The sequence below is a fragment of the Pinus tabuliformis genome, chromosome 5_1 (genome assembly GCF_031772625.1).
Source record: "Pinus tabuliformis cultivar Carrire ecotype Pingquan chromosome 5_1, CPIR1, whole genome shotgun sequence".
NCBI lineage: Eukaryota > Viridiplantae > Streptophyta > Pinopsida > Pinales > Pinaceae > Pinus > Pinus tabuliformis.
Genome location: NC_142305.1, coordinates 527,624,864 through 527,696,952, shown reverse-complemented (window position 1 = coordinate 527,696,952; position 72,089 = coordinate 527,624,864). Strand labels below are relative to the sequence as shown.

The 72,089-nt window shown below is 38.3% G+C and overlaps 1 protein-coding gene across 1 annotated transcript; it reads right to left on the bottom strand.

Annotated features, from left to right (window-relative positions):
• Nucleotides 1–32,222: 32,222 nt before the first annotated feature.
• On the bottom strand, nt 32,223–33,386 carry LOC149165854 (uncharacterized). The gene has a single exon (XM_089429954.1). The coding sequence runs from the start codon at nt 33,384–33,386 to the stop codon at nt 32,223–32,225; it is 1,164 nt and encodes a 387-aa protein (XP_089286080.1).
• Between the last annotated feature and the right edge of the window lie 38,703 nt (nt 33,387–72,089).

Below are 72,089 nucleotides of genomic sequence, written 5' to 3'. Positions count from 1 at the left end.
TAAAGACATGATATGGAGCAGGAATGGAAACTCAAGTTGTCAAAATTACAAACTGGGTTTAATCAATTGAAAGTTAAAAACGAAGTCGATATTCAGAGCTGAAATGCACAGATTGACCAGCTTCAACTTAGAATAACTTAGATACAAAAGGACATTGATATTGAAGGATTCAGAAAAGAAGTTGGAGAGATCAATGCTCTCCTTACACAACAACAAGTAAACTTCTGTAAGAAGTTAAATATCATCAATGACCTCTACAAAAACAGTGACTCATTGACTGATCAAATGTCTGAATTAAGAACATACTATGAAGATATCAACAACAAGATTTTTGATTTCATCACTTGGTAGGACAATTCAGATGGAATAAAAGCAAATCTTCCCAAAATACAAGAATCATACAAAGATCTTCTTTTTAGAGATTGGGATATTAGAATAAAGCAGGCTAAAGAAGCAATTTACAGAGCAAGAGACCTAGCAAGCCAAATTACCAAAATTGTTAGAGAAAGTCTAACAGATGCTAATCTTATTACTGAGTGCCCAGGAGAATGCTTGCCAGATACTCAAACACTCATAGAGTATTGGCATAACAAATCAAAGGAAAAAGAAGATAACATCAAGTTATATCTTGAATATCATCAACAGTTTTTCGTAAAGCCCTATGGAAAATGGTTAGTTATTCACAGCCTTGTTAATACAATTGAATACATGCTCCCACCTCTTTCATATGCCTTGTTTGTAGGACAGATGCGGATCAGGCCAGCTCATCCCCCATAATTGAAGCCGATGGAAGCTATTTACAGGTTACAAGAGCAAATGGGAGAGTAGTCAACTTCCCATCTTTAGTTTCTTGTTAAACGAAAGCTATTTTTATCTTTTTGTTCCCTATTTCGAGGAGTGTTTATTTCAACCTCCTCAACAAATATGCTTTATTTACTTTGATAGTATGACTTTTATTTATAAATACCCTCTCATGTTTTTAGAGAAAGGGTTCATAATTTTTGTAAGAAGACTCAAGGAACTTGCACTTTTGTATTTCTTTGATAATTTTAATAGAAAGGCTAGGCCAGAGACTGTCTTCTTCCATAAGCAGAGCATTGATATATGTGGTACTATTATCTTTTATTAATGCTATGTTTTATGTTTAAAAGTCAGTTAAGTTTTATCACTGTTTTATTATATGCAATATCACAACTCAATTAAGCATTGTTTCACTATTGAAAAGTGTATTAATTGTTATCTTTAGTTGTATGTATGAAATGGTATAATTTTTATGCGATATGTGCTTAATAATTAAATTGATTAACTATTTAATCAATTTAATTATCTTTAATTTGTTTTAACTCTTTTAAATGTTTGATGATCTATATTGTCTTTCATTTATAAAGAAATATTTATGAAACCGTATATGCAAAGTTAGTTATATCCCGGGAATTAGATAGATAAATATAGATTTATTTATTTGCATTCATATTTACTCTATCAAATAGTTTTCACCCCATATATATCAAACCCCTAACTCTGTTATATATTTGAGCGGGAAATTGGTCTCTATATCCACAATCGGAACAACTACCCCAAACGGAAAAGGAACGATATTCAAGTTCCCGACCGGGTGGTTTCCTCAATGTTGAGGCAAGGAAATTCTGAGCCTTCAATAGACCCAAAAGGATTTAAGAATTCCTCGGCTCACATGTAAGATAACATGGAACAAAAAAAATAACTACAACCAAATCTAGTCCTTCGACATCAATTCAGCCCCCCACAACACCAACTCATACCATAGACTTTGTGATCCCTAGTCCTCCTTTTCCATCTCCCCAGTTTCATCTAGATCCATCGAATGGAGAAGAGAGAGATACAACCATGATCCTAGCTTCGTCCACATGCAGACATAAACATCTTCATGAATCATATCACTCAAATAGTGATAAGGAAGTAATCAATATTGAATATCCTCAAAAAATGGAAATGCCTCAACGGAATGTAGCCATTGTCTCAATGTCATCTTCTCTCGACAACTTCTCGAGATGGATTGAAGTTCACTAGAAGAAAAAGGAAGAAAAGACCTTCGAACAACTCAATGATCAATTTTTCTCTGTTTTTGGTGGTCTCCCCCTAAGTGGGTTTGAAAATGGTTTTGATCTCTTTTTTTATGGACTCTCCTCTAATTTTGCAAGTACTTGATTCTCTACTTTAATGTCTGTGGTCTAGTTCCAAAATGACAAGCCAAATATAGTAATTTTGCTAAACTGATGTAAATCTTTTCTATAGCAATACAAAGATAGCTTACAAAATAAAAATAAAAATATTTAAATATGAAACTTATATAATACAAATAACAACTATGAATTAAGATCCATTTAGTCATATAAATTAAAATAATGATTCATATTCATAACCATTATATTTTAGAACTTCATATTTAAATTTAATTACTAAGCATATAAAAATTAAATATTTACAATAAACCTTTTTCTTGTTTATCTATCTATAATCAATGCTATACATATCACATTAAAAAATTAAATTGAAAGATTTATAAAGCATGTCAAAGAAAAATGCCTCATATATGTAACTACATATATTATCAATTTTTTATCAAATTTAAAGTAAGGATATTTCTATATATAAAGATGTGAAATTTATATAAAAATAAATAATATTATTAATAGCTAGCGTAATCCATTTTAAGTCTGGTTCTACTAACAACCGAGAGAAATCAAATTTCTCAAGGTGCAAACCTTTCATCAAATTTTGCACTCAAAAAGATGTTTGCATCTTGAGAGATTTGATCCATTTCAGTGCTTGGTAGATATGTACATAAGATGGATTTATGTTCGAGAGAAATCAAATTTCTCAAGGTGCAAACCTTTCATCAAGTTTTGCACTCAAAAATATGTTTGCATCTTGAGAGATTTGATCCATCTCGGTGCTTGGTAGATATGTACGTAAGATGGATCTATGTTGGTATATTCAATATGAACTCATCATGTTACTTACAAGAATTGAAGTTAGGTGGAGAGATTAACAATCATTCCTCCTAACCACTTGAAATAAAAAGAAATAGATAAATTGACACGCCGTGAAATAATTTATTTTTTATTGCCAACATTGAAATATTTTTTTGTTTTAATTATTGATATATTTTTAAATGTAACATGAAAATTATGTATCATGGAAATAATTACACTCCCTCATACTGAGATGAAATTTTTTTTAGCACGGTCCATTATAAATTACTATAAGTAAAATCATATAAATTTTGATAATACATCATTCATTGTGTGGAGACAAATTTACTTTGATTGGGAAAATTAACCCTTCCATTGTCATCCACACTAGACATGAACATCCAAAACATCACTCTAAGGTCCATATTCCTGTCATAAGCTTACAAAAGCAATTAGTCCAAACTATATTCGCTACGATGTTACAAGATTGCACTCTATCATGCAACTAGATAATCCACACAATTAAAGGCACCATGTGGATATTTAGGCATGTGGCACTAATTTTATTTCTTCCCAATGACTTAGTTAACTTGAGTGTACTTGAACTTGGACTATGCCTACTCCAATTTTCCTTAACCAATTTGTTTAATTACATGTTACTTAACCAATTTCAATTTTTTTACATCATCAATTATCTCTACATGTACAATTGTATATATATCACACAATTTACATAGAATATTGCTTCCCGACTCAAAACATCCAAGCAACTTGTGCCACAACCTCTCCTGGTCAAAACACCAAATTTGATATGAACCCAAAATTTACAATAAAACACTAAATTTCTTCTAAACACCATATTATGATCATACCTGAACCTCAAAACACTTCCTGTAGGATGCCCCAAAATTCATCTTGCTCAAACTCCAAATTTCATCTCAACAGAACCTCAAATTTTGGATGCCAAATTTCTGAACACCAAAATTCAGGTCTACAAATGCCAAAAATTTGATTCTACTTAAACCTCAAATTTCCTTCCACATCCAACGCCAAAATTTAGCCTAAACATCAAATTTCAGTATCCCTAATCAAACTCCAAAATTGGGTTTGTAGCATCGTGTTGTCCTAGAGAACTTCAAATTTCAGGTGCTCTTCTAAAACACCAAAATTTTGTATACTCTGTTAAGCCCCATATTAACACCAAAAACCCCTTTTTAAGACCTAGATAATGAGTGTTACATTTCTATTGTTATATGTTTATGTAGGCTAGAACCCCTTATGGTCACATTTATTATAATTGTATCCTTTTTCTATATATATATATATATATATATATATATATATATATATATATATATATATATATATATAGAGAGAGAGAGAGAGAGAGAGAGAGAGAGAGAGAGAGAGAGAGACACACACACACACTAAGGAGGCCTAGTCTTAGGATCATCAAATATTGTCTTGTTCATTGTATTTATTGTATAATGAGGTTTCCCCCTCGAAGTGGACTATAATTATTTATTTCTTATCATTTTTAAGATGCAAGGATCATAACATCTGGTATGAAATCTCTTGATCCTAGGGTTTTGTTGCTTAAAATAGGTCTTCCTAGAATTTTCACTATAATTTTTTTCTAGGCAGTTTCAAATGGTGAAACCTCAAGGATGTTGAGAATACATTCTAAGAAATCTTTGGTTCAACTTTCAGACCTTGGTTTTCTATATTTTCAAAGATATGGTCCAAGGAAGTTAGGGTTTATGAATGCTCCTCATTTCTGCCTCAAACATGACATTTTAGAATTTTCACTATAACTTTATTTTCATGAGTATTATTTTAAAATTTTCACTATAACTTTATTTTCATGAGTATTATTTTAGAATTTTCACTATAACTTTATATTCATGAGTATTCAAATTGTGAAACTTCGACCATGTTGAATAGATATTGTGGTGAACATCTGATCCAAGTCTTAAATTTTTTGTTGCTATATTTTCAAAGATATACTACAGGGAATTCAGGGTATTTGTATGCTCCACAATTTAGTCTCAAACAATTCAGTTTGGCATTTTTTCTATAATTTTTCTTAATAATGTTTCATAAAGTGAAACTTGGACCATATTAAGGAAAAATCTTGGGGAATATCTAGTTCCTTTTCCACAATTTATTTCACTATATTTTGAGATTTGTATCCTATGGAAGATAGATTTTTTGAACGGACATGAAATAAAGTTTAAACAGGTTATCTTGGTATTTTGGTTATACCTTCTCGTATGGAAACTTTCATATTGTGAAATCTTTAGAAATTTCAAGAGACATATAGAAGTACCTCAGGTATAGGTTCCCAAAATATATTTCAATAATTAGACACATAGAACGCTATAGAAGTTTTATCCTGGGAAGAGGCCAAAAAATCAACAAGTTTTAGGAAAGTCACTGTAACTTTCAGTTGGCACAATAGATTTAGTTCACACCCATGGAATTTCATAAACTACATATCATAGTATCACTAAAAAATATTTCAAATCTCAAATGCCTCATATCTTGAATATATATCTATAAATATTTGTCTATTTTGATATTCTCTGAATTAAGGTATGTAATTTACTATTGACCTAACTATTCATTAGAAGGTCTCCTATTTTTTTGGTTATAATAAAGAGAGGGTTATTATTATTTTCCAACATGCCTCCAAAGAAAGCTACTACACCAATTAAATCTATTCAAGACTCATTAAGCAAGTGAAGACTTAGAATTTAGGTTATCTCAATTAGAGAAGAAAGTTAATGAAATGGACGATAGTATGTTGAAAAAGTTGCATTTCTCAGGTTCTGAAGAAAATATTAACAGAGAAATGGAAAAGAATATGAATGAAATAAGGAATGAATACAAAATAAGATGAATGAAGATAAGGAATAATACAAAAATCCATGATTGTGTAGGTTTTAACCCTGTAGAGAAATTACTTGCATACGAATTCTAAAACACAGAAAATAAACAATGCGAGAGCATAACACATAAAACACATATACACAGAGATTTTCCCTTTGATCCCAAAACCGGGACTACCAGTTTGATTTTTCATTATGTTCCTTTCAATGTTACAACACATATATATACATGTCGAAGCATCCAATACCATGGACCGAAAACCATCGCGCCCAAAACCATGTGCGAAAACCATGCACGAAACCATAGGTAGGTCCGCCCACCTAATATAGGGTCCAAAAAAAATTTCCCCTGGGGCGCTGCCCCGAACCCCGTAGAGGGGGGCTAACCCCTCGATTAACTAAGGGAGCTAGTCGTGGAAAGAATATAACACAACACAACATTCTCCCACTTGTTTTATTCTTTCCACATGAGAGCTTAGTCATTGATCCAACCCTGCAATGCCCATTTTTTCTCTACACCAAGAGAACTTCTCAGAGCTCATAGATTGTTTTCAATGCATCTGTAGTATTCTTCAAAGTGTCCACCTTTACCAACAACACCTTTTTGTCTTCTATCATATACCTCACAAAGTGATATTGAACATCAATGTGCTTTGTCTTTGAATGGTAAGTAGGGTTATTTTCCAAGAAAATTTATCTTTGGATAGCATAGTCTAGTCTTATAGCTCCCTGTACTAACCCCATACTTGAACACAATCTCTGCAACCAAACTGCTTCCTTGCTTGCATGAGTGGCTGCCATGTATTCTACCTCTGTAGTTGATAGTGCCACTACAGATTGTTTCTTACTCATCCAACTGATTGCACCTCCAAATAGGTTAAACACATACCCACTTGTAGATCTTCTCTGATCCAGATCTCCAGCCCAGTCGGCATCAACAAAGCCATGAATATCCAAAACTCTGTCCAATCCTGGTCTTCCTTAGTAACACAAACCATAATCATTAGTGCCACCCAAATACCTGAAAACCCGCTTCACGGTTGTCCAATGCTCCTTCCCTGGTTTTGACATAAGCCTGCTCAATACTCCCACTGCATGTGCAATGTCTGGTCTAGTACATACCATCACATACATCAGGCTATCGACTGCACTTGCATATGGAACAAGGGACATGTCCTCTTCCTGTTCTTGTGTCTTGGGACACTATTCAACAGATAACTTTACACCTACAGGAATAACAACCTTCACTGGTTTATTGTCCTGCATATTAAACCTTTGCAGTATTGTCTTGACATACTTCCTCTGGTTTAACCAGAGCTTCCTCTTTTCCCGATCTCTTTTAATTTCCATGCCCAAAATATAGTTTGCAGCACCAAGATCTTTCATGTCGAATTTGGAGGACAACTGGGTCTTCAAATCCTGGATAATTTCTTTGTCATTTCCAACCAGCAACATATCATCCACAGACAAGACCAGATAAATAATGCGGTCACCAATTAATTTAAAATACACACAGTGGTATGATTTGCTTCTGGTGAAGCCAAGTCCCCGTATAAATGTATCAAATTTCTGATACCACATCCTTGGTGACTGTTTTAACCCATACAAAGACTTTTTTAACTTGCATACCAATTCTTTCTTACCCTTCACCACAAAGCCTTCAGGTTGCTTCATGTAGATCTCTTCTTCCAGATCCCCGTGAAGAAATGTTGTCTTCACATCCATCTGTTCTACCTAAAAATCAAAAGCAGCAGCAACAGGTAAAAATAATCTAATAAAAGCTATCTTGGCAACAGGAGAAAAAATATCACCAAAATCAATTCTGAATACCTGGGAATAACCTTTTGCTACCAATCGAGCTTTTTATTTCTCCACCTTTCTTTCTACATTTGTCTTCTTCTTGAACACCCATTTGCTACCAATGGGTTTCCTTATAGTCGACAACTCCACTAGATCCCAAGCCTCATTTTTGTGCAAAGATGCCATTTCATCAACCATGGCCTCTTTCTAGAGTTTGCTATCCTCTGAATCTACTGCTTCCTTCATAGTTTTGGGATCATCATTAGTAATAGATAAATCAAAATTTGAACAGAAAGCAGATGGACTATACCTTTCTGGTTTCCTTCTTTCTCGAACTAATCTTCTCACAACCAGAGTTTGTGGATGTTCATCTTCTAATTCCTCTTCTATTGTAGAGTCTAATTCTTCCTCCTTTAGCTCAAACTCTATCTTCTCAGGTTCCTTTAGTTGCACTTCATGTTTAATAACATCTTTCACCTCTCTGAACACCACATCTCGACTATACACAACCTTCCTTGTTATTGGGTTCCAAAGTTTATAACCCTTTAAACCATCCTTATACCCAATAAATATGCACTTTTCATACTTACTATCCAACTTTGTTCTTTTCTCCTTTGGAACACGTACATATGCATCACATCCAAATACCCTCAGATGTGAAAGAGAGGGTTTCTTACCAATCCATACCTCTTGTGGAGTCTTATCCTCCAACACTAATGAAGGTGATCTGTTGACCAGGTAACATGTAGTCTCCATCGCCTCTGCCCAGAATTCTTGTCCTAACCCGACACCATTGAGCATGCTTCTTGCCCTTTCCATCAATGTCTTGTTCATTCTTTCTGCAACTCCATTTTGCTCAGGTGTGTATCGAGTAGTCTTATGTCGTGCTATACGACACTTCTTACAGAATTCTTCAAATTCGAAAACTCTCCACCATTATCTGTCCTCAGCACCTTTATCTTCTTCTCTATTTGGTTTTCCACCAGAGCCTTAAATTCTTTAAACCTGTCAAAGACTTCAGATTTCTTCTTAAGGAAATATATCCATGTATTCCTTGATAAGTCATCTATAAATGATACATAGTACACAAAATTACTTAGTGATGGAACTTTCATAGGTCAAAACACATCATTGTGCACAAGCTCTAATATATGTTTTGCCCTCTTACCACCAAAGGGGAAACTCACCCGATTCTTCTTCCCATATACACAATTTTCACAAAAATCAAAATCCAAAGGGCTATTAGTCATACCTTCTACCATACCTTTCTCATGAAGTATTCGAAGGCCCTTCTCTCCAATATGTCCAAGCCTTTGATGCCATAGCATGGTCTTTTCTCCAAAGACCACTAGATTTTCTGCTCCATTTTCAGGGACCACATAACTATTGCACCCATCAACAATAATGCTACCTTGCAGCTTGTACAGAGTTCCAATCAGAACTCCCCACATCAATACCAGTGCTCCCTGAACCATCTTGCAAGTATCCTTCTCGAACACTGTTTTTACACCTGCATCATCTAGCTTGCTTACAGAAATCAAATTTCTGGTCAATGTAGGAATATGCAGAACACCCTTAAGTGTTCTAATCCTTCCACCTTGGAAATTCAAATTAATTTTTCCGAGACTGACGATTTTAGCCTTTTTGTCATCCCCCAAGAAGACATCAACACCATCATATTTCTCATACTCGCAAAACCACTCTCTATGGGGAGTGAAGTAAAAAGATGCACTTGAGTCAATCAACCATGCCTCATAATCTACATGTGTACATGAAGAAGGAAAGTACACATCCCCACCTTCATCTGAGGTGGTTTTCACCTTTGCAGAAGGAGCATCATTAGATCCCTTTCCTTTTTCATGAGCTTTAAATTTACAGTCCCTTTTGTAGTGCCCTCTCTTTCTGCATTTCCACCACACCTTTATAGGTTTTCCTGGAGATTTAGATCTCCCTCTAGATTTAGATCTCTCACTCGATGACTTATTTTTGTTTCTGTTCTGGGACCTTCCTTGTACAGACAAGGCATCACCATTCCGGCTCTCCATATTTTTCTGTCTCATCTCCTCTGTCAGCAAGGATGAGACTATTTCGTCAAATTGCAAGGCATATGCATTGCTACCTATTGCAATAACCAGACCATCCCACGAATCTAGTAGAGAACACAACAAACTAATGCACTTATCTTCATCTGAAATTTTAATGTCAGCAGACAATAAATGGCTTACCACAGTATTAAATGCATTCAGATGCTCTGTCACCGAGTCTCCATCTTTCATCCTCAGGTTATACAACTTTTTATGTAGGAACAATTTATTCACTAGAGACTTAGATTGGTACAAAGTCCCTAACTTGTGCCACAAAGCCTTTGTCATAGCTTCCCCTGGTACATTCAGCAATACTGAATCTAAGACACACAATCGTATTGTTCTCTTTTCCTTCCGATCCAACTTCTTCCATTCTTCATCGGACACTCCCATTGGTTTAGTACCCGGATCTACCGTGATCCATTTATCTTTATCCACCAACAAATCCTCCATCTTGAGTTTGCACAACTCAAAACTCTGACCATTAAATTTCTCAATCTCTATCTTTCCACTACTCGCCATCTTCTTTCACCACTAGAATCGATCCCGTAGATCTCCCACTGAATAGGGTCTACCACAGGCCCGAGCGAAACCCCTCAGCAACAAAGGCGTCTCCTTGAAGCCAAAACAACTCTGATACCAAATGTAGGTTTTAACCCCATTCGTACAAACTTAAGAGGTATCGGCATTATATGTGTAACATACAATGTGTATTTCCTTCGTTTTTATGATGTAATGGAGTGAATGTAATGAAATCAAATCCTAAACAAATTGCAGAAATGGAAATGCTTGAAATAAAAACCTTAACCTATTGCAAGAAAGAAAATACAAAGAAAACAAGCCTATTTTATAAAGTAAAGATCATGAACTAAATATCAATCATTAAAATTTTAAGAGTTTTAGATCCATTGGTAGAGCTCATTAGATGTGGCAATCAAGAAAATCATTATTGTATTATCCAATTCATAAATTTGTCCATTAACCCAAATCGCTAAGATGTTTTGCATGGGTAAAAAGGAAAGTCCTAAGTGGTGTTTATTCCTCCTCAACCATTTATTTAGAGCCTAGGGGTCATGATTCAACCCTAAGGGATGAAAACCAATATTTTTGAGCAAATATGGGTAAGTATATACACGTTGGAAGAGTGCTACAGGAAACTACGGTATGCTACAAAATGTTATAATTCACTGAAATAACCAAGAAAATCAAATCCAAATTGGATGGGACAATTTTTTTTAGTAGCTAGGATCTCTTAGATCTCCATTCCAAGTGGAATCACTCAAAAATACCCCTGTTAACCCATGCTAAAAAATAGCAGAAAAATTACTAGTCTAAAATCTAGAAATTCGAGAACTAGTGAGCTAGTTAATCTATCAAATGCCTAACCTAATCAAGTGCGAATGAAACGGAGTAAATTTTGTTATTAAATTGATTTTTTTTTTTTTTTTTTATCTAATGCAAGTGGAATCAACTCGATTGAAGCTCGTTAGAATGTTCTAAAAAATAACATAAATTTACTACTATTTGCCACAAGGGACTTCTAGAAATTTAGATTTGGGAATAAGCAAACTAATCCAAGTAGCTCAATGATTACTATGACCTTCCAAAGTTGTTCAAAGGATGAAATCATGCTTTTTATCCTGCAAAAGAACTTACTTCAACCATTTAACCCAATCCTACAAGAAAAAATCATCAATACTAAATGCAGAAATAGAAAAAGACAAGAACAAGAGATGCATGTGAATAAGAAGTGAAAGGAATAAAAGTAAATGATACAAAAGGGCTCTGAGGCTCCTGGGATGTCCAAGCCCAAGGAAACTCAGAGTCTTATGAAGGAGACCAAGATTTAGAAGCTGAACATGGCACCAATCTTCATTATTTCCATCAATACAATTACATCCCTACAAGAAATGAAAGTGGAGCTGCAAAAATACGAGTTCTCTCCACAAGAATACTAAGAAAAATCCACCCCTTGAGGTAAATTCGACTTAGTACTTATAAAAAATGATTAGGAACCATTCCCCTTGAAAGGAAGAAACTTCCCCCTCCAAAATCCCTCAAATAGTGGATTTGGTTCCAGACACTAGGAATCTGCATTAAATGACGGGGAACACATTCCTAGATTTTCTCAATCATCGAAGCTCCAAAATCGGTGCACTAATTTTAGAATATCTTTTTGATTTATTATCCAATATTAATCCTCTTGTATTAGGGGTCAGGTCCCTAAATTATCTCCTCCTCCAAATCTCCGTAATCGGCCCAATATTCTCACAATATTCTACAAAAATAAATAATATTAGGCACAAATATGCAATTATCCATAAACCTTCATAATGAACATATTAAAGTTAAAAATATGTTACCTAATGCAAAAAGAGAGGTTTAGTGTGTTGAAGGATGGTTAGATGGGCCTTAATTTATGTCTAATTTGGCGGCCCATCATACCCCCATGCTGAAAGTGTTGCTCATCCTCTGAGAAACTTAGTGACCTCATTGTGCCCGATTCATGGCCCTGGTGCCCTCCCTGCTTTGCTTTATCGTTGTTCAACACTTTCCTGTAGAAAATTTTTGCCTTCCTGTAGCAAGGCATATTCTTCTTTTAGTTGTTTAGTCATGGCTCCCTTGGTGCTTGGCTTCTTCTGAGAGGCTTGGGGCTCCTTTCTTTTGGATTGGAGGGAGGTTATCTCTTTAGTTTGCTTCTTATTCTCCTTTTATCCTTTGTTTGATTTTTTTAGGCACTTTATCTTATGTTTCAACATTTTATTTTTCTTTGCCACCCTCTTCTTCTTCTGCAGATCCATCCCTGACTGTCTCTTTAAGTCCAAAAAAGCTTCTTTATCCATGTCAACAACATTTTTCCATGTCTTCTCAAGGTTTGTGCAAGGGAACCCTGCTGCCAATTGTCAATTTCATAGCACTCATCATTTCAGCTTATGGAAAGAGGAGTGATTCATGTTGATTAATGAATTGAAGAATGGTATGTCAATCTCAAAGCAAGTTTATTCTCCCATCATAATGCTCATCCTTAGAAGAAAACTCCACAATTCAATTTTTTTATGGTTCTACTACAAGATGTTTAGTGGAGTAGTTTTGCAAAAATTCACAGAATTTTTGTTTGCAAGAGGTGATAGATCAAGTACTTATCCCTTATTTGAAGACTCCTTAAAAGTTATAGGGTTTTTTGGCCAATAATCCTCAAGATAGGGCCCTTTTTTTTCCTCTTGGGACAATCCTGTAGCAAACAGACTGTCTCCTGTAGCAGCCCTGTTTTTCATGTAGCATCTCCATTTCCTCCTATAGCAAAGCAGTTTGTGCCTTGATATTCTTATTTATGGTTGCTCTATTGGTTGTCCTCCTCAAAGGGGTCAAAAAATTCTCCCCTTCCATTAAATCTTGCACCCATTTCTCCTAGTGCTCCTTCTCATGATTTTATGTTTTTCATGTTTTTGTGTATATCTTCTTTGTCCTTCATGGTATTTGATTGTTGTTGTTTCTATGTGTGCAAGTCCTTTATTGTTGCCCAAGGTGTTACTACTACAGGTGGAGAGTCCTACTTAGAGTGGTATAGTGCCTCATGAGTTGGTATCACCGCCTCTACTTGATGGGAAAGCGAAAAATGATAGGATTATGACTTGCTATAATGGTTGCATAGGTTGCTATAGGAGCAGGTTTTCTTCCTGTAACAATCATTCCTTCTCTTTTATGGTCTTCTAACTATATGGGAGTGATGAAAAATGATGTAGAGGATTTGGAGGATGATGCTAGGGCTCATAGGGAGTAGTATAGGTTTGTGAAAATGGAGAGGATGTGCTATGTGTGTGTTTTTTAAGAAATTTTCAGGGTGAGTGTTAGGAAACCAACTCACAAAAAGATAGAAAATATAGATCAACACCTTAGAATTCAGCCTCTTGGAGGGGGAAACCTCCTTTACATTACACAAATGAACAATTCTTGGATGAGACTAAACCTCCCTTCTATATATAGGAGTCTAAGGGGTCACAATATAATCAAGCTGACATAACAGTAATAACATAAGGGCACAAAAATAACAATAGTGGGTTTCTATGGGGCATACTAATAAAAATATGGGGACAATAGGGGCACAATAATAACAATAAGGGACACAATGACAATAGTAACGAGGAAATCACTAGTATTATAGGGGCCTAACATGCCCCTCTCCTTTCGAAAAGAGTTGTCCTCAACACTTGAGTAGTTCTGGATGCTTCTGTATAAAATTCTCATCGTCCCATGTGGAATATTCAGTGGATAAGTTCTTCCACTTGATGAGATACTCCAAAATTGATCAATTTCGTTGCTGTCGAGTTCTTGTTTCTATGACTGCTTCCAGTTCCAATATGATTTTTCCTTCCTCGTCAAGTTCTGGAAATATTGTTTGAACTAGGAGCTTGTCACCTATAACCTTCTTTAAACATGAAACATGGAAAACTCAGTGCACTCGGGAAGCTACAGGAAGCTCCAATTTGTATGCCATAGTACCAATCTTTTGCAACACCTTGTACGAACCATAATACGTTGGTGATAATTTACTATCCTTCTTAGCTTTCTTGAGGGACATTTGTTTATATGGTTGTAGTTGTAGGAATACCCAGTCACCTACATCAAAAATTCTTTCGTTGCGATGTTGATATGCCTGTTGTTTCATTCTATTCTGCGCCAACGTGAGGTTATCCTTTAAGAGTTGGAGAACTTGTTGTTGATGCTCGGTGTGATGTTCCACTGCTTGAACCTTATAATTTTCTCTTAAATATGATGTGATGGATGGTGGATGATATCCATAAAGTGCCATAAATGGGGTCATTTTTGTTGCAGTATGGAAGGAAGTGTTATACCACCATTCGGCTAGAGGCAACCATTTGACCCATTGTGTCTGTTTATCAGATACAAAGCAACGAAGATATCCTTCCAAACATTTGTTTGCTATCTCAGTTTTCCCATTAGATTGAGGATGATAAGATGAGCTATGAGCTAACTAAGTACCGAGACAAGAAAATAATTTTGTCCAAAAATTTCCAGTGAAAATGGGATCTCTGTCACTTACAATAATCTTTGGGTTGCCATGTAGTTTTTGAATTGTTTCCATAAATGCAGTAGAAACTGTACTAGCTTTAAATGGATGTGATAATGCACAAAAGTGTGCATACTTGGTAAATCTGTCAACTACCGCCATGATGACACTCTTTCCTTCGGACTTGGGTAAACCTGTGATAAAATCCATTGAAAGCTCCTCCCAACATTGGCTTGGAATGGATAAAGGTTGTAATAGAATCGGGGTCTTAATTGTTTCAAATTTATTTTGTTGGCAAACCAAACATTCCGCCACAAGCTTTTGAATATCTGATTTAAGGCCATCCCAAAAAAAATACTTCTTAACCCTGTGGTAAGTTTTTAAAAATCCTGAGTGCCCTCCTAAGGGATAAGTGCGCAATTCCATAAGAATATTTTGTTTGAGTTGGGAATTCTTACATAAGTATAAACGATCTTTGTACCATAACGAATCATTTTTCCAGCTAAACGCATCAAATGTATTGGGATCTTTTTGTAACTTTCGAATGAGTTCCCACACTTCTTCGTCATTCTTCTATTCCTCCCTTGCTTCATTTATCCAATCTGGTTGGATAATAGAAATGGAGCACAACAATGCTTCCACGTCCTCATCCTTTCTTGAGAGTGCATCTACCACAACATTTTTCTTCCCTTTTTTGTAGATGATTTCAAAGTCATAACCCAACATCTTTGTGACCCATTTTTGTTGTTCTTCAAAGGATAATCTTTGTTCTAAAAGGTATTTAATACTATCATGATCCATTTTTACCTTGAACCATCTTCCCATTAGGTAGGGTCGCCATTTCTTAAGTGCATGTAGTATTGCCAACATTTCCTTCTCATAAATAGTTTTGTGTAAATATTTTCCCTTGATTGGACAACTTTTGAAAGCAATGGGTCTTTCATCTTGCATTAAAACAACACCAATTCCATTTCCTGAAGCATCACATTCCACAATAAAGGTTTTTGTGAAGTCCGGCGTAGCTAAGATTGGTGCTTGGCACATTGCCTCTTTAAGATGTTCGAAGGCCTTTGTTGCTTATGGAGTCCATGAAAATGCATCTTTCTTCAATAATGTTGTTAGAGGTGCTGCTATTCTCCCATAATTCTTAACAAACTTGCAATAATACCCTGTCAACCGAAGAAATCCTCGTAGATGCTTTATGGATGTGGAGATTTTCCATTCCTTAATGGCTTTAATTTTGCTAGGGTCTACCTTGACACCTTCATGAGATACAATATGACCCAGATATTCCACCTCTTGTACTCCAAAGAAACATTTGGAGATTTTTGCATATAATTGTTTCTCCTCCAATAGTTTGAGCACCCTGTCAACATGTTCAACATGATCTTTCCAAGACTTGTTGTAGATTAGTATATCATCAAAAAATACTAACACAAATTTTCCAAGGAAGGGTTTGAAAATGGAATTCATCAAACCTTGAAATGTAGAAGGTGCATTGGTAAGGCCAAAAGGCATGACCAAAAACTCATAATGACCCTCATGAGTTCTAAATGTTGTTTTCGGAATTTCTTCAGTCTTCAGTCTGATTTGATGATATCTTGAATGAAGATCCAACTTGGTGAAGTAAATTGATCCATGCAATTAATCCAATAATTCATCAATGAGAGGAATGGGAAATTTATCTTTAATAGTGAGCTTGTTGAGCTCCCTATAATCCGGACACATGCACCATGATCCATCCTTCTTATGCACCAATACTACTGTAGAAAAGAAAGAACTTTGACTAGGTTGAATTATACCATCCTCAAGCATTTCTGCAACCATACAGCCAATTTCACTCTTTTGGGCATAGGGATATCTGTACAACCTGATGTTTGGAGGAACACTTCCTGGAATCAAATGAATAGCATGATCATGATCATGAATAGGTGGGAGACCTTTGGTAGTCTCAAATACCTTGGAATGATTGTCCAAGACTTTTTGGAGATCTACAGAAATAGATGATTTCGATGTGGGAACCTCTAGTGAACATAATTGTGCAATTACACCTCATTTTTCATTCTTTAGAAGCTTTGTCATACTGTTAGAGTTGATTATATTTCCCGGTTTCCCTGCAATACCCCTTAATTCAACTTCCTTTCCTCCCCCACAAAATTTCGTGAAAAGTTCTTGAAAATTAAAAGCTATTGTACCCAAGGATTGTAGCCATTGGACTCCTAGTACAACATCAACACCACCCATTGGAATGGAAAGCATTGGGCTATTCAATACATATTCTCCCATGGATAGCTTGATATTATGGCACTTTCTCGAGAAATTTATGGTTCCTCCACTTGCAACCATCACTTGATACTCTAGTGCTGGATATATGAATCAATTCAATTCCTTTGTTATCTTACAATGAATAAAATTATGGGTACTTCCCGAATCAATCAACATTATTACCTTTTTCTTATTGGTATGTCCTTCTATCTTGATAGTTTGAGGAGTGGTAATTCCAGCCAATGCATTACAAGATATGGTTGGATTCATTTCTTCTTTATCTAGGGTTTGTTCCTGGAGTATATCCTCTTCTTTTGACATTTCTTATTCCTTTTCTTCTTCCTCTTCACAATCTATGTAGAATAATTTCTTCTCAACGCACTTATGACATTTAATGTATTTGCTATCACAACTGTAACAAAGCCCTTTTTCTCTTTTCTCTTCCAATTGTTGTGGTGTCAACGTTGTAGGTTGTGGAAGGCTAGGGGAAACAACACTTCCATCTTTATAGTTTTGAGTGGTAGGCTTCCTGGTTGCCATAATTTTGCTTTCCATTTTTCTTGCTAACCTGAATGCCTTCTCCAATGAATCAGGTTCCCAAAGGTGAACCTCATGTTGGATATTATCCTTTAAATTCCGTATGAACACATCAATCCTATGCTACGTTGGAATATCTTTTACCCTTTTGTTCAATTTTTGGAAGTTCTTAATGTGCTCCACCTTTGAACCCTTTTGTTTGAGATTTATCAATTGGCTAAAAAAGGTGTTGCTTTTTGTATCCTCATAATGTGCTATCATTTCTTCTGTAAAAATTGCCCTTCTTCCGTAAAAATTTCCCAAGCGAGACTTTGTTTACGAGAGCAAAGCCATCGATACCATACAAACTGATTTGGTTCCAAATATAAAGTTGCAATAAGTACTTTTTGTGTGTTTTGCACATTATGGAGATAGAAAAATTGCTCCATCTGTAGTATCCATGTTCCGAAATCCTTTCCATCAAACTTCCTCATATCGATTTTTGGAACATGGTGGCTCTTCAATCTAACATTAGAGTCTATGAAATCATGATTAACATTTATTTTGTTCTCATCATGAGTTTCCTTTACTACCCTTTCACCATTAGTGACCATTTCTTGTAGCAACTTATTCAAAATTATCTTCAATCCTTCCATCTTATTGTCCATGCCATTCATCTTAGCTTCCACGCCATCCATCTTAACTTGCATGTCATTCATATTAACTTCCACGCCATTCATATTGGCTTCATTTACCTTTAGTGAGAGTGAAATTTGTTGTACTTGGTCTTATAATTTTGATATATCATGTTCCATTTCTTCCTCTTCTTCACGAGTCATGCTAGAGATTTCAGGTTGCTTACTAGGTGTTTCCATTTTCTTTCTTTGGGGCATTAATTAATGCTAATAATTCTTCACTATTCCCTTTGAATTCCTTCAAACTAATTTTTCAAACCAATATTATGCAAAATTTAAAAAAAACTACACACCTTTTTTTCACTTTGTAAGAGCTCGATATTGAATCTGTTGTATCTATGTAACTGCGGATCTCGAATATCTAAAATCTTGTCCTACAGTAGCCCTTTGAGTCCTCTTTCTAACCACACAAGTCTAATCAAGATTGGATTCTCCAAGGAATATTTATGCCAAATCTCCCACGGTGACTTGATTATATACTAGTTCAGTAGAGCGAACTTGTACGACGTGCCACGTGTCATTTTTTCGACCTTAGTACCTGAAACTGATACATAAAAAACGATAGATCGCCCTCTTTCTGAAACTTCTTACGAAATTTCAATCTAATTCTCAAAACAAAAGTTATGACGATTTGCCCCAGGTCACATGTTTGGAATGTAATTCAGGAGTCTGCAAAAACCCTAACTTCCTCAGATGATATCTCTGAAAATAAAGTGATACAAGCTTTGAAATTCGGACCTGAAGTTCAGAATGATTTCTACTAAAATGGATTTTTTTGTAGCTTCTGAAACGTCGCAAAAAAAAAAGTTATAGCAAAAATTCCACGATGACCTGTTTGGAGTAGCGAAACCTTAGAATCCAATGCTCTGATACCAAATGTTAGGAAACCAACTCACAAAAAGATAGAAAAGATAGATCAACGCCTTAGATTTCAGCCTCTTCGAGGGGGAAACCTCTTTTACGTTACAAAAATGAACAATTCTTGGATGATGTAAGGTTCTTGAAACACTTCATGGTAGACTTCAAAATTTCTCTAATGTGATCATTTCTACCTTGCATCATGCATGAAGCACTTCTAGTTGACAATAAGGACCTCCTTCGCCCATCTAATAAATTTAAATAATTTAGATACATGAGGACCAAATACAAACTCAGGAGCATGATCATTTATATTGAGAGAATCTTGTGCATTAATGTTTATATGATCAATCTCTGAACCCTTCACCATTATAATGATTCATTTCCTATACTGCTCATTCTTCAATAGTTTAGAAAAGGAATATAAATTTTTATTTTACCAATTTTATTCTCTAAATTGAATGATACTCGAGCCTTTTCCATCTCCTTCATATCCTTCTTGGTATCATCCACCTTTTTCAGAGCATCCTTTTTTGGGCCATCTACCTTTTTCTGAGAATCCTTTTTTGGGTCATCGACCTTCTTAAGTATGTCTCTTTCTGGTTCAGCTTGTTGTTATCGTGTTGCAGGTTTTGATGGTGGAGATTTAATTGGAAAAAAATTCCCCTGAGGTTTTACTTTCTCTGAAAATCAACCATTGTGTTATTGTAACCCTACTAATAAACTTATGTATCAAACATCAATTGATTAGTATCTTCTTCTTCTACAGACTTATGTGCTAATGAAGGGTGTAACTTAAGATTGGGAGATTTAAAAATCTATGGAAAAATCAAAGGTTCTCTTATTCCTCAGAACTAAATGGTTTGGAATTACACAATTATGAAGTGCCACATTATCAATCAGTTATAGAATGAAATGTAAAAATTGTATTTTATTGGGTCAGTTTTGTAAGGTATATACCTACAAAACCCTTTTTTTGTTGTGGAGTCCCTCTAGAAAAACTTGTAGTATTGTTGGACATGAGGGCTCACGAATAATTTTTGAAGTTATAGATATGTACTGCATGAGGGATTTACTGATTTCCACAATCAAACTTGCATATAAATACAAAATTCTCGTTCTCCTTAAAAAAAAAACACTTTAGTTTCATATGTTAAAAAAAAAAAGACAAAAAAAACCAAATTACTATTATTTTTTTAATGATAAAAAGAATAAATATGAGTTAAACATATATACATTTAAAAAAACATGTAACATGAGCATCCTTTACCAATAAATAGACATGGTTACAATATCATGACTTAGTAACGTGTCCAAAAAGTCATTAGATTTTTTTTAATTATTGGATTTAATAAAAGAGCATAACTATTTTTAACATAAATATCAACTTTTGATTTGTTACTACTACTAAGAATGCTTAAGAATATGTCACTGAGTTTAAATCCCTACCATCTATTTAATAACTAGCACATCCATATAAATTAAAAGACTAGTAGACATCGATAGGCATTAAGAAACTGAATTCATGATACATATCACATTGCCAAAATTAAAAATAAATAAATAAATAAAATCATAAAAATTAACTAAATTATACTATACTTTAAGTTACTATTATTATATTAATTATAAAAAGAATTAAGTTACGACGCCAAAATGTTATCACTTGGAAAAAACACCAACTGTAGAGGGAAAAAACTAAGGTAACCTCTAAATGCTTTAGATTGAAAGTTGACCCTTCAATCTGGAGAGGTAACTCTCTTGAAAACTCTAACACTCACTGTCACTTTAGCAGTAGGTTTATAAGATCATTGGCCATATTTACTTGATGAGATTAGATTGATTTGGAGAGAAGAGGACAAGGACCATTGGGCATGGAGTTTGGTGTAAAGGATGCTAACCACATGATACACAAATAATTTATCAAAGGCAAGATAGCTTATGGCTTTTTAGACAATTCATATCTTAGGTGTGATAGGAGAAAGTAGAAAATAAATATAAAAAAATAGAACTAGAAGAATTCTGCTAATGATAGTTAAGGTTAACATCATAAAATTAATTTGGAAAATCTAAATCCGAGCTTTCAGAAAGAATTCAAATTCATCACTTTTTTCCAAACATTGACGCCTTATTGATCAAAGTTATGGCTTAGAATAAAAATACACAGTAGAAACACTGATAGAAAACCATTGACACATGAATCTTGGAAAATTTTCACATGTAGACCTGTTGATAATGGATTATATTAATATTAGAGATAAAAACACAATACTTCTTCTTCAAAAATTCCCAACCCTTCCTCCTTACAAAATTACAGACTGTATAGGGTACTTACAAAACTATAACAATTTTTTTAGAAAAAACTTAATTACAAAGTCTTAAAATAAATGAGCAAATATCTAATTAAAACCAAGTATATTACATTGTTTCATCATAAAACAAAAGAAAAAGTATTTTGTATCTGAAGATCATGTTGTTGCTAGAGACATGGCTGAAAATAAGGATTAAGCTAATGATTGATATCTTGTCCATATTTTCTGAAATCCCTACCTCATCATCCTGCTAAGTTTGGTAATCTTTCCCTTGAAACATGGCATTGATCCGTAAAAAAAGGAATTTGGTATTCAAATCCTTCATTTGGGATTGCATATGCTCAAAATTGTTCTTCGCTACCTCCAAAAACAGTTTCTCCCAGCGTTGACAAATTCACTAGCACCTCTTCAAATCGGGAGAAAAACAGGGATCGCTGATGAACCAGTTGTCAGCAGTTCATGAAAACTTAGGAAAAATCACGCTGACAATCTAACTATAAGTGCTTATCAAAATTGAAACATGAAAAATGTTGACAGGTTAGCTGTCAATGCCCTATCAAAATGCCCTTGAAAACTGCTGAAAAAACAAAACTATGTTCTGAAGATGATTAGTTGAGTTTGTTGGCTTCCTCTAACAAGATATCAACCTTAATTTGTCTACCTTTCCTGGTTTCCTTAGCCTCTTTAGCATGCTTCTTACCTTGACCCATAGACCTCTTAGAACTTGTAGGTTTTTCTCTATTTATGATTAAATATTTTTGAGGTGTATCATCTACCTCAGTGACCTGCTCTGCCAACTTAGGGTTTCGTTTAAGCTTACATTTCAGCCTTAGCATGTTCAACGGTCTATTATGTGGACTTCTCCCTCCATATATCTGAGCTAAAGTAGGTTCCCTTTCAACGTTTGGTTACTCTGTCTGAGGCTCAGTAGCTTCAACCTCTATTATTTTCTGTTGGTTTAGTGGGTTCAGCCTCTGCAGGAGAGGGCATAAGAGGAAGGGACAAGTTCTTCTTTTCTCTAAGTCTCCCACTTTTTCTCATATAAAACTTTTCTAATTTAGGAACTAGATGAGGGGTAGGTTTAGTCATCATATTTCTCTTATGGCTCATGGTTTGGACAGATGAAGTCCCCTACTCTAGGGTTTGGGTTTGTTCAACAATTTTCTTGTTCCTTTTATTTCTGTCAGCGATTTTAGATTTTGGTAAGGCCAGCTCTATAAAACGCCCCCAAAAGAGAAAGTGATCCCACATTCTATTGATTTTTCTTAAATGATTTTCAATTAACAATTTAAGAAATCCTTTGTGATAAATAAAAGGGGATGAAGCATCTAGTTTTTCCCTTACTCTTGCAGACATATGTTTGAGACTCGTCAATAAAAAGAAAGAGCCATTCATCCTAAATTGTCCTACACTATGAGCGAGGAAGTGAAAATGATATAGATTGAATATATTGAAGTGTCCTTCACAAGTGAAATACGATTGTGTAATCCTCAAGAGCAAGTTCCATTCGTCCTTCAACCAAGCTCTTTGTATCACTGAACGTCAGGGCCTATCCTTATATTCATCCTTTAGGAAAAAGGTCACATCAATTCTAGCCAAAATGTGGTTTTTAAACCACCATTCTCCTTCCACAAGGAGGCCTATAGGCTCAGAAACCACCTCCTTTATGATAGTGAAAGAAATACCTCCAACAGTAACCCTGTGGTCATCAAATCCTTCAACGAAAGCCATAACAACCCTGTCATGGTAACATCTACACCAAAAGAAAAATTCATCCCATCCAGCCTCCTCAAAGTGCTCTTGAACCTATGTATATGCCTTGAGAAGGTCATGTCCTTTAGGTTCCCCTTAGTGCAATTTTCGCTCTTCCCCATAACTTCCACTGCCCATAACACATGCAACAAATATTGGAGTGCGATTTGATCACGGATTGCAAGATAACAAATGATTTACTTCAGCAAATAAAACAATGTAATATATTACCCCTGCATAATAAGATTACTTCCACCATCCATAACACATGATATTAAATTATGAAAATCAATCAATTACATAATAAAATGATTATTTACATCATTCGTTTACCATGATGATTACCCTCAGCGGTGGAAAAATCCCATGTGAAATCATGAAACAACATGTCACCATTTGCTTAGTCAACGCTCGCTTGATCAAGTTCCTACTCATTTGTTGACTTGTAGTCTGTTAGTGCTTAGCTTTTGACATAAACAAATTAAATTTTACATTTGGCGCTAATACTCCAGGTGTCAGTGTTTTATTTTAAAATTTTAGAAAACTGGTGCTAATAGCCCAATTTTCAGTGCTTTATTAAACAAATTTACAATGGGTGTTGATAATTCATTTTTCAGTGCCTTTATTCAACATTTATAATGGGTGCTAACAATCCCATTATTAGCGCCTTGAAATTTTTTTAATAATAAAAATCAGACTGTTGAACTTAAAACAATAAAGCAAAACTGAGATAACTTGCTCCAACCTGAAGGTGGCTTCAACCTCCTGCCTAGCACCACCCAATCACCTTGAAAATGAAAATAGATCAAATCAATTATTGTGGGCTCCCGTACGAGGGACAATGACCCACTTACACTGAATAGACAACTACAAAAAATGTAACAATGATGTCCCAACCATAAACCCTAATTCCAAAAACCCTACTGAAAAAAAGGAAAACAACCCCTACTGGAGAGCTTCAACAATGTAACCCTTACTAACAAGTACCACAAAATCATATGAAATGACACGACAACTAATATCCTTCTATCTTTTGTCTCTTCATTCACAAATATCAGTCCGTGCAAATGATGTGTCACTGAATTACAAGATCTTGATTGCAACCATACCTCGGTTGTCAAGAGAAGTAGTGATAGTGATGAAGGCTTTACTGTTTGATACTTTGAATCAAATCCCTATTTGGAGGGAGATTTTTAAATTTGAAATTCAAAGTTTAAAGGGAAAAACTCCTTCAGGGTTTTTTTGAATTATGAAATTTATTTTGTCTTTCAAACCCCAAAAAGAAAACTCACGTGCCCTTGAATTTAGAAACAAATATTTACAATTATTTTTTGCCACAATAATTATTATCTTAATTTTGGTGAGGAACCTTATGTCATGAACATTCGAGGAAAGGTTGCCACATCATCACCCTTTTGGGGTTTTTCCCATGAGATGGGGTATTCAACTTCAAACAAGGATATCTCCCAATCCGTGAAGGCTCCCGTGACCTACCACATACCATTGAAATTGGCTCAACAAAGAGAATCCAACAAGGGTGACCTTGACTTGAAAAATAATGATTTTCCATGTCATATTGGTTGACAAAGGGTGAAGCATGTCTGGTGCTTCTTAGGTTGACAACAATGACAACAAGCTATCAACAATAGTAAACATAAACAGTAACTTGATAAAATGTTTCAATAGTTTTTTTGAACTAGGAAACAACCTTTGCATCAAATACTTTGTAATCAGAATCAAATAAATATATGAGAGGTGATGCACAATATTGCATTCTTCTACCAAAAAATACCACAGGTTTGAACAGAAATCATATATACATGAGATCATTATGTCAGCTAGCACATATGCAGATGGTTCTATGGTATCAAAATTCACAAGCTACTAGCAAAATAATAAGTTGCTCGAAGAAGCAAAAAACCATATTGCAATTGTAAGTTTGATATTACAATAAAAAATTTGCTTGTTTTCTTCCATGGCTTAAAAAGGTAGTTATCCTATTGTCTTCCTTAGTTTTATATTGTTTTTAATTCACCAACATGCATGCACTCTCTACAATCCTGTTACAGCACAACTTACTGAGATATACAGTGAACACTTCCTAAAAATACAATACGAGCTATAGTAAAAAAATCAACCAATATACTTTTTTAAGAACATTGTAAGAACCGGTCCAAGAGGATTCCACATTCAATTATGGCTTTGCCACAACACATTTACTCTCCTTTTTCCAATAAGTATTTTGCCAATTTTTTTCTTTTAACTAGAATTTGTTCCATGTTTCCCTACAAAAATTTATATCTTTTTTCCAAATATATCTTGGCTTATAAATATCATTTACTTGTTAAACAAATATAAGATACATTAAGGCCAAAAAAATGTTTTTTCGCTACCATTTTAAAAAATCTGCAGCAATTGCAAACAACCTATGCTTCTGCTTTCATCTAAATGTGCAATTTGTAAAGAAATTACAACTTGTAGCCATAACCATAACCATAATGTTGAATGCATATTGGACAGTAATGATGGAAAAATAGAATGCAAATTATAAATACCACAATTGACATAATATGATCCAATGATTACTTATGCAACAATCTTCCACTTCCGCAAGCTTTATGTCAAAAGAATTTTTACTCTAACGATTGACAGCATTATCGATGATATTGAACCATTGTCAACATTGACCTCTAGTAACAATAATGGATGTAAGCACTTTATTTTAAATATGCCCATTAGTCAATAATAATAATATATAATTTTTGCTTCATTGAATATTTAAAAAAAACAAAAAAAATATTTATGGGCATATTTAATATATATGCCCATAAATGTTAATCCACTAATATATTGCTATGTTTTTCTTTTGTTGTACCCAAAAATCATTACATAACACTGTTGCTAGCAATTTCCCATGTGCTCATTTTTCTTTTTCATTTTTTTTAACCAAAGCTACTAATACTATAATGTTTCACAAAGTTAGTACTAACGAAGAAAATAGTTTTTGATGGTGCTTGTTATGGGATTAAATAGACGAGACCAAATGACAAAATAATTTTGTGCTAGTTTGATTATAATTAAGTTTCAAATCTAAAAAAAAATAGGTTTAAATAGACAAGATCAATGACAAAATGATTTTGTGTAAGTTTGATTATAATGAAGTCTCAAATCCAGAAAGGATAGATACACAATTTTTAATGTATTGTTTCTGGTCAAGTGATTACTTCTTTGAATATGGAATCTGCAATCATGCAACAAATTTTATAATTAAGCAAAGTCTTTTGGTAGAAATCACATAAGAGAAATTTTTGACCGACGCATTTTGAACCAACAAGTGTGGTTCATCATAGGACTAGATGAAGAGGCAGATCATGGCAAAGGCTTAAATAGAGAGCAATGTAGAGACATAATTTCAAGTAATGGCTATATTTTCGTCTAGTCTACCTCTTCATCTGGTCCTGATGATTAACCGTACTTGTTGGTTCGAAACGCAATGGCCAAAAATTTCTCTTATATGATTTGAACCCTGAATACATAAATTTTATAAAAATAATTTCCGTATGTAATTTCTACGATTCTTTATTGTATTCTACAATTGCATATTTTTACTATAAGTGCAATAAATTATGTTTCGCCATTTTATACTTTATTTCTGAAAATTTCATACCATACTTCAAAAGCAGTTAATTAACTATATAAAATTAAATACCACACAAATACATTTCATAATCATTACCATTGAAGCTGAAAAGTCAATTTGTCAATATCAAGGAGTCTCAAAAGCTCCTACTTTTGGCATGTGTCCTTCTTTTATGAAAGTCTGGCAGATTTGGGTACTTCTGAAACTAGATAGCTTAGAGGATCTTTCAAGCAAATCAGCAATGGTAAGGGGGGTGAGGTCTTGACCAGGTTGCAACTGTAACATCTCGTTTATGGACTCAGCTGTGATAGTGAATAAGATTTTTTGGTATGGGGACATTACACATCTCATGATAGGGTCATAGTTTGCATGACAGTAGTGAATAATTTCCGGGAAGACATGAACACTGGGGAATTGATACTTGGGCAGGTTTGATTCCGAGAGGCCTATCTTATCTGCATGGTTCAAGTAATTATCTCGGTATTTGCAATGCAATTTCAAAGGGGTTTCCTCGAAGGTGAGGTCCTTTATCTGAAAATCTTTGTCAGCCAGGGGAAGATGGTCTAAATCTCTGTGGGGAGTGGTAACCGACATGACATTTAAGGCAACTGGGGCGTCCATCCTTGGTTCTTGTGGATTCAAGGATGAGGGTAGAGAATTTCAGGGAACTATGGAAAACTGGGTCATCTCAGGGAGTCTCAAGACTGTAAAATAGCTTAATTTCACTAAATTACTTAATTTTTACAACAATTTAGTTCAGGTTCAGTATGGAAAACAAGGTTTCTCAGTTGAAAACAGGGTAAATACCTGGTTTTGGTTGTATGAAGGGATAAATTGCACTGGTGCACTGTTTGCATGGAGCGCAAGGGTCTGCAGTGGTGATCTGGAGTTCAGCAGCTTCTGGAGGTTGACGGTTGGAAGCAGGGTGACAGTTTGAACATACTCTGTGTGTGCATGGAGAACAGAAGGTTCTTTTCTTGGTAAAACAAAAAATAATGAGTATTTTTTGTTTTATTTGCAAAGTCAATGCTTTTGGCGGGCATAATGGAAAGCGACAGTTGGCTCCAACTAACGGAGATGATGTTTTATCGTTTAGCGAGGGTGGTAAGCGGAGTTTATCACACCACTTTTGGGTGCTCTGCGGTATTGGGAGAGGTCTGCTCGATGCCATTCATCGGGCGACACATAGCGGCGGGGTGAATAGTAAAACCACTCACATCAGGCGGGTAAAGGTCGGTATTGGAGGCCGCCCGATATGACCGTCGACTGTTAGATCTAAAGGGATCAGATCGTACGGTGTTCGGGGCAGGGATTTGATCAGGATTTAATGGAGGGGTCCGTGGGATAATAATTGTAGATTATGGAGTTTAATGATGTCAGGGGCAATGTGATTAGAGGAAGGCTATTAATTAATCCCTTTTGACGAGGCGGAGGGTTATGGTTCTTAATTAATCGCAAATTGATTAATTAATTGATCTAATTACTTTATTATTATGGTTTATTTTTCAAACCATCGGAGCGGGATATTAACATATGGAATTTTAATAATAGGTACGGGAAAAGGGGTGTATTTTCAGGAGTTAAATAAATAATGTTAGATGTTAATATGAAAATGGAAATGAAAACATGCTAAGTAAAATGCTTTTTTAAATATATTGACATTTCCGCATCTGAACATCATAACTTAGGCTTAGGTGCATTTGTGGGTTTTTATATGGGGGTAATTACTTTTCCCAGGAAAATAGTGATTTTACCTTAGGAAAAGTGGGTTTTTAGGGAAAAAGAATGAATGATGGAGGGGGTGAATGTTGATAAGGGGATTTAGCACTTAAACGTTATAAATTATTGGGTCGAGGGTCCGGTCCCTCCAGAAGTCAGAGAAATGATCTGAGCCCCTTTAACTTTAAGGTTTTAGTTTCTTTGATTGTTATTTGTGGGAAATTAGTGAAATTAGGGGTAACATGAATGAGGGAATTAATCACTTGACTGTTTAAATGCCTCATTGTTTTTTTTCCCGTAGAAAAAGTTGTAATTTCTATTAGATCATAAGAAATTACATTCTGTAGATGCCTAGGCATATGCATAATGAGGCTAATTGCCTCCCGGGTAGTAGCAAATAAAACAGTTTGACTACAACCCTGTACAGGTAAAAAAAAAAGCAGTTTTTCCTCCACGCAGGGAGTTTCAGTTCTTCGATGTATCATGAACCAAAATTATAGAAAAAAAATAGTGTGTGCTCCACGCAGGGAGTCATGCCAGTAATTACCAATATAATAACAAAAAAATAACATATGAAAGTTTATCAAAAAGAAGAGATATGTCTGATAGATCTGTGATGAGTCTGAAATATATTCCAAGTGATAACAGCAGCTGTTGTCCCATAGCTTTGTGAGATTCCAGTGGGCCAAAAATTTATCAAAAAAACCCTGTAGATAGATATGAAAAAAAGATAAAAAAAACAGCCTCATAGCTATATCTCCCGGAGAGAGTGCAGATCGACAAAAGGCCTGTGGTAGTGTTGATGGAAGATTCCATCCACTTCTTCCTGTATCAGCCAGTCTTCTTCTTGCCTTTGCGCTGCCTGTTTTGATAGGAGGTCCGCCCTTGTGTTGCGCTCCCTGTAAATGTGTTGACAAACAAATTTTTCAAATAAAGCTATAAGCCTGTGAGTCTCATCCAGAATGTGTCTCAAAGAAAAAGCAGAGCAGTGAGATGTTCTATTGATCCAGTTGCAGACAAGTTTTGAGTCCCCAAACAGTTGTAGCTTTGTGCATCGTTTTTCAAGAGCAAAATGGATGAGGTGTTTAGCTGTGGGTAGCTCGGCATAATTATTTGTGCCCCTTCCCAGGTGCATCTGAATGTTGAAACAATGGTCGTCCCTAAGGTAGAGGAGGCCTCCTCCGCCACAGCCATCCGCTTGGGCCGAGCCATTGAAATAGGCCCATGGGAAAGATTTGTCAATGAGCTCAGGGTGGATGGTTCTTGGGGGGGCTGTGAGAGGTCATCAGGGAGTAGGTTAAAATCGGCAAGGATATGGGATTTGATATTAGGCCAGATGGGGTCTCTATGGTAAAAAATAGCACGGTTCCTTACCGTCTAAATAGCCAGCACATAAGTAGTGGTAAGTTCCTATCTCTTCCTTTGTGTTTCTCTAGCCAATTCAGCCAGGCCTTAGTAACGGATTGTCCTTGCCATTGATTGAGGAAAGGGGAGGATGAGAATATAAGGGACCATTGTTCAATGACAATAGGGTAGGACAGAAATAAATGCTCTGTGTCTTCCTCACTGCTCCTGCAAAGGTGACACCAGAAGGACCCATGGAAAGATCGTTTCATCAGATTTGAGCCTGTGGGGATTTTGTTGAACAGAATGGTCCACATGAGCATTCGCGTTCTGGGAGCTTCTTTGAGTTTCCAAAGTGCTTTCCACCATTGCTAGACATTTTCTGGCTGAGCTTGTTGCATGAGCTTTAAATAACCTTCCTTGGGAGTGTATGTCCCATTTTTAGCGAGTGCCCATAAAATCTCATCTTCTTCTTGTGTTATTCTAACATGTGCTTGAGTGAGGGCTTCTGTGTATATCTCCCAATCATGTTGCCACTGTCCCAGGATGAGGAGGTTTTGTGCTGTCTTCCAGGCCTGCTGGAAAAGAGTGGTGTTCTCTTGGTCTGCTATGTGGGCAATGTGGGAGACACCCAGATCCTGTAGGTGGGCGATAAGTAGTGCTGGGAGTCTGTGGGCATTGCCACACCCGATCCAAGGATCCATTCCTATGCGAACCGCATTCCCCTGATGTATCCTCCATGTTAAACCTTCCCAGATGAGAGGGAGGGAGTTGAGAACAACTTTCCATATGTTGGAGTGCCTTCCGCTCCCCCTGTGTTCCCTGCGAATCCAGCTGAATATGTTTTCCGGGGCAATGTATTTTTCATATACCACTTTTGTCCAGAGGCTGTGTGAGGTAATGAGCTGCCACCCTAACTTTGCTGCCAGTGCTTTAGCAAAAGCGTCCAATCTTTTTATACCCCATCCTCCCCATTTCTTTGGCCTTGATATAGTATCCCATTTTACCCAGGTGAAGAGGTTTCCTTGTTTGTTCCCTTTCCATAAGAATCTGCAACATATCTTTTGTAGTCTAGCTAGGACTCCTCTTGGAATCCAGGCCAATAACATCTAGTATACAGGGGTTGCTTCGAGAACTGCTTTTATGAGGGTGAGTCTTCCAGCCCAAGTGAGATATCTGTTGTACCATATATTTAATCTCTTTTCCACCTTTGCAATAAGCCATATCCAATCAGCAATTTTATATCCCCCATGTTTCACTCGGAAGCCTAGATATTTCAACCCTTCCTCCATCGGGTGTGATGGGAAGGGGAACCGGTGGCGAGTGTAAAAGACTAAATGTTGCGAGAAGCCTATAGCTGTAATGGTGGATTTGTGAATATTTATGATCATTCCTGTAGCCTTCTGAAAGAGGTCGAAACAAGCTGCAAGGACGAGGTGTCGGCCAAGCTGCCATTCAAGAAGATGAGCACATCGTCTACAAATAGAAGGTGAGTGAGAGAGTAATTTTCCATGATTTTTATACTAGTAATCCTGCCTCTCTGTGATCTGTCCCTATCAATCGACTTAATCCTTCCATGATGAGCAGGAAAAGTAAAGGAGATAGGGGGCATCCCTGCCTAAGACCTCTTTCTACAGTAAAGAAGGGAGTGGGGGATCCATTTAGGAGGATGTTGTACGGCAAATTAGTTATGCAGCTCATTATCCTTTTCATGAACAAGTAAGGGAAGCCCAGATAGGTAAGAAGCATTCGAATGTAGAGCAGGCTTGCCCTGTCGAAATCTTTGGATAGGTCCACCTTTAAGATCATGCCTTTCAGATTCCTTCTCTGCATCGAATGAAGGAGCTCTTGTGCAGTGCCAATAGCTTCATTTATCTGGCGGTGCTAGAGGAAAGCGAACTGTTCAGGGGATATATGTGCCAAAAGGATGGGCTTAAGCCTATTTGCAAGAATTTTGGCCATGATCTTGTATAGATAGTTGCAGAGCGAGATGGGCCTGAAGTCATTGAAGGAGGCTGGTTTGTCGGATTTGGGGATGAGGGCTATGAAAGTGGCTTTGATGGCTGAAGGGATCCTTCCTCAGAGGCTGCAGTGATTAATTACTTTGAGGAGGTCTTGGCCCAGAAGGTCAAAGAAGGCAAGATAGAATTCAATGGTCCATCCGTCAGGTCCCGGGCTTTTGTATTTTTGAAAACCTCGAATAGTGGCCTCAAGGTCCCCTAATGTAACCTCCCTGGTGAGTTCATCTACGTCCTCGTCATCCATAAACCTGGGGAAATGTTCGGCCACTCGCATGATCTCTAGCAGGTTGGCTTCTCTCGGGGCCATATATATGTTCCTGAAGTGTGAGGTGGCCAATGAGGCTAGATCTCTAGAGTTGTGAACTTGTTGTCCCCAATCATTTTGCAGCTCCCAAATAGTGTTGATCGATTTCCGGCCATTTGCAAAGCGGTGGAAAATTTTGTGTTTTCATCCCCTTCCCTAAGCCAGATTGCTCTACTTCTTAGTCTCCAGCTTGCCTCTCTATCTTTGAGGACTTGAGTTCTCTGATTGATAAGGGTTTCATACTTGGCTTTCTGTTCCGGGGAGTTGAAGGTTCCCTCCGTCCGAGATTCAAGGTCTACTATTGCTTGCTCTGCTTGGGTGATTATTAAGTCATCTTGTTCCCTCTTCTTGTGAGCCCAAGCTCTGGATAACACCTTTATTTCAGAGAGGTTTTTTACAAAGCATTTTGCTGGATCCTCCTCCTCAGGGATTGGATGTGTTTTCCAGAGGTCGGATATTAGCTTGATGTAGGAGGGATCCCGAAGCCAAGTGGAGTTGAACTTGAAGGGAGCCTTGTGCTTCTGTTGCATTTCTCCAATCTCTAGAAAAATGGGTCTGTGATCCGACATACTGCCACTGCCGACCCATTGCCTGGATCTTGGATGACTGTTGTGAAAGGCCTCCTTGATAATAAAGCGATCCAGTCTCCTAGCCAAGCTTTGGTCACCAGACCGGTTGTTCCTCCAGGTATGTTGAATCTTGGCCGAGGGGATGTCAATCCAGAGGTGATCCTCAAGCAGTTGCTCGAAGAAATTAGAAAGCGGGTCAATCTGTGCCATATGTCCCCAGGATTCTAAGAAGCCCAAAGAGAAATTTAGGTCTCCCCCTAGGATTACATTTCCATCTAGGAGGAGGGGGGAGCTGAGGAGCTTTCGCCAAAAGGATTCCCCGTTGTGACATGGTCCATAGACATTTATGAATCTAAGCTCTTCCTCCAGCTCCTTGGAATAAATGTCTGCCCCCAAAAAACCCTCACCACCCCATATGTTTTTCAGGTTAATCGAGCGGTTCTTGAAACCAATTGCAATGCCCCCAGAGCGACCCGAGACATCAATAGCGAGGAAGGACCATCCAGGCATCCAAGAGCAGAGGATAGAAATGGCCGAATCCGCTTTGCATTGGGTTTCTTGTAAAAAGATAATGTCAACCATCTCAGATGTAAGGAGACGCTTCAGGGCTAGCTTTTTCTCGGAGCTGGCCATCCCTCTGCAATTAAAGGACATAATCTTCATGGGGGGGGGGGGGGGGGGGGGAGAAGGGTGTCCTTTGCTCTAAGAACCCTTTCAATGGTGTGTTGTTTGCCCAGGATCACTTCGTCCCCAGCTTGTTCTTTTGCCTTGTGTATGTTGGAGGGTCGGCCTCTACCCTGCTTGGGCGAGAGGAGAGGAGGGTCAGCTGCCAGTCCAATGGTGACCGGCTCTTTCTGCTTTGCAGTTGAGCAAGTGGAGTACCTCGGAGTGGATTTCACCAAGGGAGAGGGCGATTGAAGGGAGCAGGAGGTAAAAAAAGTCGATGGCTGTGGGAGGGGGCAGGTCATATAGAGATGGTGTGAATTTGAGGGGGGAAAGGGTGGGCGAGAATCCACAACCAGGTCGAGGACCGACGGGGATGAGGGGCCGGGAATCAGGACCAGAGGGGGCAAGTGGGAGGATAGTGATAAACAAGAAGAAGTAAGATATGATGCAGAGTCAATAGGGGGAAGAGACATACCCGATGAAAAGACGACTCCTTTTGTAGCCCTTGAGCGAGTCAGAGGATGAGATGGAGGCCTGATCAGGCTTTTGCCCTGCTTTTTTTCTGAGGTGCGAGCGGCGCTTCCAGTGTGTCTGAGGTCTTGATTTGTTCCGCCCTTGGAGCCGCCGCGGCCGGAGGAGCTGGATGTCCCGCTGTAGTGGGTTGGTCCTGCATCATGGATTCCTGCTGAGTCTTTTTGAGGAGGGGGCAATCCCTGTAGAGGTGACCCACTTGGTGGCATCTCCTACATCGGTAAGGGATTCCTTTGTAGTCTAGCTTCTACTTCCTCGAGAAATATTTCCACTGTATAATGATGTGTTCCTGCAAGCCTCCTCTCGTGTCTAAGTGGACTAGAACCCTGGCGTATGCCATCATCCCCGTCGTGAGATAAGATTTGTCTGATTCCATGAAGGTGCCCAGAGAGTTTCCGATTCTCCTGAATATGTCCGCGGACCAGTACTAAAGTGGCAAGCCTGGGAGTCTAACCTAAACAGGCCTGACCCCGATTTGTTCAATCTCCAGGTTGAAGAGGGACGTCCATCTTTTGAGAAGTACTGGTGCTTTTTTGAAGTGCCAGAAAGATGACAGAACCCAGCTTGTGTGGTCAGCCCTTACGAACCTCAATGCGAACCAACGTCGCACGAATGACTGGACAGAGGGGATTTCCGCCAGATGTTGGCCCCAAATCTCCGTGGCCCAGGTCTTCAGTTTATCTGCAGAGTAATTTCTGCCCCGGATGCGCCCCACAAGAACTCTGTCCGCTAAATCCATAGAGTCTCCCCACTGGATGTCTTCTTCAAGCCTCAGAATGATGTCCTCAGGTCTGGATTTAAAGCATCATTGTTTCTTCGATGGGCGGGAGGACATGCGGCTAGGGTTTGTAGGTGCCCTAGATCCAACCGATGCATCAATCGGGGGGGAGGGGAGAGGGATCGAAAGGGGGGGGGGATAGCCTCCGGGAGGGGGGGGATGGCATTGTAGCTTCCAGAGGAGGCAGGGGGAGCTAAAGGGGTGAGGGGAGCTGCAGGAAGGGGGGCTTCAGGGGGAGCGTCAGATTGATGCGGAAGGGGTTGAAAACCCTACAAATTTGAGGGGCCGACGTCGATAGGGGAGGATTGGAAGCATTCTGCTAGAAAACCAAGGGAGGCCAGGGAGGGAGCAGAGAAAGGTGCCCAGGAAGAGGGTTCGGCAGGCTGTAGAGAGGCGGGGAGAGCCGGATCCGTCGATTGAGTGAGGTCCTCAAAACTGGCCGACATACTTTCACTGTACAGGCCTCCTGTAGCCGTAAACGTGGATCGCCAGATGGAGCCTTCTGCCAGCAGAGAGTCCGAGTAGTCCACCTCGTCAAGTTCCATATCGCCAGCTGCTTAAAACAGAAATACAACCTTGGAACCAGGTAACCGTCGGGGACCGTCGTCGACAGCAAGGTGAAAACCGTTGGGCTGTTCAAGGGCGAGAAATGTGGAGCAACAGAAGTCTGTCCGGGTTGTGCAGGCGAGAGGAAAGCGACAGGCGGCAGCCGTTAGCTGTTTGGGCACAGCTACAGAGACCTAGCAACGATCAGCGGAGCAAGGGAAAACAGAAAACGGGGTGAAAAAAAAGAGGGAAGGGTAAAAAGGAGAAACCACGGAGGTATGAGGAGGGGAAAAAAAAAACAATAGAATAAACCCCTGGCTTGAGACTCAAGAATAGACGGTGTCAGGGTTGGCTGTAGGACCGATGCTGGCCTGCAACCCCGTTTTCACAAACCCCGTTCAGGCCATGTTACAGGGCCATGATCGTACCAGCTCCGTCCTCAATCAAATGCCTCATTGTTATCCATACTTTTAAAGAAATATGATGATGAAAGTAATTGACATGAGTTTTATCTAATCATTCATCATAGACAATTCTGCAACCATTCATCTACTTACCCACCTACACATCTTACAATTTTTTCTAATCTTTATTAGGGTGCACTTAAGCTAGCAAACCCTTATCAAACTTTTCTTTTCTTTTACAATGGAAATCTATCTAAGCCTATCCTTATTACATCCAAGGGCTCAGATTAAACTGTTGAGCTCCTTTTATTCACTCTACCTATCTACTTATTTGCCAAGATTAAACAGTTTGGTCAGATTTTATTCTCTATCTCTAAGCATGAAATTCAAAACATGGAATAACCAAGATTAAAATATTTGGTTACCATGGATTGTGGCATAAGTAACAAGTTGCACACAATCATTAAAAAAGAAAAAAAGAAAAAAAATAGCAGTGGCATTTGGACTTGCACACTTTCATGGTCTTTTTCTTTTCCATTTGGGTTCATTTTTCATATTTTTTGACCTTTTCATTCTTTTTTCCTTTGATTTATCTTTTGGGACATACCCTGTTTACATTTTTAAATTTTTATTTTTATTTTTTACAAATATGGAAAACATTTGCAGAAAGCAAAGGTATGTACATATTACAGAGATAAATTAAGTCAATCATAAATTATGACACCTATTGTTATAGGAACATAACAGTGGCTCCACTTGGGGATGGCTTTCCCTGGTGGAAAGTCAAGAACAATAGATCAATGGCCTTCTGAAAGACTGTGATGTTACTCTGCAATTTTCCTTTTAGCTTGCTGCTTTATTGATATTTATGACAATGACACTTTTGAAGCTTAGGGCCTTCTCTTCGGGCTTCAACTCCAAAACTTTACCATCCAATCAACACTGAACTTTAAAAAGGATATAGTATGTACAACTGAAACTAGAAAAATTAGTAACTTGGATCAATATAGTGATTCAACATTCGACCATTGATTGGTCCTCCTTCTACCTCTGCACCCTTTAATTCTTTGAGAAAATAAGCATTATTGCCTCTGAAGGCATATATAATGTATGGACCTTTCCACGGGAATTCAAACTTCCCATGTTTCCCTTTATCTTCTCTTCTGGAGTCCCACTTCAAAACTTTTTCACCAAGATATATGTCTTCTGCCTTGGTTCTTTAATTAAAAACTTTCTTGAGTTTTTCCTGTAGTACTTGGGCTCTAATGTATACTTCCTCCCTGGTTTGTTGCAAATGAATGGTTTGATTGATTCTCCTCTGAATATCATTTGGCTCAACTTGGGATTCTTGGAGTAGTTTCATTACTGGAATTACCAAGGATGAAGGAAAAAAACCTCCATTCCATAGACTAACTGATAAGGACTGGTTCCAATAGATTTCTTAGTGGTCAGCCTGTCTGCCCACAAAGCATTTATTAATTTCTTGTTCCAGGTTTTCTTATTGTCTTCCAGCAATTTTTTAATAATATTCATTACACTTTTGTTGGAGGATTCTGCAAGTCCATTTCCTTGGGGATAGTAGGTTGTACAATGACCAAGGGTTATATGTTATTTATGGCAGAAATCAATCATCCTTTTTGATTTAAAGGCTGCAACATTGTCTGTGATAATTTTGATGAGGCAACCAAATCTAGACAGAATATTGGCCTCTAGAAAACCTATGATGACAGTATCAGTGGCTTGTCTGGAGGGAATGGATTCTATCCACTTTGTAAAGTAATCTGTGGCAGTCAATATCCATTTATGTTGAGTAGAAGAGGGGGGGTGAATTTCACCAATGAAGTCTAGACCCCATTGTTGAAAATGTTTTTCAGTCGAAATGGGTTTCAAAGGTAAAGGCAGAAGTTTTATTTTTCCTTCAAAGATCTGACATTTGTGGCAGGAGGTTACAAATTTTTTTACATCAAAACAAGGTTGGCCAGTAAAATCTAGCTCTTAGGATTTTGTCAGATGTTGTCTTCTAGTAGAGGTGTCCTCCACAATCACCTGCATGAAATTCTTGGAGTATTTTGTCAGATTCTTCCTTTAATAAACAATTTAACAAGATGCCTTCATGATTTTTCCACAATAAAGTATTATCAATTATGCAGAATCTTAATGATTTCATTTTCAAAAACCTACTTTTAGTTTTGGACAACCTTGGAGGAGCTTGTAAATTTTGTAGAACGTATATTATATCAGCATACCAGGGGGAATCAAACCATTCTCGACATTCCAAGCTCCCAAGTTAAAAGTTACATGAGGCCAAACAAAATCAAATTTCGATTTTTTTTTGCATTTTCAAAGCATATAAAAGAGTTTTTGGACTCACCATTTTCACCACTTGAGTTTGAGAGCAGAGAAGTGGAGCAAAAGGAGAAAACTTTCCCATACGCCAAAATCAACCGTTCAGATTCTTCCAAAATCACCAGGTAACCCTTATACTTGTCTTGCTATCGATTGTGACTGGTTTTAGAATTTTTAATTTATGTTTTACCGTTGAATTTTTTGTCAAAAATTTCACTGCGGCGTATACGCGGGTTGGATATATTAAACCTGCGTACACACGAGCCCTACACGCGATTGTGTGTAAATGGACCCGCATATATGCCGCGAACATTTCAAACAAAAAAAACTAACGGTTTAAATTCATTTTTTCTTCAAGATGTCAGTCACATGGCGAGAAAGAGAGCATACCGCAGTGGATGATGAGGTCATGAATGATCCCAATGCTTTTGATGCCTTATGGGGATGTGGTTTGCTAAAATTCTTCAAAATGCCGAATGTGAAAGCAAACACTCGCCTGCTTGAGATGCTCATTAACTATTGGAGTATCGAGGATGATGCGTTTATGACTGACCAGATGCCATTCCGGATAGAAGTGGAAGACATTTATTTCATCACAGGCCTTTCCCGAAGGGGAGAGGTAGTACATTCCAGGGGGAGGACACGAGGTAGTCTCTCGATCGAGGACTACGTACATATATATTTCCCGAGACATCCAAAAGAGGTTGGAAGTCAAATTTCAATCACACATGTGGAGAGATTATTGTTGAGGATAATCCTGTTCACTATAGCTAGAGTGAATGGATCAGCTTCTCTACACCAGGAATCACGGCTATCCATGAGCTTGGCAGTCGACTGTCTCACCACCATATTTGACTGGTGTACTCCTCTTCTGGCTAGCTTGAAAAGCCAGCTCACTTCCATTAAGAGAGGGCAGACCAAAAACTTCAGATATGGGACTATTTTGTGTTCTTTCTTTTTTGAGAGGGTCCCTGCACTCCGCCCTAGAGTACCAGTTTCAATCAGCACCCCACGAGATCCACACATGGGTAGGTGGGCTGACTTGATGAAACGTCTAGGAGGTGGGGACGTCCCACAGACTGCATTTGACGATGACTTCTTCTCCTGGTGGGAGCAGCAGACCATTGCCATAAATGACTACCCTTATGCTGGGTTGGACTTCCAAGGAGATCCCGATCTAGTATTACCACCGACCGCAGAATGGGGCGACATTCGTACGTGTTTTTTGATTTATAATTTTTTTTTGGATTTTTAAAATATAATAATGAATTTTGAAAAATGTTTTTGATAAGATTCAAATGACTAATATGATGATCATGTTCCAGATATTGGGCCGATACGACCAGATGAGTTCCCACGGCACAGACGTCGCGGCCGAGGAGCCGAAGAGGCAGCTGCAGACACAGAGCGACTACTTCACACAGTTCAACGGCACTTGGTGAGACTAACTCACGGAGTACCGATGGTAGCCGTAGAGGATCTTCCTATAGATATGCAGCGTCATGTGGTTGGCATGCCACGAGACTAGGTCCGCACTCTTAGGCGTGTGGGAAATGCAGTAGTTTCCTACTTAGTCGCTCATCCTGAGCCGGGGCACTAGATGTACTAGACATGATTATGGGCATTTGAGTCCCAATTTTGTATATTATTTTTGGACAGACTTATGTACTCGAGATGTTTTATGATATATATATACAGTTCGACTTTTTGATGCTTGATATTATTGTGATGAATGCTTGATGTGTCAGTCTAATGCTTGATTAGTGATAGAATCAGTTAACCAATTATGAGATCTTGGAATGTGAAAATAATTAATATAAGTAAATGATCTTTGTAACAACCTCACCCTTAAATACTGGCGATATAAACATGGACCCCTTACCCGATAAATGTTATTCAATTGTGACACTATCAATTGTGAATCAAGATAAACTACCAACGAGTCGATTCCGTGGGAAATTGCCTCGTATAGTAAATTAATGACGGTAGTATACTCAGCCATATTATTTGAAGTGGAACCAATGCATACTCCCCTTGATACCATCAACTGACCAGTTGGATAGTAGAGTACCCAAGCTGCGGAAGCGAGGTTCCAAGTGTGCCGACTAGCACCATCGACAAATCCAAAATAGATCAAGTCATCCATCAACACCTGCCACAGCAGACCGAAAAGTGTTATTATCAAAAACTCTCGATGAGATATGTACAAATATACAAAATGTACAAAGAAGCCATTGCCTAACTTCTACTTAATTAAAGTACTTCTTGAGGTACAGCCCGTTTCGCGGCTCTGCCAACTTGTTTCCTTCAAAATCGATTAACTCATATGACCCTTTTCCTAAAACTCGTTTAATTATGAAGGGACCGTACCACATAGGCTTGAACTTGCTTGCCCCCAAGGCATCCTTATCTTGGTCATAAACCAAGACAAGGTCGCCTTCAGCAAAGACTCGAGGACAGACAGCTTTATCATACTGAGTTTTAACCCTTTTCTTATGAGCCTCATTCACCGTGGCAGCATCTCGACGCTGCTCATCAAGATGTTCCAAGTGAAGGAGGCGCTCTTTGAGACTAGAAGTCTCTGGAAGGAGCTCAACAACTAACTTAAGAGATGGAATTTCACATTCAATAAGAAAGATAGGTTCCATCTCATAAACTAATTGAAAAGTTGTAAAACCTGTAGCAGTCTTTATGGAGGTTTGGTATGCCCAAAGAGCCAGATACAACATAAGGTGCCAATTGGACCGATTTTTGTTGATTGTCCTTTGCAAGATCGTCTTAAGAGTTTTGTTCACTGCCTCGACCTGTCCATTGGCCTGAGGATAATAAGGAGATGAAAGCTCCTGCTGGAAACCTAATTTGAGAGCCCATTCAGACAATAGTTGATTCTGGAAATGACTACCATGGTCAATGACAATCTCTCTCGGGATACTGAACCTTGAGATAATCTAATTAAAAAGGAACAATTCCGCTGTTTCATTATCGTTTTTATAAGTGGGCATGGCCTCAGCCCACTTCGTGAAGTAGTCTACGGCCGCGATAATGTACTTGTGATTCGCTGCTTAAGGTGGATTACAAGTTGTAAAATCAATACCCCACTCAGTAAAAGGACCGACAGTGACAACGGGAAAAAGAGGAGCTGGATGTGCGCGCATCTTCCAAGTATAAATTTGACACAGGTGACAGCATTTTACTGCTTCAACACAATCTTTGAAGAGGAAAGGCCAAAAATAGACGGCATGTAAGATACGCTGAGCTGTAGCAAGCCCTGATAGATGACCACCATAAGCTCCACTGTGGCAGTCATTGAGCACTGACTCTGCTTCCTCTAAGGTTAAACAGCGCCGAAGGATTGAATCAACCCCTCGACGATATAATGTACCAATAATAACATAATTTTTAGCCAGGTGACGTAATTTTCGGCGTTCATCCTTAGAGAAAGCAGAGGGGAACTTCGAAGTCTGGAGATAGACAATGATATATCCATACCAAGGGTCGAGTGAAGAGATGAGGAATAAATGTTTGTCAGGAAAACTTTCCTCATAAATAGTATCTTCTCCACAAGGCAGCTCGGAAATTAGCTCGGCAAAAACCATAGATTTCTTAGACTTAGCGGACAAGAACTCGAGATCAATTCTTGTAGAATGACTATCCATCAATTATATTTGTCCCCAATCACTCGCCTACTGATGAAAAATTGGAATGGATTGACCACTGCTAAGACAAAAGTTTTGCATAGCAAGATATAATGGCGGAGCCACTGGACAGCATGGACAGCTGCCAAGGCTAACTTCTCAACAGGAGAATAGTGAAGTTCAGGACCTATCAAGCCTCGGCTCAAATAATAAATCACATGCTCTATGAGAGCATCATCTTCCTGAACGAGAACCATACCAATGGTTGATTCTGCTGCAGCGAGATATAAAAGGAAGTCCCTACCATAATCCAGTGGACTCAAAAGCGGGGCAGAGACTAATGCCTTTTTCAAAGCATCGAACGACCGCTACGCAAAGTCGTCCCAAACGAATGGAACTCCTTTCCGTAGCAAACACATGAACCCTTTAGTGATCTCGACATAATTCGCTATAAACCGTCTTAAGAAATTAGCCTTCCCTTGAAGACTTTGAAGTTGCTGAATTGAGGACGGGGGAGGCAACTGAATTATTGCCTCTACCTTGAAGGGATCAACCCTAATCCCTTCATTTGACACAATGAACCCTAATAACCGACTGGACGTAACCACGAAAACGTACTTATTGGGATTCAACCGGATCTTATAAAAACGACATCGCTAAAAAACCAATCGAAGATGACTAGGGTGATCAGTTCTCTTTTGAGAACGAGCAGCGAGATCATCCAAGTATGCTTCGATGATATGTTTAAGGTCGTGGAAAGCATATGACACGGCCCACAGGAAAGTAGCTCTAGCATTTTTAAGACGAAAAGGCATCTTTCTGTACGCAAAGGTACCCCAGGGACATATAAAAGTTGTCTTATGTTGATCTTCAGGACGGATAGAGATTTGATTATAACCGGAAAAACCGTCCATGAAGGAAAAAATCTCATTACCCGCACACTCGTCAATAATCTGATCAATGAATGGCGTGGGGTAATTATCTTTCGAACAAGCCTTGTTTAGGTCCCTAAAGTCGATGCATACTCGGATTGTTCCTTGCTTTTTATCCACAGGGACTGGATTAGAAACCCAATCGGTAAGAGGAACAAGGTATATAAAACCCGCCTTGAGCAGCTTCTCTACTTCAGCTTTAATGGTTGTTGCTTTCCTAGGATTAACCGGTCGAAGCCTTTGACGGACCGGTTTGGCGTTTTCATACGTCTTGATCTCATGTTGAACTATAGAAAGATCAATGCCAGGCATTTCTTCATAAGACCAAGCAAATACATCTCGAAATTCCTTAAAAAGGTTGGTATAAATTTGAATTTCCTCAGGGGAACATTCAATTCTGATGAAGAGATTCTCAATCACATTATGGTTCCTAGAGATGTTTATAGATATCGTTTTTGAAATCACCGACATATTACCTTTGGCGCGAAAGTGTGCTGGAACCAAAGGATTTGATATCGTACAAACATCACTAGTAAAGATCTCGGAGAACCTAGATTCTACTTCCTGCAATGGATGAAGAAAATATGAACGATGGTGTAAGCCTTCGCAAGGTCGATCTATACCCATCATTACTTCTAGGATTGCTTCTTCAGAAGGTAAAACTGTATCTAAGCAGTCCAAGGTGGAGGTAGAATCAAGGGTCCGGGCTGGGGCCACATCATCATCTAACTCCTCATCAGAAAAGGGAGTAGAGTGGTTGTCTACAGAGTTGACGATAGACTGATATCTAAGCTCAGCTGAAGACATAGGAAATGTCATTCCATTGACTTGTCCTTCAGCTAATGTGGTCGTAGGTGAAGGCAAGGTCCAAGGGTCTAAAAAATAATGAGTTCAGAAGAACTCTTTTCAAGGAGACTCCTTAGATGATGAAACGACATTGATTCTAGCGATAAGAGAGGGAAAATCAAAGGTACCCATCAATGAAGAATACATCCCAACTCCTAGATTCTCAGTAGGCGGACGAGGGTTATCCACTAAAGGAACAGTATGTAGAAATTTTGAATAATTTAACACATATTCACAGAGATTATCCTGATCATACAATTATAAGCGGAACATGTATAATACATAATCTCCTCTACATTGATCATCAATTTACAGAAGCAGAAACATTCACAGGCGCACATAGAAGCATCAATCAAACTCATTAACACAGTATGTATCCCGAGGAAAGCATCTCGCTAAAAACCCCAACTATCTATATATTATAGTGATTGAATCATGTAACAATACATAATACAATACTTATCCCAAGTACTCAGTACTATCTCCTCATGCTACACACAATACAACTCAGATTTGATCTCCAAATCTCCTCCACTGCTTGCCTGCCTCTCCAGCTCAATACCTGCTCAAGAATTGATTAGAATGGCTTACCAAACTCGTATTTGACCTGCAAATAATCACTCACACTGTGTTGGACATGAGCACAGGCTACAATTCTTGGTATTGTCCAATTCATTGGCATACTCAATCCCTCTGATTGTGCAAATCATCATGCACAGCTATAGTCACAATTTGTAGCAATCTGATCCTCTAACACCTGTCCCTGCTGAACTGAACATGCACTGACATGCAACTGAGTTAACTGATGTATTCTATAGTTGCATTATGAGTTAATAACTTGTGAATTAATTAATAACTAATTCACCCAACTCATCTCTAGTCTATTGATCAGTTAGACTAAATACAACTAGTTTAACAAAGCTAAACTGAACACAACTCCATCAACTGCACCTCCAGTCCACTAAACTCAACTCACTTGAGTTCTAACTGAAGTCTTGCATGCAAATATTAGTCATCCCATAGGTAACCACATATTTCCTTCTGGGATCTGCATGTACCACATCCGTAGCTCATCCTGAACTGCTCCAAGAGAATAAGATCAAGTGTATAGTCCAAATATTATTATGAGACAATAATATTTGACTTTTCTATTTTTGATAGCCAGTCTAAAAATAGACTTTGATCACTCACACTGTGATCACCCACACTATGATCACCCACACTGTGATCATCCACACTCTGATAAAAAATAGAACTTACACCATAATTTGCATGCGGGCCCACTTAGTGAAGGCGACTCTTTTCACTAAGCTCCATCATCTTGTTGCATTCTCAACAAGCATTTCTTGTTGCACACTTTTCAACACTCCCTCTCAACAAGAAAGGCTTCCTCTCAAACCCGATCCTGAAACTCTGGAATGTTCTCCATGCAACACATCTGGCTGGTCCACTTGCTCTGTCATCAAAGTCTTTCACTGCTATTGCCTCTATCGACTGAAGAATCTGCATCTCTGTGCTCTTCAGTATCTGACTGCTCTAGCCTCTATCACTTTGATCTTTGACTGCATCCATGCTACTGCTGGTTCTATATCCCAACATTGCATCCGCACTGCACCTCCCAACTGACCTCCCTGTTGGGTTAGAAACATCCTCTGATGCTGAAGCTCTACCTGCTGCTGACAAGTGCTCCCTCTTTGACATCTGCGCTACTGCAACATCTCCATGCATCTCGCACGATTGCACACCTCTCTGTGCCACCTAGCACTGTGCAAAACACTTGCGCCTCTCGCATTGTTGCAGCCTGCTAGCTATGCGCTGTCCTGGGATTCCCTGCGCTGTCGCTCTCTCTGCCGCATCTGTCTCTACCCAATCAGTTAGTTCCTGCTACTACACATCTGGGGCTCCCGTAGCAAGGTCTCATCCAAGAGGTTGGGTACCTCAAGGATCCTGCCCCTATTCCTTGGGACAATCAATCCACATCACCCCACCTCCTACCTGGAGGTATGGCTGCATGTGATCCCTCAGCCCACTTGGCTCGAATTTTCCCCCTACTAGATGTCTCTGCATGAGTAGATGTCTCTACTCGATCTCCTCTCAACTTCCCTTGTTGTGGCTGCTCCAAAACCTCCTGAAGCTGCTGCACCAATCGTGGCTCCTCCACAATCGTCTAGACTTCTTCTGGCTTTGCATGTTGAGAGGTAATATGCGCTCCCTCTCAACCACCAAGTCTCCATCAGTTGCCTCGCTTCTCAAGGCTTTGCATGCAACTTGAACCTCAAGAGCATACAGGTTCTTGACCAGTGAACCAATCTGCTTCACCTGTCTAGTGATGATGTGTCTAAGGAAAACCTTTCCCTTACTGAAGACTACATCATAGCCTTTGTCTTCCAGCATCGCGATCGACACCAAGTTTCTCTTCAGTCCTGGTACATACTTGACATCGGTCAAGGTAAGGCGAGCTCCATGCTCCCTCTGAAAAATAACTGTGCCTACACCTGAGACACTATACTTCTCATCATTACCCATTCCTATGAGTATCTGGAGATCTTTCTCCTCCAAAGTACTGAACAAACTTTTGTCACCGGTCATGTGGAAAGAAGCTCCACTGTCAAGAAACCAACCACTTCCCATCATGGATGAAACCATGCATGCAAAGAGTGTGAAATCCAACTCAAACTGTGAAGCAAGTGCCTCACCTTCAGATCCTTCCTCGGATCCCTTCTTGGACTTCTTCTTTGGGAAATTAGTAGCATAATGACCCAACTCATGACAACGAAAGCATCTCACCTTCGCCTTGTCAATCTTCTTCCCATCATTGGAAGAACTGGATTCGGAAAGAGAACCCTTCTCCTTCCCCTTCTTAACCTTACTCGCTAAGGCACAATTCTCCTCATCCTGCATGGATGAAGAACTGTCTCTTGTGCTCCGTCTAATCTCCTCCTGCATCAAATCTGACCATAGTCGTTCCCAATTTGGCAGTTTCTCCCTTCCATTCACCGACTCCTGGTAGCTATGCCAACTCTTAGGAAGGTCAAGGAGTGCTAGACTCACCATCCTCATCCGATAGTCACCCCCACACTTCCCAGGTCATCCCAGCATTGGGTGAACTTTGTGAGATACTAGGGCATACTGTCTCCATTCTCACACTGAATGTTTCTGAGTTTTATCTCTTGCTTTGGAATTAAATTCGAATTCCACCAGCTCAAAAACTCAACCACTTCCGATCTAGAATTCGTGAGAACAAGGTATTTCTTGTACAGAGATCGACTGTATGGGCATTCACCGAATATCTCACCTTCCAAAGGAAGGATGAATCCAAAGGCTACCTGGCCCGATCACAGACTCTGCCTAAAGAAATAAAATGTAAACACTTTCTGAATAATAGATCCGATGATCAATCCTCGCTTGATATCCTGTAAAAATCTCTTCTACAAATCAAGCAGCTCTGATACCATGTAGAAATTTTGAATAATTTAACACATTCACAGAGATTATCCTGATCATACAATTATAAGAGGAACATGTATAATACATAATCTCCTCTACATTGATCATCAATTTACAGAAGCAGAAACATTCACAGGCACACATAGAAGCATCAATCAAACTCATTAACACAGTATGTATCCCGGGGAAAGCATCTCGATAAAAACCCCAACCATCTGTATTTTATAGTGATTGAATCATGTAACAATACATAGTACAATACTTATCCCAAGTACTCAGTACTATCTCCTCATGCTACACACAATACAACTCATATTTGATCTCCAAATCTCCTCCACTGCTTGCCTGCCTCTCCAGCTCAATACCTGCTCAAGAACCGATGAGAATGGCTTACCAAACTTGTATTTGAGCTGCAAATAATCACTCACACTGTGTTGGACGTGAGCACAGGCTAAAATTCTTGGTATTTGCCAATTCATTGGCATACTCAATCCCTCTGATTGTGCAAATCATCATGCACAACTATAGTCACAACTGATAGCAATATGATCCTCTAACACCTGTCCCTGCTGAACTGAACATGCACTGACATGCAACTGAGTTAACTGATGTATTCTATAGTTGCATTATGAGTTAATAACTTGTGAATTAATTAATAACTAATTCACCCAACTAATCTCTAGTCTATTGATCAGTTAGACTAAATACAACTAGTTTAACAAAGCTAAACTGAACACAACTCCATCAACTGCACCTCCAGTCCACTAAAATCAACTCACTTGAGTTCTAAATAAAGTCTTGCATGCAAATATTAGTCATCCCATAGGTAACCACGTATTTCCTTCTGGGATCTGCATGTACCACATCCGTAGCTCATCCTGAACTGCTCCAAGAGAATAAGATCAAGTTTATAGTCCAAATATTATTATGAGACAATAATATTTGACTTTTCTATTTTTGACAACCAGTTTAAAAATAGACTTTGATCACTCACACTGTGATCACTCACACTGTGGTCACCCACACTGTGATCACCCACACTGTGATCACCCACACTGTGATCAAAAATAGAACTTGCGCCATAATTTTCCTGCGGGCCCACTTAGTGAAGGCGACTCTTTTCACTAAGCTCCATCATCTTGTTGCATTCTCAACAAGCATTTCTTGTTGCACACTTTTCAACACAATAGAGTCAGAAGTTGCTTGAGGATCGAATGGACAATAATCCAATTGATCAACCTTAACGATTTTCCCTTCATGAGGAAAGAAAATGACACGAAACAGAGTCAAAAGAGGAGATTGTAGTCTAGATTAGCATTAATGACTTCTACTTCAATATTGACGACCTTCCCCCCAACACATATAGGAAAGGCCGGGATAATCCCATGCAGCTTGTGAGAATGCCCATCAAATGCAGTCAGGAGGGTAGGTGAAGGAACAGCCGAAGGCGATCCAATGGCCTTCCAGCAGGACATTGACATGACGCATGTGGAAGCTCCTTCATCAATAACCATACGAAAAATGTTAATCTTCCGGTATGTAGAATTTATTTGAAAAGCCATATGATGAGGGAGTCGCTTTTTGACATTTAACATGTTGAAAGTGAGCACTAAAGAGTTGGTTGGATCAACTGCCCCAATTGCCGACAGTAAAGCACTTCGTTGAGCTGGACACGACTGGAGAACCTCTAAAGCGGACATGGCGCATGGACTCTGAGCCAGATCCTCAACAATGGAGTAATTCTGGGCAGCCCTAGCATTAGGATTAATAGTCGCGCATTTAGAGGAACCTTTTCGGTATCCGTGGTATAGTCTCGACAGGGGGTCGCTCAATGTGAATATCGGTATTTCCGGGAGCAGCATTATCCTTGGAAGTTTCGGCTTCACCATAATCACATGACCGAGTGGCCACATGGACATTAGAACCCACCATGAAAACATTTGATAATTTCTCCCCTTCTTGGCTGTCCCCTGCGGAGGTACCCAGATTTGAACTCGCGCTAGCAAGCAATTGCTGCCCTTGGGGAAAAGGGTTGGTTAACACAGCTTGAGAACTAGAAGCCCCTTGCTACCCTAACAAGCGCTGATCATCCTGAATCTTTGGGCAGAGATGAGTTAAATGGTCTCCACTGCACCACTTGCATGGAAACTTGACTTTCTTTCTAGACTCATTTCTACCACTACCAGCATTATTGCTAGATTTATTTGCATCAGCCTTCCCGTCCTGACTCTTTTTCTTACCTCGTCCTTTCTTTTTCCCATTGGAATTTTGATTTCCTTTGGGGTTATCAGATTGGATGGCATTAATCGAAGAGGGTTGGGAAGATGAAGGGTTAGACGATGTGACCTGGTTGTTAGGAGCAGTTTGCAAAGACAACTGCTGCAATTGGCTCAACAAGTTCACCGCATTTGTGTCTACTGATCCAACGATACCATCCGCATGGGGACCTGGCTTCGACTTGGCTATATCAACCTTAGACCCAGGAGCATCTGGCAAGATTTTTTGTAGGATCCCAGATTGAGAGTAAACCAATTCTAATTACTGGGCCCTAAAAATATCTTGCTCCTCAGAATAGACTCCGAACATGGAGACATCCTTAGAGATTTCAGGTTGTAAAGATTTCAAAAACCATTCGAGATGGTATTTTGGAGGGATTTCGGCTTTAATGAGCCTCTTTCTCCGTCTCCATTCCTGAATATGATTAGAAATGTGAGTTGACGTATCCTGACAAAAATTGGCTAGAAGTTCAGTCCCGGCAACATAACGGACGGGCAACTGGAAATGATTTAGGAAAATATTAGCTAAGTTAGCGAAAGATGTAAAGCTGCCCCCTGGCAACTCTATATACCACTTAGTGGCATTACCAGTCAAGGTGCGTTGAAAAAGTCTCAACCTAATCGAGTCATCAATAAGAGATTTTGATGAGCACCACAAATGGAATGTGGTTACATGGTCGCCTGGGTCTTCACCGCCCTTCCCTTCGAATTTTGGAATGTCTGAAGGGAGTTTGGTTGGGACCAGAGGCCAGGCCGTATTGTATTCGATTGGATCATTTGTTAATTTCGTGAGATCTGGCAAGTTCATAGTTGCCAGAAAAGGAAGCCTAGGAGGACCTTGGGGATTCCACCCAGACTGGGCAGAGTTCCCAAAGCTCTGGAAAGATTGGCCTGGATTTTGGAAGGCACCGACTGCCCGAAGTAACCAGTAGAACCAGCTGAACCAAAGGGAAAGCCTTGTGATCCAGTGAAACTCGAAGTTTCACCAACTCTGGTCGTAAAACCTCCATAATCGGAAAAGCTTCCTCCTAAAGGATTTTAAGGAGTTGATAACCCCTGATAAGGATTCCAAGCAGAAGCTAAGGGAGGAATACTTCGAAACGAACTAACTGTGGAGTACGACCCATTCCCTTGTTGGCCGAAAAACAGATTCCCAATTCCCATGCCACTAACCGCAGGGTTAGTCCAACCTTGAAAAGGATTGCTACTTTGTCCTGTAGAAGAAAAAGGCATAGATCCTACTGTCGAGTTGGAATGTGGTATATGACCACTTCCAAAAAGAAAACCCTGAAATGAAGTCGATCCACCCATCATGGATGTGGAGGCATTAAACGAAACTAATGAAATACCCTGTGAATGGGTGCCAAATGGGAAAAATCCAGAACTAAAAGCATTGGCTTGGGAATTTCCACTCGTAGAAGGAATGGAGGTAGACCCAACTAATGATGTGCTAGTAAAAGACCCAAATAAAGAAGTAGAGGGGATGGAAATATTTCCTCCCCCTTGTACTGATGTTGGAGTTTGCATAGTTGTAGCACTTGTAGTAGAATCCATGCTTCCAGTAGTGGTCATTGATGGTAAGTGCGTAATGTGACCTGGACTTGACGGTCTATGCGTCGGAGTCCCAACGTATCGTAATACTTCTGGATAGCTAGAAGGTAGAGGAGAATTCAGAGCCGCTAACGACTCTGGGAGTTCTTCTACCTCTATGTTATCTTCCGTTTGAAAGAGAACTCGAGAAAGAACTGGAGTGTTCCTCTCTTGTTCTACGGAAGTTCCAAGCCTATCTTGAATACTAATGTCCCCGAGAGAAGGATCAATCCTCGATGCGTCAGCTGCCACAGGATGAAACCCACCGGCAGTATTACCTCTGCGTCTTCTAGGAGAAGGCTCTAAACTTGGTGGTGAAAGACCACGAAGTCTTCGAGACCGTCTAGGTGATCGGTCAGCCACTTTGAATATTTTATTAAGATCTAACTAAACACTCAAAAAAATCGAAAGCTAGGCCAACTGGGAGCACAGAGCACACACTAAAAAGTCCCTAAAAGATATTAGCCAGTCAAACAAATTTCGAGTATTTCCGCTCCGGGTGATGAGGACCGGACACCAAAATACAAGAAAGTGAAGTAAGGGGCCTTCCGAAGATAGTCTGGGATAATGATGGCCCAGTCCTATCAGCGAAGGTAACAGAGGAGGTTACGCTAACCTCCTAACAACAACGTCGACCTCAAGTACCATGGGATTCCCCCCAACAGCCACCTGTGTAGATCCCTAGGAGTAGCAACTAAGGTTACCAACTCGTGTCAGAAGCCAGGCGGAACAGTCTTGAGGTAAGATCCGACAAGTAGGAGAGGGGGTATCTCTCTTCCCTATCTTCAAAAACTCTCGTGCTTAACTCCCAGATCCAGAGCTTTCCTAGTCTTCTTAACGCTATTGGATTTTCACTTACTATTCAGACTCCTATGTTTGACAGTTTAAATGGCATTGGAGAGTTTTCTCTCCACTCTCCTAATCCAAGGCCCTAAAATATCCTAAAACTTGTTGTTATGTCTAACTTGACAATTATAAAAAGTTCTAGTACATTCTAATTAGCGCTTGTTTTTAAATGGGCTATTCTTTAAGTCAAGGGGTAGACGGAAATGAAACTAGTGGTGTTTTGATGCAAAAGAAATTAATAAAAACCAAACTATATGCAAATGCACTTGTTTTGTTTTTCGATGAAAGAAATTTCTACTAGGTTCAGAGGAACTTCAAAGAAAGTAGCAAATTTTCTTTTATTTTCTTTTACTCAAGATTCACACTCACAAAAATTAACAAAACTATGGATGCCTAAAAAGATGCACAAATTTACCCTAATGCAATAACTACATGCTGATGCAAAACTCAAAACTAATCTTAAATCAAGAAATGAAAGTAACTTGTTTATCAATTTTTAATTTTCCACTTAAAATGTTTAAATAGAATATGAGTTGTTAATGTTCATTTCGTCTAAATACTAAAAGCAAGTTTCAAGATAAACAAAAATGCACTTTCACTCAAAAAGGAAACTAAATGAAAACAAAGTTCAAGAAAGCAAAAACAAGTTTTCAAGAAGTTTTCTTCAAAAGCAAGACAAAAATGACTTTTCAAAAGTGCTCTCAACAAGACTGAAACTTTATGATCGAAGAATAGGCCACAAAACACTTTCTGATTTTGCAACACAAAACAGGTGAGAACTCAACATAAATGTGTTTGAAAATGCTCTTAACAATCAAAAAGCAGCAACAAGAGCTTGGCAAAAAACCAAAAGATTGAAAAGATAACTTTCAAGAAAATGTGAACCAACAACTTTCGGAAAGCAAGAAAAACAGATGGTCATAAAGATGCAAACCAAAAAAGTCACCAAAACAAGATTTGACACAAAGATTGAGATCAACCTTTCTGCCCTGACAAAACAGAGCAGCCAAGACTCCTAACAAGAAATATTGTGTGCTTAACAAAAACGATGACACTTGCAATAAAACCACTAAGACCAACACTTTCCACAATCAGAGAGAATTTGAAATCATATACTTGTTGTAAAACTAAAGACTGGCACAGAAAAGTAACTGTTCAGAACTGAATCAAACCATCAGACAGACCTCCAGAAACAAAAAGATTTGAAAAATCTTGAAAATTATAAGATATACGCGACTGTGTCAGTGCACAGCTACATGTATATGCAACTAAGCTTAAGGAAACATGCGTATATGCAGGTTTACTTAAGGAAACATGCGTATATACGCTTCTGTAAACTGGAAAAACAGCATATATAAAAGATTTCAAGAAAAAACAAAAAAACAGTCTGAAGAAACTGATCAAACTTACAATTCAAGTTCCTACAGGAACAGACTACACAGTAACAACAAGCAAACAGACAGCTGAGCCCTGATTGGCTTGAACAAACCCAAACTAGGAACAACAATACTGTTGTCCCTAGTGGAGTCGCCAATTCTGTTAAGGGATAAATTCCCCTAGGGTCTTGGGTTAATACCCTAGCAGATCAGAGGTTATCTATGCAGAGAAACACACATTCCATACAGCCATGATGCTAATATAAACAAATTGAACGAAATGAGGTGCACCTGGGGGTCCTTCGTTTGAGAAGATCCAGCTAGGGTCCAAACCCTCTTAGAGTTCCTTTTGCTCCTTCAACCTGCAAAACAATCAATTTAAGAAAGTACAGCAGTATATGGACTAAACATCATTCAGAAAGCATCTTCATAGTATATTGAAAGGTAGTTAGTTATGTAATTAAAACAACCATTCATATATGAATCATAACATGGATATCATAAACATGAAGAAGATTTATATCAGGAACAAAGACACGTGTTTCTTTTATTATAGATAACTAAAGTACAGAAAGGAATAATTTCACTTGAGTCATCCTTTCGCAGGCTCCAAGCTGAACCGTCCTCCGGATTCGTCCAGTCTCAAGCCTTTAACAAACTCCTTCCATGACTTACTCCATGATATCACAAGTAGTAGATAGACATCATCACACAAGGAAACAAGAGTTTCCTGTAAATGGGGGAAGTGCAGGAGGCACAAGGATCTTCAGACCTGGTCAGGGAAATTCTCAGCAGCGTGATATTTATCTCTCTTCTCTCCTCTTAGGCTTTCCCATTGAAGCCTTTTTATACTTCTCCCAAAGTAGTTTTTTAGTTGGGAATTCGTTGGGAACAGTTGGGCCACGAGCACTAATAGGTAATCAACAGGTAAAACCCGTGATCTCTGCCCGAAATTAAGGAGATTTATTTTTTTTAAGTGTTTTAAGACATATACGCGGGTTGGGTATACACAGATCCGCGTACACACGCATTTAGCTCAGGTCAATGTCGCGTATAGGGAATAAAACATTGTTTTTAAAATTTTGGACCAGGTCTGGAAGGAGGGGTTGCCCTAGGCCATGAGTGCAGCATCACAAACCTCAAGAGTGAGATTTGGAGCTATAACACTACTACAATCAAATGCACAAATAACCTATAAGAAAGAGTTGTTCATAAAAATCTTCTATTTAACCATGCATAAGTGCTATGAAAAGGTAACTTTCAGAAATGTTGGAAAAGGAAATAAAAGCATAACACTAACAAAAATAATACAAGAGAGCTTTGGAGCTCTTGGGCTGGGCTTAGCCCAAGGATGCTTAGAGTCCTTAGAGAAAACCAAACTAAGAGTTGAAATAGGAGATCACTTCCATTAGCTGAGAAATTGTTTTCACATTACAAAAAAACTTGCTTGGAATACAAATCTAGGCTCTCCTCCTATTCTCCACACTATTTTTCTATAATCTATTGCGCTACTCGAGTTTCTTATTTATACAATGAGTGGGGAGCAACCTCCTTGAGACGAGGACTACATTTCCCTCCAAAAAGCCCTAGAAAAGGGGATCTTACTCCTAGTCCACCTCACAACAATAGGGAGGGGGATTAAATTCCCTTAGTGAGCCAAGTTGAGGCTCTCTTGCAACAAGGAACAAGTCCCAAGAATATCTCCAATGTTGGATCTCTTGAAATTCATGTAATATCTCTTCAACTTCTGCACAATAAAAATGTTAAGGAACATAAAATATAAAAAACCTCATTGACTCTTTAAGAACCCATTCAACTAGGAAAATGTATCATTAAGTGCAAAAGGTGGGTTCAATATAGTTTTTTTGTGCTAAGGAGTGGATTGATGGGCCTTATAATTTACCTATTTTGGAGGTCCATCAATAAGCACCTTTGGCATGGTACATTAATATTGTTAAGTACTTGGATGGATTAGGGTTTCAGTGGAGTCCTCCAAATTCCAATCTATACATCAAAAGAATTTGTAATGATATCATTCTACTAATCAATTATTTAGATGACATCATTATTACAAGTAGCGAGGAAAATTTTGTTGAATAGATTGAATGTAATATGAGTAAAGCTTTTTACATGACTAATCTAGGCCTACTCAATTACTGGTTAGGTGCAGAAGTCTAATAAACAAGTAGCAACATTCTTGCTTCATAATAATATATGTCGAGAGTTTTCCTCAAAGGTTTAAAATTGCATATTGCAATATCTCATTTGCACTTATGGAGAATGGGTTAAAGCTTTCAATCAAGACTAACACTAAGGTAGTTAATGAATTTATCTATAGGCAGCTAGTGTGGAGCTTGATATATCTTACAACTACTGTGCCTATTTTCAATTATATTGTGATTTTCACCTCTAGATTTATGACAACACATAAGGCAAAGCATTGGATTGTAGCAAAGAGAGCATTGAGATATGTGAAAGGGACACTTGACTTTGGAATTTTGTACAATAAAAACAAAGACACTAGGCTACATGGATTTACAAAGTCAAGAATGGGTGGTTTGTGCGGATGATATAAATATACATCTAGATATGTATTCAACCTTGGCACGTGTAGCCAAGTGGTCTAGCAAGAAGCAATATGCAGTAGTCCTTTCACTGACAGAAGCGAAGTATTGAGGAGCAGTGAAAAGACTGTGTGACATAGTTTGGTTTAGGAGGATGCTTTCAAACATGAAGATGCAATAGTCAGAGAAAACACCAATACTCTGTGATGATTATGGGGTGCTCAAACTAGCCAAGAATCTAGTGTTTCACAAGTGTACTAAGCATTTTAAGACACAATGCCACTTCATAAAACAACTTGTTAGGGATGGATCTATTGAGTTGTAGTATTGTCTCATAGAGGACCAAGTTGTGGAGATTTTCACCAAACCTACAAAACTTCAAAAATATATGAAATTATGAAATAAGCTTGGTGTATTTAGTAGATTGACCATTAAAAAAAAGTGTTAAAGTAAATATCATGTTAAATTAGTCAATTATAATATTAAATGCAAACATTAATAAAGTCACTTTGACTTTTAAGTTATTTTATGTTTTCATACTTTATTTATGTTATATATTCACAAAGTGAATTTACTCGACTAGCTTGTAACTCTTTATAAGAAAGTTTGTGCTTCTTTTTTTCTTTTTCTTTTTCATATGTAAGCGCCCACGAGGGATTTGAACCAGTGACCTATCGCAAGGAGTGCCTTAACAGTATACCCATTCACCGTCAATCCAAAGCCCCGTGGGCTGAAAATATGTGCTTCTTCATTATTAATGTGATTTTGGTTTTTTTTATGTGTTTATGTTATCATTATAATTATGCCATCCTCACTTAATAAAAAAAACACCACAACCATCACACCATTTTGAACGAAAGCATTGTAAATCCTCATAGGAGATCTCCACTTTACTTCTTTTACCTTATTCATCTTTAAAAAGAAAATGATACAATGCATCTAAAATTTTATTTTAAAAGGGAAAAAATAATAATAATCATAATCTAGAGCTTGAAACACCATTCCATCTCAAAAACAAAGTCATAAATGAAATTAAAACCAATATTGGTTCAATACCACCAAATAATGGAAAATGATGTCTTATTAGCTTAAGCACCTCAATGCAATGTGTTTATTCTAACGCATTATGCGTTGTGTATATATTGATGTATTAGTGTCTCTCATATAATTGCGAGAATAGTTTATCTTTACAAAGAGACACACATCATTCAATAATTTAATTTTTTTTATTGAGTTTAAAACATATATATAAATATAAGTATCTAGGTGCTTCAGTGTTAATTAATTTAATATATTAATTAATGAATTTATTATTATTATTATTATATAAATCATAATATAAAATTGGTTAGAATCTATTTAAAAATTTAAAATAAAATCAAAATTATTTGATTTGATTTGATTTTGATCTTATAGCGTTTACATGTTTTATTTAAGTGTTGAATTTACCGTTTCATCTCTGAGATCTATAAATTTTTGTCAGTTAATCTTCCCCACATTTTGGTCTTGATGATGAACTTAGATTTAGGTTCGAAACACATTGACCTTTTGTTCTCAATGTGTTTTTTTCCGAAAGATCTTAACAGTAAATACTTTCATTGTGATAAAAGGTGGATATCGACAATATCAAGTAGATTATCAAGTAGTTTATAAGCATAAAGTTTAAAGAATTTGTATGGTTTAGTTAGTGTTGTGTAAAGAGGTTTATTCTCAAACTTAGTAAAATAAAAATAAATATGTGTTTTTTTAAATAAAAATAATGTTAGTTAAAAAAATGAATATATATATTTAGTTAATTTTAATTATAAACATTATAAAATGTCAATACTTCTACTTTTACAATGTTTTGTTATACAACAAATATGAAAGAGATGTGAACCCTCAACCATAAATACGATATTTTTATGTGCAAGTGAAATAACATAGTTTTAGATCAATTTTGTAAAAAAAAAAATCACTTTTTGAATACTAGGAAAATGTATAATTCATTTATCTTTAAAAATATTTCAATTCATAGAAATTAAATAAATCATTTCAATTTTAAAATGATTTAATGTCTAAAGAGCAAAAGTTACACTGAACACTAAAAAATTAAATCTGACCATAAATAAAATACTTCAATAAAAATTTTAAGTAAAATATTTCTATGTCAAAAATGTATATTGCATATTATCTATGGTTAAAAACAATACTATGTTTGCCTTGGAGTATGCCCTAAAACTGCTTCTCCTTGGCTAAGAGCTCGTCTTCCTAGGACCTAAGGAAAAAAGTGTAGAAAATCTTATAGATTCACAAGCTCATGCAATTTACTGAAGCATAGGACAAGAATCTACTTCTACTTTCAACCAACGAAAGCCAGTAGATTGATGAAACAAAATAAATCAATGACACATAACACAAAATGTATCTAGGGAAAGACACTGCTTAAAACCCCTCTATCTGTATTGCATATATCAGAAATATGAGTGAAGATACAAAGCTTGTTCTCACTAGAACAATTTTTCACAAGTATGCTCAACTGTCTTAGCTCACAAGTTAGCTTAAGCCAAATCCTTAGCTTATTCAACAGCCCTCCAAGCCCCTAATCTCTTGCATAATTCTGAGGATGAATAGCCTGTATTTAAAGGGAATTCATGCTTCCAAACTGCGCAATCCAAACATAGGATCAACCTCTGATGCATGCATGATATTTACACTCCAGTAAATAATAAAACAGATAGTACATTGTCCTTGTACTCTAGTCTCAACTGGGTCTTTCTCAGAATCGACATGCATGAGTTTTAGTGAGGGAATCTTCAATTAACTAGAGTGACACTTGTGGATGCACTAGTGCACCAAGTGATTGCTAACTCTCTCTTAGTTCCACAAACAGTTTGGAACTAATTTAACTGAACTTAACTCAGTAAAGTAAGTGATCTAATTTCCAACTCAATTTATACTCATACTGGACCACTAAAACTTAGGGAGACCATATACATGACTACAAAAAGACTTCCAACTCGAAATTCCTAAGCTAATTAAGTCAATGAAACTTAATTAACTATTTAAAAGTTGCTATGAGAATAGAATTAAATTTTAATTCTCAGTTTAATTCAAGCACAAATTAAACTGAAATTACTTGTTGTCATTTCTCAACAACAAGTTAATGACCCAAGAGCCAGAGACATTTGGCAGGAGTGAAAGCCTTCATCCTCATGTACCACCAATGGGTAATTCTACGTGACTTGGTTTTCCTTGAATAATAGGACCACCAACAGGTAATTCCAAGTGGCATGGTTTTACTTTGAATAACAGTGATGAGTCAGCATGCATTGAGAGATAACAACCATTGATTGTTGTCCCCACTACTGGTTTGACAACTAATTTATGTTAGGTTTTCCCATCGTTTAAAAAATTATATAAAGTAACTCAAAAAGTAATTGCAAGTTTAAATAATTAAATTAATTAATTAAGTCTCACTAGCACAACTAGTTGAAAATGGGCCTCGTCAACAAGGTGACCGAGGATCAAACCTCATGGGGGGTGGTTGTTCTCTGTGCTAGGGGGAGGAGACATGCTAAAAAATCCAGTCATCTTAGAGCTGGTGTGGCCTAGGTTGGGTGTGATCACCTGGTGACTTTAACGGATTAGATGCCCCTGGGTCGCGGCTCCTCAAGCCACAAGTCAAGCCTAGAGGATCGCATACAAATTGACAAAAAAAATAAAATAAAGTAAATTACAAATTTAAACTGTTTAATCTACACACTCCAAGTGTCCAAGGGGATTTTCAAGGAGTTGAATCCATTTATGCATTTAAAAATACGATTTAAATAACAAATGTGTGCATGCAAACCTTTTGCAAGATTTGTATTATAAAAGAAATTTACACTTCAAGAGATTTGATTCTTCCTAAGGCTCACTAGATCCACAATAAAAATGAATCTATACTAGTAACATGATATGAGGATGCATGGCCACTTAATTAGCTTGAAGGGAAGACATGAAATAAAAATCATATTAGGTTAAGAAGAGTCTCACACTAAATGTTTGAAAATTGGCATTATATAACTTATTATCAATGAATAATTTTTTGAACTTTGGATGTATCAAATATAGAGAAAGATAAAAAAAAAATTGAGATACAAATTTTAATGTTTTTACACCGTCAAATTAATTAATTAGATGAAAATCCATACCTCATTGGCGTTGGCCTCTCTTAATGTTTAATATTTCCATGGTTAAATAGATTTACATAGTTTTCAATTAGACCTAGTTTGAGTAATTATGAGGAATGATTTTTATCCTCTTGTTGACAGTGCTGGACCCGCCAACATTCAGGGGATCACCTCGATATGAAGTCCCAACTAGATCTCACTCCGTTTGGTGTGGGAGTCCCATCTGGTACGATGGCCCGATTGTCATTATCTTAAATATTTGCCTCAACTCTTACTTGTTAGCACATGAGAGTGGTATGCTTTGTCTTTTGAGAAGTGAGGTTCACGTGCCTGGTGATTGTAAGTGTCACTTGTGTCAATGGCTCTTTCACCGTAGAGGGAGAGGGTGCCAGTGAGTCCCAAGTCGGTTGAGATTAGTCCCAACTCTGATAGGAGCACACAACAAAACATGACATGCACAGCTTCCAGTGGAACAATCCACACGGATGCGGCAGTCACAACACACAAGGTAAGATAACACATATAACACTCAACGGATTAGTCCGCACAAGTGCAATGGTTGTTATAGCAAGTTTTTTGTGAAAGGTCTGTCTGATGTCCGGGAGAGTAGTCAACACGGGCGAGACATCGTTAATAACATATACAACACATTTTCATTAACATATATGTATTACAACAAGTGAATTAATTCAAGTGTTAAACATAGTTAAAGCAACATGCATTACAAGTGTTTAAGATTAGTCTTACAACAATTACAATACATGTGTGAAAATGTGTTGGCTTGATAGCAGGGTTCTGAATTAAGTGAAAGTTCCAATACACATCTTACACCATACATCACTAACCCTGTGAGCGGGGCATTGGATCCACTACTTACTCCTCAAAGAAAAGATTAAAGACTCTCAAGGCTATGTGGGAGGAGCTGAGGTGAAAATGTTCCTTGCTTGTACAAATGAGGGGGTATTTATAGCCAAGGGTGAAACTAACCCTTGTGGCTGTTCGACTACCCTCGTGACTGTTTGACTTCCATGACTTTTTGACTTTACATGACTCTTCGTACAACAAGTGGGTCTCTTGGACTTCCATGTTACATTACATTGATTGACAATATGGCCCCCAGTGTCCTTCATGTTAATCTCCCACTCTGCTTGAAGCAATATTTATATATATATTTCTTAAATCTTTGGCAAGATGTCTAGTAGAGTTTTCAGCTAGCAGTGGATTGGCACAATAGGCTCTCTAACAACAGCTAACTCACTCTTGATAACCTACTTAGATGTTGAGGTGGAGCCTGAAATGGTTGTAACGGTTAAACCCACTGAGGAATGCTCTTTCTTTCTATTGAAATATTGATCAGGCAGTTGCTTATGTTGTGGATAATGTTTATTTTTACACAGCCAGTGGACAGTGTTGTAGGAGGCTCTGAAGGAAGCCCTTGGGAAGGTTCTGGTGCCCTTTTTTCCTGTGTAATCATATTGAAGAAGTTGTTGCCTCTGATCGTATTATTTATTCATCATTGCAATTTTGTTGTCAAATTAAGGTTTAAGAACAATTCACAGAAAATTAGTCTATGTCGATCAGAATACCTGTTATCGTATTACTCTGAGCACCCAGTCATACTGTCAATTTGGCATTCAAAATTCCATTCTTCAGAAAATTATTCCCACGACAGGTTCTCTTGGATTCAAGGATGGTACAAGAACATATATTTTTGAGGCCTGAATTGCTCGTTGCCTTGTTGGAAGTTAAATTCTCAGGTGAATTGGAGAAAATTCATTTTTGAATGAGGAGTCTGTTTTCCGGATGTTACCATTCTTTGTGTGTTGAATCTATTGCAAGCTGTCAAGATTGATTTGAAGTTGTTGCCATAAGTTTATATAAAAGAGAAATCGGTGTCCATCTTTTCGTGATTGTTTTACTATTTTTTTGAGGTTGAAAAATGGCTCCAATTGGTGCAATATTAGAGTCATTGGACAATCTAATACTCTCTACTATGGATAATACAATCAAAATCAGCAAGGATTTTCTCACTGATATTCACAGTTGTTTACAAGATGTACATGACAAGATTGAATTTTTGCAGCTTGAATCTCAACTACAACAGGAAGAATTACAGCAGTGGAGTCATCGTTATGAACCTGTTTCTATTTAGAACATTGAAGCAGTCTCCCATAAGCAACAAGTTCATTCAGATCCAATGCCCAATAAAGAAGTAGTTGTACATGCAGATGCAAAAACTCAACCTGCACTTCCCAAGCCCATCATCAGACCTTGGGAACAAATTGTCCACAACAAGCACAGAATTGGTCTTGGATATGAGAAGGACTTGTCTTTTCATATTCCAGACTACTCCAAACCAATTCAGTTTCAGAGTGTTGGATTCATTCATGACAGTGCACCTGCTCCTCATGACAGTTCACCTCCAGCTGTTCCAGACTCTGCCCCTCTTCCACAACAACAACAACAACAGATTGTGAAATGCCAACACTGTGACCGAGTTGGCCGTTTGAAATATCACTGTTTTGATATTCATCCATGTAAGCAATGTCATAAAACCAGTCATTCTTCACACGGATGCTTCAGAAATAAACGTCCTGCAAGAACAAAGATTCATCTTTGATGGATCGCTTCTTGGCAATGGGCATCAACAACCAAGAAGATATTCCAAACACATGTCAGAACTTGTTTCAGAGTATTGAACAATCTTGCAGTTCCATCATCTCACCTTGTATCTGACAGGTGGGGAAATGATGGTCATCTACAAGTTTCAAAGTCACATCAAGCAAGCCTGAGCCACAACCTGCCATGACAGATTCAGAGTTGTAGCCAGAAACAAAGATGCCCCTGAGCATGCCTTCAGTGGGTAATCTAGGACACTTCCTCTAGCATAAGACTTCAACTTCTTGCCACTTTCGGAAGAATTCCAAGAACAAAATTGAGAACACTTCCTCTAGCAGAAGACTCTAGCTTCTTGCTAGTTTTGGAAGAGTTCCAGGAATTGCATTAAGCATTCCAGAGTTGTTGGTCATCCTTAAACCACCACAGGTTGAGACTTCCCTTTTCAGGTTGAAGTTCTCCCTTTTATGCGAGGTGAGACCTCCCTTTATTGGTTGAAGGTTTCTCTCTTCAAAACTATAGGAGCACTTCCTCTCGCAGAAGACTTCAGCTTCTTGCCAGTTTTGGAAGAGTTCTGGGAACTGCACTAAGCGTTCCAGTGTTGGTTTTCATCCTTAAACCACCACCCTTTATACCAACATTTCAGAGAGCACATTCAGCCTAGTGCTGCCATGCATTTTTGCACATTTTGTATTACAGCTCTCTTCTTGGACTCATACATAACCCTTCGGATTAAGGGGGGGAATATTGGACACCTAATCCTCAATGGGTTAGTGTGGAAGCCGAATGGACAAAAGGAGTCCAAGAGACCTTGGGATGTGAAACCCAAACGGTCACAACATGTACTATAAATGTAAATCATTTGTTAATAAAAATCGCACTCTCATGTTTTATCTTTCATATTTCTCTTGCTATCCATGTGTGTTTAAAAACCTCTGATAGAACTTGCAAAGAGTGAGGTCTTTAGAAAGCCTATCCTTGATGCCCTTGAGCTAAAAACCTCACAAGCCTCCAATGACTATGTGAATTTACAAGATGATAAACCTGCAGTTGTGCTTAGCCCAATGACTGAACCTGCTGATAACAATTCCCCATCATTTTATGTCTCTTTGACCATTCATGATAAAACCCTCCACAATTGTCTGCTGGACATAGGTGCTAGCCATAATCTGATGCCCAAAGCTGTCATGGAAGAGTTAGGCCTTGACATTACCATACCTTATCATGATTTATTCTCCTTTGATTCAAGGAAGGTGAAATGTCTGGGATTAATCAAAGACTTGGCTATCACCCTAACTCAGCTGCCCATGAAGAGCATGATGATGGATATTGTGGTAGCAGATGTTCCCCCTAAGTTTGGTATGCTACTTTCTAGAGGGTGGATTAAGAGGTTGGGTGGGACATTACAAAATGATTTATCTTATGCCACTGTCCCAGTTTTTGGAGGGGAAAGCAGGAGATTGTACAGAGAAGCACAACTGGCCTATATCATCAGTGATGAGAAGAATCCCACTAATCATCCTATCTATGCTGTGGAAACTGACTTGGGGCATGCATTCTCCAAATAGAAGAATCCCATAAGGCCCCAGTGCAGCTCAAGAAACCAGTAGGCCAGGCCATAGAAGAAGAAGGAACACAGGTTTGGGATATGTTCTTTGATGGAGCATGTTCAAAAGAAACTGCAGGAGCAGGAGTGGTGCTGGTATCTCCAAAGCAAGAAAGCACACATCTGTCTTTTAAGCTGACTTTCCAGGTCACCAACAATATAGCAGAGTATGAGGCTCTGATATTGGGTTTGAACGCTGCCAAAGACAGAGGGATCAAAGACATAAGGGTGTTTGGAGATGCTGATCTCATCATTCAGCAAGTGAACAAAACATTCCAAGAAATGCACCCAAGGCTGAAAACATACAGAGATGAGGTATGGAGACTCAAAAATTCTTTTGATAATTTTTGTATCTCATATATTCCTAGAGTCAAAAATTAGCTTGCTGATTCCCTTGTTGTGTCTGCTAGCATGTTTATCCCTCCCATGCCCCCTAGATTGGTTTATGAAGTCCAAATAAAATATAGACCATCCTTGCCTGATAATGTCCAGCACTGGAAAGTTTTTGATGATGATGATGAAGTGAATAGGTTTCTGCAAGTCATTGATGAATTCTCTGAAATGAAAATTGATCAAGAGAATGAAACCTTGGAGGAATGTCCCCAACCCCAGCTAAAGAACAGAATTGGCCAAGATAACATTGTTCAGCTGCCTAGTAATCATATACCTAAAGGGTTAGTGCCTCTAGAGAAGTTGTTTGACCATAATGATGTGCCTCATAAGATTTCCCAAAAAGAAGATCAGTCTGCAGTCTATATGCACAACATAGGGAGTCCAGATCATCCCAAGTATATAAATTTGTCCACCCATTTGTCTGCTGCCCAGAGTTCTGAGTACTGTACCTTAATGAAGCAATTTGCTGATGTCTTTGCCTGGGAATATAGTGACCTCAAAACTTATGATAAAAAGATCATCCAGCATAAGATCCCCTTGGAGAAAGACACCATTCCTTTCAAACAGAAGCTGAGACCCATAAATCCTCTGCTCCTTCCTTTGATTGAAAAAGAAATCAAGAAGTTGTTGGCTGCCAAAATCATAGTTCCTCTAAGATATTCAAAATGGGTAGCCAACTTGGTAGTGGTGAGGAAGAAAAATGGAGAAATCATGTGTGTTGATTTCAGGAACCTGAACAAATGCTCTAAGAAAGACAACTATCCTCTGCCCAAGATGGAGCACTTGCTGTAGAAAGTCTCAGGAGCCAAAGTCATGTCTTTCTTGGACGGATTTTCAGGGTATAACCAGGTTGTTGTACATCCAGATGACCAAGAAAAGACTGCTTTCACCACTCCTTGGGCACTTTTATGTAATCTACGATGCCTTTTGTGCTGATGAATGCTGGAGCCACCTTTCAGAGAGTTATGGATATAACATTTGTAGGAGAGAAGGACAAGTTTGGCGTTATCTACCTAGATGATATAACAGTATACTCTAGCAGCCATCAAGATCATTTGCAACATTTGAAGAAAGTGTTTCTGAAGTGCAGAAGGTTTGGGATATCAGTGAATCCCAAGAAGTCACAGTTTGCTTTAGAAGAGGGCAAGCTGTTAGGACATATTGTTTCTGCTGCAGGTGTCAAGATTGACCCAAAGAGAGTGAAAGCAATACAGACCTTGTCTGTCCCAAGATCAAAAAAGGACATCCAATCCTTTCTGGGCAAAATAAATTTTGTAAGGAGGTCTATTCCTAATTTTTTCGAATTAGTAAAACACATCACCTCCATGCTGAAAATGGATCAGAGATCAAGTGGACTGATGCAGCAAGAGGATCTTTTGAAGCCATCAAGAGAGCTATTATGGAAGCTCCCACTTTGATCAGCCCAGATTATAGTAAGGAGTTCCATATTTTCTCATTCGCCTCAAGTGACACCCTTGCAGCAGTCTTATTACAAAAAGATAACAAGGGTTTAGAGCATCCAGTGGCATTCGTCAGTAAAACATTAAGGGATGCTGAACTAAGGTATGATATTTTGGAAAAACAAGCTTATGCTCTTATCAAATCCTTGAAATCTTTCAGAATATACATTCTACACTCCAAGGTAATTGCATATGTGCCCTTTGCTTCAATGAAAGACGTCTAATGCAGCCAGATGCTAATGGAAGAAGGGATAAATGGATTGCAAAGCTTATAGAATTCAACATAGAATTAAAACCCACTAGGCTAGTCAGAGGTCAAGGCCTTGCCAAACTAATGGCTGAAGAAAATTTTAGAATACTGGACATGAATTGGATAGGTACAAGCTTAGATGACAGACAGACATGAGAAGAAATAGTTGAACCAGGGAAAAACCAGTCATTGGCAGAAAATTTAGTTTCTTGTGAATGGTATTCTACAATAGCTCAATTTTTGCTGAAGCTAGAAGTGCCTCCAGGCCTAAGTTCAAGCCAAGCCAGGACTATTAAGCTAAGAGCAGCCAAGTATTGCATTCATGAAAACCTGATCTATTGGAGGGATCCATCTGGAATCCTTTTAAGTTGTCTGAACATAGAAAAATCTATGGAGGTCATGCACCAGTTCCATTCTAGCATCTATGGAGGACATCACTATTGGAAAACCACAACACATAAGATCCTCAGAGCTAGGTGTTATTGGCCCACGATATTTTCTAATGTCTTTTCATTTGTAAAATCTTGTGACAGATGCCAGAGGTTTGAATGAAAATAGCAGTTCAAGTCTTTGCCCTTGAAGCCAACTCATGCCAGTGGTCCTTTCCAACAGTGGGGTTTGGGTTTCATAGGGGGAATTAATCCCCATTCCAGTGGTCAGCACAGATGGATCTTGGTAGCCACCGACTACTTCACTGAATGGGTTGAGGCCATTCCTACCAGGAAAGTTGACCACCATGTGGTCATGAAGTTCTTAACAGAAAATATTTTCACCAAGTTTGGTTGTCCACACAAATTGGTTACAGACAATGCATCAGCCTTCAGAGCAAAAGAGTTGGTGGATATGTGTGACTCAATGGGCATTAAACTAGTTCATTCCACCTCATATTACCCTCAAGGTAATGGTCTAGCAGAATCATCCAATAAGAGCCTGATAAGGATAATCAAAAAGTTGTTGGAGGAAAACAAGAGGAACTGGGATTCCAAGCTGAAATATGCATTGTGGGCTGACAAAGTGACCACCAAGAAATCCACAGGGAATTCTCCATTCAAGCTGGTATATGGCACTGAGGCCATATTCCCAATTCAGTTGACCCTCCCTGTGGCTAAATTCTTGCAGGAAGAGCAGAATGAAGAAGATGACATGGAAAAGAGGGTTAGTGACTTCGCAAAAGTGCACCAGACCAGGGATCAGTTGATTGAAAAGTCTACATCACATCAAAAGAGAATCAAGGAAGGCTTCGATAGAAAGGCAAAGGTGGACAATTTTCAGATTGGAGACTTGGTGCTCAAATGGGATGCATTGAAGGAAAATAAAGGCAATCATGGAAAGTTCGATGCTCTGTGGACTGGGCCATTTGTCATTGCTCAGATCCAGGGGAACAACACTTTCATGCTGCAAAGCATGGAAGGAGAAACAGTTTTTGATGGCCCAGTAAATGGGCAGTTTTTGAAGGTTTATGTTAATTAAGACTTTTATGCCTCAACATTGTAAATATGTTCTTTTTACAAGTTTAGTGTAGGCTTGATTAGACTCCATGCCCAATGGAACATTAGGAATTATTGCTGATTTTGTTTTGTATGAAAGTCAGTGGTCTACAGTTCTTGAAACCTCACAAGGAGGATTTCATCCCTAGAAGGAGCCAGTGTTAGCTCTGCTATACAGCGCTGACTTTCTAAGGTCATGGAGGAGTTCCAGTCTGTGTGATTGTGTCTTCAAAGGGGCCCCTCATGGGTCAATTTCCCTTTTCCTTCTATCTCACTTTCTCTATGCCACCTCCATTCCTCTATTTTTCTCCCAAAACCCTCCTCATTCCTTGAATAAACCTTCCGAAACCCAACGAAACCCCTTTTGGCCTAAGCCCCGAGCGCAAAGTCCAAAACCCGCCATAAAACCTCAACCATACGCCCTCACGCGCTAAATAACCCCCCATCGTTTCCCCGCCGATCTGATGGCCCACATCGCGCCCGATAAAGCAACCCGTCCGACCCTTCTTCACCGTCAAATCCATCTCCACCCAATCTGACGGCATTCACTCTCATCGCGTCGGCAATATGATCGAACGTTAGCGCGCGATGAGAGCGATTTTTCTCTCTCATCCGCTACTATGTGTCGATCTATGAGCGGAATCGCGCGATCTCAGGCTTTTACTACTTCATGCCCGAAAGCAGTGCGATGAATACCATTACCGCCCATCCAAACCGCCCGCACCCGTTAAACAACCACGCAGCTCCATAACCCGATCACCGTCCGATCCGTCCGCTGAAGATCCAACGGCTATGATTCACCCTGCTCTCACCTCATCCGATAGCCTCCACCGAGCCATCCCCGCCATCCATTTCCGTGATCCGGCGGCCATTATTCCCGCTCATCCAAATCGTCCACTTGCCTGTACATTCCACGCCCTCTGACCATTTTGTTTGCCCAAGCAAGGGGATGACCAGCGTGCCAGTACCAGTCACAGTCAAGTTCACAACCACCATATTTAACAAGAAGCATGGCTGAAGGGAGAAAAGGACAAACACGACCCTGTAACTGAATTTATCAGTCATGGACTTCACTGGTACGAGCATCCCAACCGTCTAAAGGGACAACACATCACCTGAACAAATCATATTTATCCAGTGAAGTAAGCAAATGCATTCAAAGACTCCATCAGGCAGTGAAAGGCGGTTGGTGGTCAATTATGACCCCTCCATACCTAAATGGCCAAGTGCCTTTGTGATGAAACCTATAAATACCCAGAAACAAGATGTAATCAAGGTTGGCATTTGATGTAAAGTTCAACTTCTGGAGACTGTAGATATTTTGTCACTTGCAGCGTCTCATCTTCATTTTCAGCTAATACAAGCTTCTTTTGTTGTTAACTGTTCACTTTCCATTTTCCTCTATTCTAAGCTGTGCCTGATATGCTATGTTCTTGATCTCTTGATGTTTAGCACTAGATAGTTGTCATCCTATCTCTGTGTTAGAATCTTGTATGCATCATTGAATAGGTGGTCTAGGTTTCTTTCTATCTAATGCAGGAGAGTTGTCATCCTGTCTTTGCATTAGTAGAATAGATTTACAAACTTCTTTACTAGTTGCAGCTGACCATCACATGGTCTTGTGCATCTTCTGGTGTGGTTAGTATTCTCCATATTCATCTTATTATCTAAAACTGTGAGCAGTTGGTGGTCTAAAGCCTTGTAGTCTAGGGGTGTTCACACATGTTTGGAGTGAAACAAAGTAGAAGTGGTTATCTGGCTTGAACCCAACCATCAGTCCTTCCATCAAACCTGCAAGAATAGTTGAATTTATATGTTACCAGGCATCTCCGAGCTACAACCTAGGGGAGTTTCTTGGAATCCTAATAGGCCCTTCAAAGTGGAGAGGGATCTCTCCTTAACACTCTACCACTCACTGTCACTTTAGCAGTAGGTTTATAAGCTCATTTGCCATATTTACTTGATGAGATGAGATTGGTTTGGAGAGGAGAACAAGGACCATTGGGCATGGATTATAGTGTAAAGGTTACTAACCACATGATACATAAAAAATTTAACAATGGAAATATAGCTTATGAGTTTTTAGACAATTCGACTATTAGGTGTGATAGGAGAAAGTGGAAAATAAATATAAAAAATCAGAGCCAAAAGAATTTTTCTAATGATATTTAAGTTGAAAAACATAGATGTAATTTGGAAAATCTAAATCTGATCTTTTAGAAATAATTTGAATTCAATCACTTTTTTCCAAACATTGAAGACTTATTGATTAAAGTTATGGTTTAAAAGAAAAATACACAGTAGAGAGATTGATAGAAAACTACTGACACATGAATCTTGGAAAATTTGCACATGTAAACCTGTTGATAATGGATTATATTGATATGAGAGCTAAACACACAATACTTCTTCTTAAAAAATTCCTATCCCTTACTCCTTACTAAATTACAGTCTTTATAGGATACTTACAAAACTATAACCAAGTTTTTAGCAAAAACTTAATTACAAAGTCTTAAAATAAATGAGAAAATATCTAAGTAAAACCAAATACATTACATCGTTCCATCATAAAATTAAAGAAATAATATTTTGTATCCAAAGATCATGTTGTTTCTGGATACATGGCTGAAAATAAGGATCAAACTAATGATTAATATCTTTCCCATATTTTCTGAAATCCCTACCCCATAATCATGCTTAGTTTGGTAATCTTTCCCTTGAAATGTGGCATTGATCTGCAAAAAAGGGAATCTGTTACTCAAATCCTTCATTTGGGGCTGCATCTGCTAAAAATTGTTCTTCGCTACCTCCAAATATATTTTTCTCCCAACCCTAACGAATTCACTAGAACCTCTTCAAATTAGGAGAAAAATTGGAGCGCTAACATACTAGCTACCAGTGCTTCATAAAAACCTAGGCAAAATGTGTTGACAATCTAATTGTTAGCGCTTATCAAAATTGAAGTAGGAAAAATGCTGACAAGCTAACTGTCAGTGCCCAATCAAAATTCCCTTGAAAACTGTTGGAAAAACAAAATTATACTCTGAGGATGATTAGATGAGTCTGTTGGTTGCCTCTAACAAGTTATCAACCTTAATTTGTCTCCCTTTCTTAGTTTTCTTAGCCTTTTTAGCAAGCTTCTTACCTTGACCTGTAGACCTCTTAGAATTTGCAGGTTTTTCTTTGTTTATGATTAAATCTTTTTGAAGTGTGTCTGTAATAACCCCTGGTTAAAAATTCATGTAATAAAAGTTAATAAAGGAAAAATAAGACCACAGTTAAGGGACACTTATTCCAAGATGAATGTTGGGCAAGACATCCTAGTGTGGGTGTTCATTTGGTTTATTATGGCCAAGTAAATTGGAAAAGGAATTAAAAAGGCAAAAATGTATTTTGGCACATTTATTTATGAAAATAAAGGAAAATAAGAGAAAAGGAAGGTGAAAGGTCACAGGTTGCATGTGAGGAGGAAATTGAAGAAAATAGAGGCCTCATTGATAAAAAGGCTTCTGAGGATTAGTTCATGGCTCTTGGTCAGTTTAGTTTTGGAGCTCTCTCATTATTCTCTCTCTCTCTCACTCTTGGACACTTAGAGTTTTCTTGGAGCATTCTAGCTTTGGAGCAAGGAAGGGAAAAGCAAGCAAATGAAGGACAAGGAAAGGAAAGAAAAGCAAAGATCAAACAAGGAGGAGAAGGATCAAGTAGCTTCAGCAAGAATACTTGCAGGTAACATATTGCATGTGTGATTTCCTAGCGGGTTTCTACATGCATGACTTTGCATGTTGGTATATGGTTCTTTTGTTGTTGGTGGCATGGTTTTTTCGGGTTATGACAATGGTTTTCAGCCTTGCCTTGCCTTTTTCCAGATATCCATGGTGTGATGGGATTGTTTTCTCGATTTTGAGCTTTGGAATTTCCAGATGGTTTCGGAATCCAGGGCAGAGGTGGTCTTAGGAAAATTCCCAAAGGCCTAGGAATCCCTTGATCGATTTTGGCGGGATACATGGTAAAGCCTAAGGGTGGAGTCTCGGTTTAGGGCCTAGTGATCTGGTGTGGATTGCGGTAAATCCTGAGAGACAAGGAGGGACAGTTGATATGTACTTGAGTGTAAGTAGGTGATAGTTGTAGCATTATGTCTAATGACTATGAGTTGACTATGGATTATGACATGATTGTTAGTCTTGGTAAAGGTTGATTTCAAATTAGTAGATATTTTATCTTGATATTTGGAACATGTGGCTGACATGTATGTTCAGTTACAAGAAAGCGTGATTGGCACAACAAGGTAAGATAATTGGTATAATGTTACATTTATTTATGCACTGGCAATTATGTGTTATGGAAGTATGATACAGAGAATTGCATGGTAGATAGGTTTCCATGAAATCTTGAAGAAGGCTTAGGTTGAGCTTTCCTTGAGAACCATGGGATTGAGTCATGGTGTCTATTGTTAGTCATGTTCTTTTGGTACTTTGTGATTTTTTGAGCTTGATTTGCGGTTTTGTTTATGTATTGTGAAAGACCTTGCCACTTTGTTTGAAGTGTCGTATTGTTATTGGTTTTCATGATTTTCTTCTTGTTTGTTTC

What these genes read in the sequence shown, in the direction of transcription:
- LOC149165854 (XM_089429954.1), bottom strand. Translation starts at nt 33,386, where the DNA reads ATGGCCAGCTCCGAGAAAAAGCTAGCCCTGAAGCGTCTCCTTACATCT.